The sequence below is a fragment of the Anabrus simplex genome, chromosome X (genome assembly GCF_040414725.1).
Source record: "Anabrus simplex isolate iqAnaSimp1 chromosome X, ASM4041472v1, whole genome shotgun sequence".
Lineage (NCBI taxonomy): Eukaryota > Metazoa > Arthropoda > Insecta > Orthoptera > Tettigoniidae > Anabrus > Anabrus simplex.
In genome coordinates, this window is record NC_090279.1 from 77,313,253 (window position 1) to 77,385,341 (window position 72,089).

Sequence of the window (72,089 nt, forward strand, 5' to 3'; positions counted from 1 at the left end):
GAGGATCCATCCAGCCTCTGGGCTCTTGACCTAACACATTTACTATTTAAGTGATCACTGTTTTAGAAGTCATGTAAAACTACACGCCTTTAGCTATGATCGAAGTATAGAAAACTCATAGAAAACTCGAGGTCCTTAGCTATGATCACAATATCAACAGGCATATCAAATTTTGAGTTCTTCATTATGATCATAATATGATGATCATGTAAAATTACAAGCTTGTTGCTTAGTCTGTTGACAAACAACATAAGTAGCAATGACATCAACAAGGTAATATTTTTTTCTGGCTTATGTTTCAGTGTAAGGTCATTGGAAGTAATCAACGATCCCAGTACCTTCTACTTCAGTTGCAGTACGAAATGGACCTGGAAATAAAGATCAAAGAGGAACCAGCCGGGCTTGAAGGAACAACAAATGCATCACTTGTAAGTCTCATTCCAGATAACATTATAGAAACTTTCTCTTAGCAGTTCAATAAGTTTGACAGAGGTATAATTTACTATGTGCTTCCCCAGTATTAACACCAGCAGTCACCATTCGCTGCATGGACATCTAAGTGTAGTATGACTCTGTTTTGTTTCTTTGTCTTGGAATACACCACAACATGCTACACAAAGCTGCCAACTCTTAGGAACTTAAGGTTGTGGTTGGATTAGTCTGTACTTTTTACTGTCAGTATCTAAATAACTTTCCTGTAGGGAATGCACCTCTTCTATTTTCCCCCTCCAATTATAATAGAGGATGGTTGGCCCATTGTACTGATTTTAAAACTAATATTCTCCAACAGTACTGCACCACCATTAGCACCACATGTTAAAAATGATTACTCCTACCATAATTGAAGACTGGAAATTCCAAAGGGGCTAAGTACCAAAATGAAAGTTTTGAGATAATTAAAGAAAACCAATTTATTCCCTGAATAATTACTTGATACAAATAATACACTCATATTGCATACTAGAGGCTGCTGTGGCCTGGTAGTTAACTCACAGACTTAACTGAACAACTAGTAAGCACATAGTACCAAAACAAAAATGATAATTTAGAAAAGGGCTAAGTCCATTTATCTTTTGATGACAAAAGGGGCAAGTCCATTTTTCTTCTGATGTAAACAAATTATTACAATAGCAAGAGGATGTGGAAGGAGAGTAACAAATACCTTCTTGTGACATTTTACACACTTTTAACTACAAATATCCTGGTAAAACTTCCTATGTTCTTCAGGTAAATATTGAATCATGCTTAAAAGGTATTTCTTCTTCTCCTTTGAAATACAATGGCGGTTCTCAACTTGCTTTATTTCAATATGTTGGAAATCTGAAACAGATTTTCCCTTCTTCAGGACATTAAATGTCGTCCACTCTTCAAGCTCATTCAGGGTTCTTCGTATTTTGACTTCTCCTGGGGCAGTTACTCTGATCCAAGATGCAGTTGATATATTCAGTTTGTTGGTGGTGAGCAAGTTATCTGCTGCTGTGTTAAAGTCCAGAAAGTGAGAGTCATGCATTTCCAAAAATCTGAATGGCTTTGCATGACGTGATGATCCCACTAAATTAATCAGATCATCAGGAATAAAACACTTCACTGTCTTCTTTCTCTTTTCGATCATTGCGAAATCTCGATCGCATGCCAGAAAGCTATGTCCAGATGTGAGATATTTATGATCAATACATTCAAACACACCACAAGAAACAAGGAACATGTACCTTAATAGCATTGTTTTGTTTTTATTTTGTGCGGAGCAGTTGTCACTCCATACACACATATTTCTCTTCATTGTAATGCTATGTAGTTGATTGAAAAATGTAAATAAACAGGACGCGATTTCATTGGCCCCCCTGCCACCTTCACTCTCATTCCACATACACATCGTTGCGTCACCAGTATCATGCATATGTACTCCGAAATTGTAACATGAGAGTTGTCTTAGATAGAACATATCTGAATGTGTAAGGAATGGTAAAAACATTACCTGTTGGAGATCTATGGATACAGTGCACGTATCACTATCTGGTAACATTGCAAAAATTGCATCCCTTCTTAACAGTGATGCGGCTTTTTCGGCTTTGCGATGGTGCAACTCAAGTTCTTGCTTAGCTTTGTAAGCATTCTGGTGATTTGCCTTAGCTTCTAGAACGAGTCGGTCACATGTTCGCCATGTATCTGATCGTGGCTTTCGGAAGGATACGTGTGGAAAATCCGTAAGGAAAACTTTTCTGTAAAATTTATATGTCACATTAGTATCTGGATATTTTAGTTTAAAAGCAGTAAATAGCCTGTTCATATTAAGATCAAGGCTTAAGTACTCCTTCGTTGTACGCTTTCGACTGTACTGACTCACATCTCTTGGCAACATTTTAATGTGGTTCCGAACCATCTGCCAATCTTCATCTGTGTATTTTCTGTTAAATGCTCCTCCTCTTTTGTCTTCGAAAACAGTATCACCGACTTTTTTCTTCTGCGCCATCAACTGTATTTTTTTCTTCGAAATACCAAAAACATCCATAAAGGTCTTCTTATATACCTGCTTATGTCCACCCACACCATCAGGAACCGTAAAAATCAATGTACACTGGCGGCGACTTCGCTGTGGATCTGCATACTTTCCGTTTCGCCGACGTTGAACTGGAATAACATCCATGAGCCCCATTAAAAAGTGCGTTGTGTCTGCTCATCTTCCTGGTAGAACATAGTAAATAAATTCGTCTTACGTTCTGCTGACAAGGAGTGACAATCACACCCGCATTTGCAGGTAACCTAAAACCAAAATATTGCAAACGTGTTAGTTGTAATGCAACAAAGTCATATTTGTATATTACTGCCGCTAATAACACTACAAGAAATCCAGGAAACTACTATAATGTTCAATGAATATCATGCAATATTACTGTGAAGCATTAAATTTTAATGCACTGATCTCGTACCTGCATGCTTGGCTGTTGCTTGGGTGATATTGCTTTTCCTGTTCTTGTCTTGTATGATAAACCAGACACTCTCGTTTTCTTCTCCACCACTCTCTTACTTACACTTTCGGGTTTTCTTTTCATTGTTTTTGGTCCAGCACAGTCTATAGAATCACTATGCACTGTAACATCAGCCATCTTCATTAACATATGGCGACTGATAAATAGCAGAGCGCCAGTGGCAGAAAGTGGACTTAGCCCCTATCGACATTCATCATGCGCTGGATGTACCACCCGTGCAATCTAGGAGCAGTCATAGGAAACTATCAGGAGCACGTACGGACTTGGAACCTTTCGTCAGGCATTGGCCTTGATACATACCTCCTACAGGCAGCAAAATCTCATTTTTCACAAAAATGGTACTTAGCCCCTTTGGAATTTCCAGTCTTCAATTAGTGTAGAAGAAGTTAAATCACAAATCATTCGTTAGTGTTTTTGAGACGATACGCCAGTCTGCTAAACAAAAAGTCAACACAGGTGTGATTATTCTGGGTTACCCTCTCATCCACAATGTGCTGGAAGATATTATGTGTGTTGAAGAAAGAGCAGATTTGCCTATGACATGTGAGGGATAAAATAGCTCAAAATCTGAATATACTTATCTCAAAATAAGTATTTTGCTCATGCGTTGAATTCATTCAAAAAGGCTGAGTAGTGATTAGCTCATTTTATTCCTCAAATGCAGGTCAGCCTATGTTATATAGAGAACCATGTCTAAGGGCTCTAGAATGCAGGATTTCTGAGAAGAATTTCTTAAGGCTCTTAAGGCACATTAAACAGAGTTTTTCTTTCCTCTTTTTCATTATTTCCTTGTCCTTTCTGTTCATCCTTTTCATCCATTCCTTAGTTCAGCTACTGTTCTCTTCTATATTGAATGCGTTAAGTTGGTATATTGTAGAACTTGATACATTAATTCACTTTTAGTAGTAGGTTAACTTATATTAAAACATGAGCTTTCATTCACAGTCCCTTCCCCACCTTTACTGTTGACAAGGTTTTATAAATCCAAGTGAAAAATTTAAATGTTTTGTCGTAGATCATAAGGGATCTTCTGAAACTGCAGATATACACTCCAACACTGCTGATTCTCCACTGACGGTGTTCTCATCCCCTCAGCTCCTCAGAGAACACTACATAACATGCTTATAGTAGTAAAATATTTCATTTCTAGTTGCTTTTCCTTTGGGCTACATCACATATTTTGCTGGTATATGACTGTGATAAGTCTGCTTCATTCATGTTTATTTTTTTTCATTTTAAACTTGGAAGCATTGATATATGCTGTTTGAAACAGAACTGCCTTAATGGTTTATGTAGCCCCTGTGATCTTAGCAAAACCAGAGTAGAGAATATGATTCCATTATTTCAAGGTATTTTAATCTGTCTATAAACAAACTGTATGCTGAGAACAAAAAATTATTTAGAACAGTAGTAACGCTTCTAATTAGTTCACACAATTTTTATGATTTGATTGATATGATTGTACATATGAAAACAGATCATACAATTTAGTGTTTATGCCTATCGCTGCTTCCTTCCAAATTCTGTGTGAGATGACCCCAATTCCATCCCTGGTATTATATCTTCTGATATGGCTAGAAAATATTTTGCATTTTATATTTTGTTCTCCATCTCATCCTTTCTCTGACATAAGGAGTGGGCAAGAATAGTAACACCATTCTCAGTACAGCCTTTGGTTATAACAGTTCTCTGCTGGTAGAAATCATCCTTAAACATCAGTGAAATTCTGAAAGTAACTGTAATACTGGAAATCAATGAATTAACATACTCATTTGTTAGTGACAGTATTTGTAGATGTGTGTTATGAGCATACCTAATATATCTTATTTTCCACAGGAAAATTTTGAACACGTATCAGAAGTGATAGCTCTGAAAGAAGAAGTTAAATCAGAGTTAACAGAGCCAGGGTCATCGCAGGAAAACTCTCGTGAGGTAATGTACATAATTTGATAAGCCATCATCAGGAAATGGAAATGGGTAGAAAATTGCTCAACAGATACCAGGGTTTGATCCTTCATTTCAGGGCACATGATTGATAGTCCTACAGAAAATATACTTTTTTATGAGATTGACTGTTTACTTACCTAGTTTTCACTTTTCCTTCAAGTTGTTCCACAATCTTGCGTTATGATTTGTGCATCAGTTAGTATTATTCCGAAGACCTCTATTCTATGTTATTTGGGATCTGGTATCATTCCTACTGATACTTTTGAATTTGTAAATAGTTTTGAACACAAAGTAGCTAAAAGACACATTGTTTTGTTACTGTTACAGGATATTTTACTAGTTGATTCCAAATGAAACAACTTTGTTATCTTATTGATTATATTAATTATTGATTTCTAGATAATTTGTTCATACAAGTTGTAGTTGATGTGCTTGTTTACTGTCAGCATTCGCTTGTATACCACACACATTGCTGCCATCTCTTGGGAAGTGAAAAATATTGTTATTCTCCCTAATGTGGTCTGTGGTGTTACTAGTCCATTTTGACTTATAATATTTGTACCGGGAAGTACACCTCAACCCCGCACATTTAATAGAAGTGCCTTAAGGAACACTATCTATTGAACAAAACTTGAAACTGCTAATGCATAAAGTAGTAATCAGAAGATGTCACTACTGAATAACTGAGTAATATTTTATTTTAAAGTTACTTAAACTGACTGGATTTCTTTGTTTTGTTTTGGTGTACATCTAGAAGTTTGAACTTTTCTCCATAGATGTCCGTACAAAAAACTGAAGTCATGCACTCTGGTGCAAGGTGTAATAATTAATGATTTAAAGAATTCTTGTGTTTATAAGTTTTCTCATCTAAATTGACTTTCATGTATTTTGATAGTTCATGGTTTGCAACACTTCCTTCTCATCCTGCCAGCTTTGGAGTCTGGCCAATCACAAATTTTCTGTATTTATTTTTTGGCCAATCATAAGCTTCTTGTATGTACTTGAGTATCCAATAAATTGAGAGGGTGTGGTCGGATTTAGTCCGATGCCTTCTCGAACCCTCCCCTCGGGTATAAATTCCGCGGCTTTCTCTAGTTACCTCGTCTAAACTCGTCAAATTTCTGAGTGTGTGTGTTAATAGAGGAGGCGGTGTGCCTAATTGTTCGGCAGGAAGTACATCAGCCCAGTTAAAAGCCACCAGTTTTCTATCTCTTTATCTATTTCCTCAAACTCACCCGAGGGGTAGTTTCTTATATTTAACTATGTAATCATCTGTTTTCTATAACGTAAACTTTCTTTCTGCTAATGTAAAATTTCATACAGACTTAAACTGTAAATCGGTTAATAGAGAATTCTTTACCATCTCGAATTCTCCTTCAATTTATCTTGAGGTGGCTACGATTTTGAAACTTTTTTTCCTCCTGTAAATCACTCATTAACTTCTTTTTCTATTCACCTCAGTAGTGGGGGATTCCCTAGCCTCTGCATCATCGGGCCACAAGCCCAAGTAGGGTATTAAATCTTGGTTTTAAAGGAGCGCAAGTGTACGGCTCCTTACATTTTGAGTTTGGGCCAGTATTTTATCCTGTTCTTCTTTTCCACAAAGGCCCAGTAGTATGGGTAATGGATACCCCTGTGTAAAGGATTTGTAAATTGTACATTGTGCCTTAAGAGGCAAGAAATTGTAAGGTTTGAGCATAGCCTCCTTGGTTGAATTTAAAGAGCATGTAAACTCTTTCGTGATATTGGTGTAATATTGAGGGGGCCTTCGGAAGGCTGTACGTGTAACCTTTGGAGCAAGGTGCTCTTGAACTGTGTCTTGGGAGATATCTCTCGTTATCTAAACAAACACAACATTTGTGAAGTTGTAAACTTTTAAATTGGAGATGGAAGCTGAAAACTTGTAATTTCCAACCTTTGCATTTCTATTTTTGTTTGCTATTTTGTATCTGACATTTTGTTCCTTCACCTAGTGAAAATTTTTGTTAAGTTTGAGATCTGAGAAGAAATATAACCTTTGTTTTAATGTTTAAATTAATCTTTGATATCGTAGATAGACCCATTCAAAGCCGACACCTCTTTTCACCTCTCTGCGTTCCACAGATAATCTCGGAACAATATTACTTCAACATGCAAGGAATAGATAAGCGATTCAAGAGTTATCTTGCCTTTATGTTTCGTAGTTCGTAAGGGATAGTGTTTGTGAATAGGGCTAGTAAGTTCAGCGTTACTCACCTGAACTTTCGTTACGTGAATGAATTCGTCATTACCAGGATATGTTGATTGTTGATTCCCATAGGGAACCTCAAACATTTGTTCCGAATGAGTAAATTTATAATACCAATATAAATGGTCCGTCCAAATGTCCAATAACGGACCATTTATATTGGTATTACCAGGATACACATTAGATCACTGTCATCGCCCACTTCATAGCATTCGTGTCATCTTCTTTCAGTTTGACTATGTTGCCATGGGATATTTCATTGCCCTTTTATTGAGATATTCATTTCAACATCTCTTCTGGGAGTTGTGGGTTAGCTGCTGAAAGTATAGCCTTGTGGGCAAGGTTGTATAATCATGATCAGAGAGTGAAGTAATTGGCTCTCCTATAAGGAAATGGGATGTTGTTAGGTAGGAAGTGTCAAAAGGGTCATCATTTAGCTTTGGTGAGGGGATGTGAGTATGTGTTGTAATAATGGTCCCTTCTTTGTTGGTGGAGCGATAAGAACCCATCACTCATCTGAGCTGATATATCAGACTCTTGACAACTGCTTCCCAGATTCCACCAGTGTGGTGCTGCAGAAGGGATGAAATGCCACTTGAGTCCCATGCCTGCAGTTGTGTGAAAAGTAGGTTTTCTGAGGGTTGTTTTGTAGAAAGGCCTTGATATCTGTAGCTGCTCCAAAGAAGTTTGTTCCATTATTGCTGTAAATATTCAGGAGTTGACCTCTATGAGAACTAAGTCGATAAAGTGCGGAGAGAAATGTTGTTGTGGTGAGATCAGGTATCATGTCTATTTAGACAGCCTTGCTAGATAGGCAGTCTAGTCTTGTTCGATTTCACACGATTTTTTACTAGAATTGGGCAGGCATACTCTATGCTAGTTATAACAAATGGGTATGTCAGGGTTAGAGGCACCTTTTGTGTATTTTGCATAAATTGTTCTGAGTTATCTGCATTCAACTTAGAACACTTGAGATGTGTATGAGTGTGGCTTCTTTCAGTCCCCTTTGCTGATGAGATCCTAAACTTTTCTCTCAGTGTGTTGAGTGCCATTATGAAGTAGATGAAGGTGTTCTGCCATCATAATTATATTTGTGAGATGAAGCAGAATTTCTAATTCTTCCAGTCCACTAGTATTGGAGTATTGTGCAGTCTTCCACCGACAAGAAGATGGCCTTCCTTATGTATGATTGGATGTATAGTCTTTATATGGGTTGATAGTTTCCTACACATTAGTCTAACATTTGTATACAGGGTTCATCTCCGATACAAACAGTGGACTTTAATTTCACTCCGTGGGTTGTTTACAACAATCTCAGATAATTATGTGTCACAAATCTCATGACTGGTCCGTATTAAAATGTACATTAATTCAACAATGTTACAAAAGTTTATTGAAATCCATGTATTCAGTACACATTGGGTTCTTAATATTAAGATTTTGATCTCGTCATACTAATTTAAGGAGACATGTTTTGCCCATTGCATGGGCATCATCAGCCATGATCTCATTCCTAAGGGATAAAAATCACGATCCTGATCACTCTAGTCAAAGTGTTACATAGAGGAACGTGTGTTATAAATATGAGGAGACTTGTTGTAATTTCACAAATGACAATTTGCACAATTAAGACGTGTCTAAATTCACAAATTCCAATTTACACAATTAAGGCACGTCTAAAAGATGTTTGGTGAAAGGATGTATGTGTTATGAGAGTGGTCCATTCTTTGTTGGTGAAGCGATAAGAATCCATCACTCTTCTGAGGTGATATATCAGACTCTTGACAGCTTCTTCCCAGATTCCACCAAAGTGTGTTGCTGCAGGAGGGATGAAATGCCATGTCAGTCTCATGCCTGCAGTTGTGTGAAGAGTTGGTTTTCTGAGGGTTGTTTTGCGAGAAAGCCTTGATTTCTTTAGCTGCTTCGAAGAAGTTTTGCCATTATCGGTGTAAATGTTCAGCCTACAGCCAACACTGCATAAGCTCAATGCTCCGCCCATCTCCTCTCCTCCGCCACACTCCGTTCCCTAAATGCCACACAGATACAATACAAGATGTGCAAGTGTCATTTGTTCTGATGCTGCAAAGGCAACTAGTTAACACCGGAAAGGTCGAGGGGGTAAGTAAATGTATACACAGCGTTTTTTGTCAAATTTAACCCTTATTTCCTAATCTTGAATATCTTCCTACCCTCCTCTCGTTACAGATTCTTTACCACACATCCCTCAATAGTAGATTTCAACATTGAAGCTGTAGCCAACTTCAAGCATGAGCGTCCCCATTTGACTAATAAGACAGGAGGAGGTTATCACATCAGCTAGTAAAAACATACACATTAACACACATTCATGAACATGTTTTCACTTCTACAAAAAAAAAAAAAAAGAAGACTGGCCTCACCCTCCAAATACAGGTTTAACAGAGTTTCGCCCATACGGGAAACCGGGGAATGTCAGGGAAATCAATAAATAGCAGGAAATCCAGGAAATAACAGGGAATTCAGAATAAAGTCTCGAAATTCGTTCTTCTACCAGTTGAAATGGCCATACCATGTTTATCCATTAATGGAAGCACATGTTTCAATTTTTATAATATTAATCTTGGGTATGTCTTTTATGCCAGGAATAAATTGTAAATAAATCTGAATAAACATTAAAGAAAACAAGTGTGATCTTGAATGTGAAGTAACCAATAGCATCAGTAGCTATAGGCTATAGCAAGCAGTAGCGACTATGATTGATCGACTGATCGATCGAATTTTCAATGTTTTGATCTGCTTACTATTGTATATTCTGTGTTGTTGGGGAATGGCAAGGCCTACATTGCGTTCTCAATTTTCTAATCGCTTAAATACATTGCTTCCACAACAATATTTGCGTATAGATAAAATACCACAACCCAACGGATGACTGTTTGTTTACTTTGAAATGACATGTGCGATAGTCACTACCTCGTAAAATGTATATACTGACAAAAAACACTGACTGAATGCAGGAAATGGGCCGATGACCTTCGATGTTAGGCCGCTTAAAACAACAAGCATCAACAACAACAGGAATGCAGGAAAGTGTGAAATTTGCTGAAACTTAATACTCATTCTAGTGCTCATTATTATTATTATTATTGGCTGCCTCTGTGGATCCGTGGTAGAGTGTCGGCCTCCGGATCCCAAGATAGCGGGTTCAAACCCGGCAGAGGTAGTCGGATTTTTGAAGGGCGGAAAAAAGTCCAATCGACACTCCATGTCGTACGATGTCGGCATGTAAAAGATCTCTGGTGATACATTTGGTATTTACCCGACAAAATTAATTAAAAATCTCAGCCATAGACGCCCAAGAGAGATCCGGTTTACTCTAGGTCCGCTAGATGGCAGACAGAGTAAACCGGAATGTCGAAATTGACGAGCAGACAGCCAGATGGCGTCAAATCGAAATGTCTGCAAACGGTAGCTGAGGCCATACGATTATTATTATTATTATTATTATTATTACAATTATTAAACTTACTGATGTAGGTATACCTTGTGTAAATGTATAATGCATCAGGATACCGTTCAGGCCGCACCATGTATAGTTTCTAACCTATCTGTTGAAATGTTTGGTGACGGACGTGAGTGAATGAGGCTCCACAGTAATCAAGTGATTTGAAGGTGTTATACAGCAGTGGAAGTGATAAAAACTTGCAGAAATGTTACATTTGTATATACCCACATGTTTTGTCGGTATTGATCTTCTTTTGTTCCAAATTTTCATTGTAAAGAAAATGGCCCACCGAAACAATGGAGTTGGAAGCCCAGCCACTACCAGTGCTGCCAACATACGCTGCCTCATGAAGTGTGTGTGGACGACTTCATTAATTCGGACAGCTTCTTTGAAAAAATTGTGCAGGCCATTTTGACCTGCATAACAGAAGTGGTAATAAAAGAACTTGAAAAAAGTTTAAAATTTAATATCAGAACACTTTCAGAGTTACCTAAAAAACTTGATAAGAAGGAGACAGAAATCCACAAACTGAAGAAGGATAGGGATGCCAAGTGTGATTCATTGGAGCAATACAGCAGAAGTAATGTAAGAATTTTCGGCATCCCTGAATGTTCGAACGAAAGCTGTGATGAACCAGTGCTGAACGTGTGCAAAGCAGTAGGTGTAGATTTTAGACTTAATGGCATTGATTGGTGTCACGGAGCAGGACCTCGATCACCAGGGAAAATGAGACCTATCCTAGTGACATTTTTGTCCTATCGCTCATGTCAGGATATCTTCACTAGGAAAAGGAAACTGAAAGGCTCATCCACGAAAATCCATGAAGATCTAATGGCTATCAGAATGTCCATCTTGAAAATGGCAATTCAGCATTTTGGTTGTACAAACACTTTGACTTACTCAGGAGACATTGTAATCAAAAATGCCGACGGGATGATATTAAGAGTGTGCCAGTTAATGGAACTTCCTATGGCATAAGCTTCTGTTGCAGTGCTGCCTTATCACTTGGCAATGTGAGTCCACTCCCATCTTTCAACATGTCACAGCTGAGAACCTGGTTTTTTCAAGTAGCTTTATCTATGTATCTAGCTCTCTACTTATCTATCCATTTACTGTATTTATTTATCTATTTATCTAAATATCTATTTGCTTATCTCCCTTCTGATCCTACCACCTGTCCATCTACTTACCCTTTTGATTAATTTTCCTAACTGGTTCTAACTTAAGTTAGGCCTCCATATTACGTTCACATAGATCTCACACCAACACTACGTACAATAAGCTCCTACTTGTGTATTCTGTATGCCTAATCTGCTGTTGCACATTATTATTATTATTATTAATATTATTACTACTATGAACAATTTCACTATCTAAAATATGTTAATTGCTGACCATTCATAGGATATAGTCGCATGCTGTGTTCAAGTTAATTTTATTTTACTAATTGGCAATGCATACCACAGCCGTATTCCCTATGACCATAGCAATACTTTCCCATGTCACACTTCCCCTTCCCAATCCATCCCTTCAACCTGTCTACCTGCTAGTCCATTGACCCAATCCCCACTCCTTGAAGCTGCAACACACATTCTCCAGTCAGCCCTAAATAGACATAAAAGCACACTTCACATGTCACCTTAATGCAAAGAGTTTAGTTTCTGAAGCTCGTATACATGAACTAAAAACGATTTTCATACTACTGTCCTTTGATATAATCTTATGCAGTGAAAGTTGGTTCAAAGTCAAACAGCAGGCTAAGAATCTGGAATTACCTGGCTACTGCCTTCTGAGAAATGAGAGACTTGGCAAAGGGAGAGGTGGGGTCTGTGCTTTGTCTCTTCGTGCTTGATACCTCAAATTATCTGTCAGTCTCCTCAACCGTATGAGCGAAAACCTGAGTACATGTTCATAGAGATACAGGTCTCTACTGTGAAATGCTTAGTAGGTGCTGTATACAAGCCACCTAAAGCTCACCGTTTGAATGACTTAGAGACAGATCTTAACAGAACCTATGTACAAACATGTTATAATGATGGGAGACTTCAATACAAACCTTCTAGATTCAGATCCTTCCAAAACCACCCATCTATTGAACATGTTTCTGGCATGCGGTATGGCGATCCTCCTACTTTCTCCCACTCACCACACTAAAACTTCACACACACTACTGAACGTAATAGTAACGAACAACCCTGACAGGGTATTACATCATGGCCAGATATCTCCTCCCGGACTGTCAGCCCATGACATTATCTTTATGTCTTACGCACTGCAATACCCCAAACATAAACCTAAATATGTGACTTACAGAGACTATAGCCATATTGACATCGAAAAATTATTGAAAGACGCTATTTCGATGCTGTGGCAGGAGATAACTCATACAACTAACGTTGACAACATGGTCAACCCTTTCAATAACATGATATTTCACATTTTTGACAAACACGCCCTCTATGAACAGCACGCATCTATAAAAGACTCCTCCGTGGATAAAACATATTAGAAGTAATGATGGCCAAGCGGGATGCAGCTCATAGGAAATATAAACATTACCCGACAGAGGAAAACTTTATTACAAATGACTATGTATTAAAACGGCTGATACAGTAAGAAACGCTCGACTATCGTACGCCCATGACCTTATAAAACCTCACGTAAGAACTTATGGAAGTCAATCCGACAATTCGGACTAAATATACCGAACAAGGTAGACGATTTGGAGTTTTCTGTTGATGAATTCAATAATCACTTAATGTCTTCCCATGTTCAGTTAAACGAAGATGCAAAAGAAAATCTTTTGAGTGCAAATTACAACCCACTACGCATAGGCAGAGACAAATTTTATTGTAGTTATGTCTCATCTCTGCAAGTGAAAGCGCTTTTCTTGCAAATTAAAACTAAATCCACAGGGGCGGACAACATATGCATTATAGTGAAAAAGAAAATTATCGACACCATTATTCCAGTATTGACATTCATATACAACTTCTTCCTTCAAAACAGTGTATTTCCAACTGTCTGTAAAATGACCCTGGTACATCCTTTACAAAAAACAAAATCTCCTAGACTAAACAGTGACTACAGACCTATTAATATACTGTCTATAACAGCCAAAGGACTCGAACACATTGTGCATAATCAAATCACGAACTATCTCAACGACCACGACATACTAGACCCACACTAGTCAGCTTTCGGACGAAATCACAGTACATGTACTACCTTACTAAGCGTGAGTGATGAGGCTACTGATGAGCAAAAGCTGACAATTCTAGTATTGTTGGACTTCAGCAAAGCATTTGACTCTGTAGACCATGAGTTGCTCCTATCCAAACTTTATCGCCTAGGGTTCTCCTACAGTACTCTGAAATGGATGGGAGCCTATTTACGCGAACGTCACCAAAGTGTCGTCAATCAGGGTACCATTTCTTCGGGGCAATGTGTAAAAACAGGTGGAACACAACGGTCAACCCTAGCTCCCTTGCCACTTTCTGTCTATATCAATGACTTAGCTAAACAGCTGACTCATTGTAAATGTCACATTTTTGCTGGCAACGTGCAATTGTATATCCATGCAAAACCAACAGACGTTTCGGAAGCAATCGAGCAAATTAGCATGGATCTAGTACGCCCTCCTCGTGGCATTGCCCCATAGGTTAGCATTGGGAGCACTCTACACCCAGGGTCTTGACGGGTTCTTTTATTGTTGTGGGGCTGTTTCATAGGATCACAGGACTTTGTATGTGCCTCAGCTAGCTAATATGTTCCGGTGAATAGAAATCGCATCAACGGTGGAAAATTGGATTCGGAATCCTACCGGGCGGCTTATTATCAAATTTATATATTAATGTTTCTAAGCCAATCGCCGTTATGTTTGCATCACCTATTTTCATAATTTATGACATGCTTGTAACAATCGAGACCTTGTCTTAAATTAAAATTGATTATACCAAATATGATCTTGGAATTTGAATTAATTTCATAAGTAAGGCCATGCATATCTATTTGATAATGAAAAGATGGAAATATTCTGGATCGGATTATATTTATTAATATAAATGATCCTACTAGTTAAGACGAAACCAAAGTATAACCCAGATTTCAAATATTACCGAAAAACAAATTGGTAATGACATAAAACGGCTGTCGTAATTTAATTAATTTATACCCAATTCAACATAATGCAGTGATTTCAAATTGATCATTCCTCATTTTATAATAGCTATTTGAAATTCCAAACCTAAATCTATATTTATTCAATAACATGCCTAAACCTGGAAAATTACCATTATGACCGTGTTCTTTCTTTTACTCCACAAGTTTTAGGTATTCTTATTTCTTCAGTTTTGATTTGATGCCTGATTTTCAATAGGAGAATCTCGTTCATGTGAAATTCAGCTGATAATAATGTCTTTTTATATGTGATGCCTAACCTAATTAAGATAAATAATCATCACCACCTTAACTAACTCGTACGTTCTGATGAGGTTCGCCTCAACGCGACAATAATTACACGTCCATCCTCGCGCATACCTTCGAGGATCATGTTACCTTAATGCTAATGCATAAAATAAATAATCAAAGATAATATACATAAGGACAAGAATATATACTCTCAAATGTTAATAAAACCACATACGACATCTCTACTACTTCTACTAAACTACCATGTCCATGAAGTAAACATCTAACTTATTAATATCACGTCATATATCCTCGAAGCCGTACGCGTGGTAAGTCTTATGCACGCCTCAAACACGTCGCCGTCATACTGACTAAAAACCCTAATGATTGACATAAATTTTGAATATGCCATCCGAAACGTAACGATAATCGATAGGAGAATTGTAACCGACATCTCATCGCAATTAATAATTATCTGCCTTACCATCTTAGCCTACACTTACATATCAACATTACAATCCCAGCATTCAATCATGTAAGAGTATTATAACCTTAACATCATCTTATACCAGGGCATTACAATTTCAGCATTAGCTTATATACGAGTGTTACACCTCCTTTTGCTTTATCTAACTTCACACTGGCATAACGCAATTAAATAATACGTTCTATGTAGCGACATCAAGATAAATCTTCATTGTCACCTCCCATCTTATTAAATAATCCACACAGCACAGCACTTTTCATTATTTCAACCACTAAATTTTATGTAAGCTAACCCACACATCAGTGGCATATCACGATATCATCCCCATGTTTTATTATTCATCATCATAATAACTATTACCACCACAAGCACTTAATACACTTGAATTATTCATCAACACAATGACCACCATCATCGCAGGTACTTAATATATTTGACACTCACACCATCATCATTGTCATTATCATTATTATCTCACGTTGATTCACACTAGTGTCATTACTCACAACATTACTACATTTGTGTCACCTGCATTACCAAGGTTAGCTTCGCGATAAATATGCTGATTCTATGTTAATGTTGTTACATATGTATACATAGGCTCGTGTCTTCCAGTAATCACGGCACTACAACATAATATAAGCGATGTCGAAGTCATCCACTAACATAACCATTCATTCACTCGCACGGTATCGTATCATTTCGAATGCCGAGTCGCCAAACGCATATGAGAATTCCTATATACCAAATAACATAATATCACGCCGCTCGAGGTGTAATTACTATTACGTATTGGCGAACTACTTCAGAACATGTACTACATATACACTGACTGACAGTGGCAATGCAACACCAAGGAGGAGTGGTTCGAAAGGGATGAAAGTTGGAAAAAAAAACAGAGACGGCACGGATGAATAATTGATGTTTATTTCAAACCGATATGCAGGTTACACAATGCGCACGGCATCGACTCAGTAGGATGTATGACCACCGCGAGCGGCGATGCACGCAGAAACACATCGAGGTACAGAGTCAATAAGAGTGCGGATGGTGTCCTGAGGGATGGTTCTCCATTCTCTGTCAACCATTTGCCACAGTTGGTCGTCCGTACGAGGCTGGGGCAGAGTTTGCAAACGGCGTCCAATGAGATCCCACACGTGTTCGATTGGTGAGAGATCCGGAGAGTACGCTGGCCACAGAAGCATCTGTACACCTCGTAGAGCCTGTTGGGAGATGCGAGCAGTGTGTGGGCGGGCATCATCCTGCTGAAACAGGGCATTGGGCAGCCCCTGAAGGTACGGGAGTGCCACCGGCCGCAGCACATGCTGCACGTAGCGTCGGGCATTTAACGTGCCTTGAATACGCACTAGAGGTGACGTGGAATCATACGCAATAGCGCCCCAAACCATGATGCCGCGTTGTCTAGCGGTAGGGCGCTCCACAGTTACTGCCGGATTTGACCTTTCTCCACGCCGCCGCCACACTCGTCTGCGGTGACTATCACTGACAGAACAGAAGCGTGACTCATCGGAGAACACGACGTTCCGCCATTCCCTCATCCAAGTCGCTCTAGCCCGGCACCATGCCAGGCGTGCACGTCTATGCTGTGGAGTCAATGGTAGTCTTCTGAGCGGACGCCTCCTTCAACCAATCGACGGGAAATTGTTCTGGTCGATATTGGAACAGCCAGGGTGTCTTGCACATGCTGAAGAATGGCGGTTGACATGGCGTGCGGGGCTGCCACCGCTTGGCGGCGGATGCGCCGATCCTCGCGTGCTGACGTCACTCGGGCTGCGCCTGGACCCCTCGCACGTGCCACATGTCCCTCCGCCAACCATCTTCGCCACAGGCGCTGCACCGTGGACACATCCCTGTGGGTATCGGCTGCGATTTGACGAAGCGACCAACCTGCCCTTCTCAGCCCAATCACCATACCCCTCGTAAAGTCGTCTGTCTGCTGGAAATGCCTCCGTTGACGGCGGCCTGGCATTCTTAGCTATACACGTGTCCTGTGGCACACGACAACACGTTCTACAATGACTGTCGGCTGAGAAATCACGGTGAGAAGTGGGCCATTCAATAACGCCGTGTCCCATTTATCGTTCGCTACGTGCGGAGCACAGCGGCGCATTTCACATCATGAGCATACCTCAGTGACGTCAGTCTACCCTGCAATTGGCATAAAGTTCTGACCACTCCTTCTTGGTGTTGCATTTGCTCTGTCAGTCAGTTTACATTACTACCTTCATTAAAGAAACTAGTAACTAAAATAAAATACAGATGTATGTTGCATCAAATAAAGTGCACACAGTAAAGATACATCATTATAATGGAAAGCAGTTACTGACTTGAATATCCAGCGTTATATGAATCACTGGCTTAGGTTATCCATCCCGGTAACCACTCCATCATCTCAGCTGGACCTACTCGTACATGATTTAGCACTCCATATTCTCCTGTGAATTAGTACTTCTTGAATACATTTCTGACAACATCATTTTAGACTCATGCAGATTACACCTGAAAAAGGTTAATATTAGTTCTTTGACAACACACAGAGCCACTAGTAAATCAATTACGCATATTCTTCTGATTATATGAAGTTATTTACGATACAGACAATCTATATTATATATCGTATTGCTCCTTCTGTAATGGCTTGGCCTTTATACAATCATAAGCATATCACCGTTATTTTAGGCCAGGTGCATTCGCTTAACTGCATATACTTATCCCCTAATGACTTCCTTTTGCATACAATTTCTAATTTTTACGTATCATTTCCATACTACCATTACATTGACAATTACAATGAACAAGAATACTTTTAACGTTTTACACAAGTCATAGAATAACAAAATTAGATACTAGATGTGGAACTCTATCTTAGGTGTTTGCTTACATCAACTGACACCTAGATGTCGCTACCGTTCTTATTAACAAATATCGATATTTTATACTCCGTAACATTACCCTATGTGTTCAATCTTTGGTTTCGTCTTGTTTTCATACGTGCTACATTTGATTTAATTCTTACAATATTTACACATATATACACGTTTTCTCCGCTTAGAGATGAAAGTAAAGTCCTTTCTTCACAATCACTTCATTGCGTATTCGACATTTATAAACCAGTCCTCGTCTAAACTGCTCCGGCGCCATGTTTCCTGACCTCGTGCTAGTTGGTTTTGTTTGCGCTGTAGCATACGTCACACATGAATGCGACACACTAGAAGCCATAAGCTAATGATCTTCCCAGCATGGACTTATTTTAAACCCAAAACATCCCAAACCATAGCAGTTGCCCACTGAAGACTTATTTCCACTAATTACTGCATGCCCACTCCTCAGGTATGACTTCAAAAGCAAGCTTTACTCTAAAAAGTCTCGGAGTGGTCATTGAACAGCACTTCTCGTGGACGGATCAGAGAATATCTGTGAGTAGACGATTTTTCGCAATGCTGCACCTATTGAACAATTTGAAATTTACTTTCCCCATTCAGTTTAAGGAAGAAACTAGTTGAAACCCTCGTTCTTCCAATATTCGATTATTGTGCCGTAGTTTACAAAGGCATGAAAACCGAGCTTCGGGATAAACTACGATGTGCACAGAATGCCTGTGTAAGGTTTATATTTAATCTGAAATTTTCAAATCATTTTACCCAGTCTTTTGTCGACCTCGGATGGCTACGCTTTGAAGACTTACGCAAGCTGCATACCCTAACTTCATTGCATCAAATCCTTACCTTACAATCCCCATCTTACTTGTATGAACAATTTCATAGCCTTTCTGAACACCATGATAAAAACACCAGAGCGCTGAGCTCGACATTGCTCGCTATTCCTAAGCAAAAATCATTTACCTACAATAATTCCTTCACTGTTGTGGCCAGCCGTGAATGGAAATTCCTTCTGCAGGAGGTCAGAGGGATATCAAACCGAGGAAGATTTAAAAGTATGTGCTAAAAATATCTCTATGAAACGAGCTTGTAGAGCTGGCCTTTCCTCCTCCTCTTCTTCTTCTCCTTATATCATTCATCAATAGTGTTAGAGAGTACTCAGCTGTAGTTCCCTGCATAGTTAACCTTATCCCGATCCTCATTTTGTAATGTTTTTCGCCAACAATAAAACACGAAAACTGTAACATTTGTTTGTGGGTTGGATTCTCCAAATTATTATTATTATTATTATTATTATTATTATTATTATTATTATTATTATTATTATTATTATTATTATTATTATTATTATTATCATTATTAGTGTGTGTTTTTTATGGTACTTAATAATTGAATAGCTGAGTTGAGTAGCTCAAACGGTTAAGGCGCTAGCCTTCTAACCCCAACTTGGCAGGTTTTATTCTAGCTCAGCCGAATGGTACTTGAAAGTGTTCAAATACGTCCGCCTTGTTTCGTTAGATTTACTGGCACATGAAGGAAAGCTTGCAGGACTAAATTCTGGCACATTGGCATCTTGAAAAATTGTTTAAAGCGGGGATTGAAATTTCTGCACTTAGCAAATTCATTGCGGAGCTGAGTAGCTCAAGAGGTTAAAGTGCTGGCCTTATGTTTCTTATTGTGCGTGAACGTTGACAATTCAGCATGAAAGCAATTTTGTTCTTCAAAATTATTATTGCAAACTTTTCAAACTTTCGAGTGTAGTTAGTAAGACGTAAAGAGAATATTATTATTGCCCCCCCCCCCCCGTGAAATGAACTCGAATTTGGTGTGTGTCAATGAAACAAACAAGCTTTTAATGTACAGTCCTTTAGTTAGCATGCTTGTTTCTTGCCAATGTAAAGAAGCCACTGGTTCGATTCCTAGTTTGGTCGGTGATTTTTAATTTATTTTAGCTCGATGTTTGTGTGTATTGAATCCTTTAGCTATTATGATAGTCAACAGTCCAAGGGAAAGTGTGCTGAATTTGATTACCAGGTGGCTTGGGGATTTTTTAATTGCTCCCTGCTCTAATGTTAGATGCCATGTGATGTAAACATTTCAGCAGGAAATAACACATCTCCAGGTTTCAAATCTGCAGCCCACAGTTCGATGCGCGAACAATAAACTTTGTATTCCCTGTCTTAGCAATTAAGTTACTTCCAAGTCTGGTCAACTTGCTCGTACCGCCAATGTTCTTTTTCTAAGATGTGCATGCTAGGCTAATTGCAAAAACAATGAACTTTGTATTTCATGTCACAGCAAATATTTCCAAGTCCAATCAGAATATTCCTACAATCAATTTCATTTTTGCTGAGACGTACATATGTCACGACCTTACTTAATACAAAATTTGTTGCATTCTTTTTCCACATTCAGTTAACATAGTTTGTGCCAATCGTTCACACTTAGTCTTCAGTGAAAGAAAAGCTTGTCATCGACTCCGGGTCAGGTTGAGGTCTTTCAACATTTTTTCTTCTTATGAACTTAAGACCTTTAGTTCTGAGTCGAAGTTAGCTCCAGGTTTGAGAACCCAAATCAGTGATTGTTTTCTTTGCTCAGAATTAGAAGTTTGAATTTTTGGAGTTAGATATTTGAATAGCACTTCAGCTTTGGGTCCAAGCGTGCTCCATGTTCAAATCCTAGTATTGCTAGTGATTTTTCCTTTGAATCTTGTAACGCTAAACTAGGTGCTTCAGTGTAACACATAAGCTGTTAATGTACAGTCATTTAGTTAGCATGGTTGTTTGTTTCCCAAGTAAATGAGTCCCGGGTTCAAATCCTAGTCGGGTCGGCGAAATTTTCATTTCTTGTAGCTCAAAAGTTGGGTGTTTCTGTACTTAGCACACAATAATTTAGTTACTATGGTAGACAGCAGTCCAACGGAAAGATTGCTGAGTTAGATTTCCAGTCGGTGTGGGGAATTTTTTATTTTCACGCGGCTTAAATGTTAGGTGTTTAGAATTAAATAGAAACTTTCAGCGTGCAGTCATTTACTTAGCATGATACTCAGCAGTCCCAGTCACATGTAGTGAACATTTTTTTGATGTTCTGAACGCTTAAGTTTTAATCTCTTAAGTGATATCAACAGTATTATATTTCTAGAATTCTAGAAAATGGTTTTCCGTGGTTTCCCATTTTCACACCAGGCAAATGCTGGGGCTGTACCTTAATAAAGGCCACGGCCGCTTCCTTCCCACTCCTAGCTCTTTCCTGTCCCATCGTCGCCACAAGTCCTATCTGTGTCGGTGCGACGTAAAACAACTAGCAAAAAAAGAATTCTAGAATAATTCTAAAATTCAAATTTCTGAGCTCGAATTGTTACAATAAACATTTAGAGTTCCAAACACTAAAAACCAGCAGTACATTACGCAACAACATCTGTGACTCTGCAGCCGCTCAGCTTCAGGACCTTGAAATAGCTTTATAGAGGTATGTCCCTATGAATAGTGCACATGTGTTAAACCTTTCACCATCTCCACAGTCCCATACCATCATCTTGTTCCACATTCAGATCTGAGCCCTAGACCATACCTCATTCCCTTTTGCCCTTTAGTTTGTAGCCCTTTTGGCCTCTTGCAGTCACTCAGCTCCATGACCTGATGTCAACTTTCCGCTTTATGCCCCCATGAATAAAGCACATGTATTAAGCTTTACACCATCTGTCTTATTTTATTAAAATAATGTGAATGGCCGCCATGCACTACGAAGCTCAGCTCCTAAAGCCCATGCACCATGTCTCATCTTGTCTAGTTACGTTAAGCCTGGGGTTGAATGTCAAACTCGAGTCTGTAACGCCCTTGTAAGGTTAAGCCGGGCAGCAAATCCGTGCTTGATAGCTTAAGCCAGCACTCTTGGACATCAAACTTGAGTCTGTAAAGCTAATGACCTTGTAAGGTTAAGCCTAGGGTTGAGTCCATGGCCTGTGATGTTAGGCCTCGAGTCGAATCCATGCATGTTAGGTTAAGTTTGCATTCTTGGCTAAGCCCAACTTTTCAAATACCCCCACCCTCCAAAAGTTAGGTCATGTGAGGTTAATCATTTTAGTTAGGCACGATTATTACATTACGTGTGTTCTTCATCATTTATTGAACATTCGAGAACTTATGTCTCTCTCGCTATAAGAATCATGATCGAATAACTAGAAGAATGATCACTTTAGCACATTAAGATGATTTGTCAATCTATCTTCCCACATTATAGAAGATAACCTAATTATGGTTTAATATTTGCATTAATTAGATACGTTTCCTTAATTAGACAAGCTTGGTGTTGTTGAGTGAGCACAGAGAGTGATTTATTACCTTAAACTGTGCTGTTCGCTTCATATGCTCAATAATATACTCTCCATAATGCAATATTGGTTGCTACTTCCTCACTGTTCATAAATATGAGCTATCATTCCATTCTGTCACTTAAGAAGGCTAGGCTATTTCCATTGAGCACTAACCGCCTTCTTAAATGGAGCATCGTATGTTATTAAAGCCTATTATTAACACTCCTTCATTTACATCCACGTTCATTACTTTTAACATAACTTACCTTTATATCATAAGTTTAGTTCCTAATGTACATAAGTGACATTTGAGTGACAATTTATACTTCATTGATGAAATTATGCAAGATGAGGTGTAATATTATGTAAAAAATTCACAAAGGAATGCACCGTATCCATCCCTGTTAGTGTTTTAGGTTCTAAGTTAAACAAATTGGTCTGTGATTTTTAACACTTAATTGTTAGTGCACTACGTTGTTAATGAAATTCAAATAATAGAACTATTACAATATCAACACATTTCAACTCTTAGAAGTACACTCATCTTCATAAACAACAGAATACCTTGAAAGACTAGAGGTAGGAAGTTCATATTCACAGGACATGTTCATTAGTATTTTCTGCAGAAACGATTAGCATTTCAGTACCCCAGGTTCGGCATGTGCCCCGTTGCCTAGTAGGCGCTGAGTCCTCCAGGGGCACTGATAACTTATTCCATGTGTGATGGCATCAACACGTATAAGGCACAGATGGGGTCCTGGGTTATAGTCATCCATGCTGCATTCACCTGGCTCCACAGTTCATCTTTGGTGGTTGGCATTGGGTCAGAGCTCCATACCCGTCGTTTCACCATATCTCACACATTTTCAATTAGCGCCAAGTCCGATGATCAGGTGGGTCAGGGCAACCGTCTGACATTCTGTGACAACAAGAAAGCACGTGTTCATGCAGCGACATGTGGTCGCGCATTGACCTGCTGAAATAAGGCGTCTGGGGTGTTGTGCAGAAAGGGTGTGGCTAAGTTCGCAGGATGCCATTCACGTAGGTCAAACTGGTAACATTGACCTGGACACACACCAACTCTGATTTGTTGTTGTACTCAATAGCACCCCACACCATAACGCCTTTAGTTGGCGCTGTATGTCTTGTGTGAAAGCAGTCAGTGTGATGCCTCTCCCCCTGTCTGCGGCGACCCAAAATGCGGCCATCATTTTCAAACAGAAAGGACCTGGATTCGTCCGAAAACACTATCTGCTGCCATTCCTGTCCCCAGTGACGTCGTTTCATACATCATTGCAGTCTAGCATGTTTATGCACATTGGTCAAAGTTAGGCGGAGAAGTGGAAGACGCGCTGGTAACCCATATCGTAATCAACGGGGACGGATTGTCACTCCTGGTAGTGAACGATGTGTTCCACTGTTGCGCCAGAGCCGAGGAAGACGCAAATCTGTTCTGCAATGCCATCCGGATGAGGTGTCGATCTTTTCTGGTTGGTGTGACCGGACCCATCTCGTTGTGATCTACGGCCTTCTATGAACGTTCTGTACACAACCACTGCACTGCCGACACACTTCGCACACAAGCTGCAGTTTACCAGATAGATGTATCACGTTCTCTCATGCCAATAATTCGCCTTCTTTCAAACTCACTAACTTGACAATACTTTTCTTGCATACGTCTGCGAGGCATCAGGCACGTCTGCTCAAGTCACGCTGATCCATTACCTTTGGTTTATAGTGACAACGAGAGCCGCAGGCACAATTTACGAGTCCGTGGTTGTGCGCACGGATATCGATGTGGACCTTGAACCTGAGGATCGGCATGTTTCAAATGCTAATCGTTTCTTCAGAACATACTAATGCATATGTCCTGTGAATATGAACTTCCTATTCCTAGTCTTTCAAGGTGCTCTGGATTTTATGGACATGAGTGTATTTCAATCATTCACAAAATTTACCAACACCAATAAGTAGATGAGAAGCGGTAAGAATCTGTAACAACACAAAATATTAGAAGATATTATTTCAAGAATGAAGTCCTTCTGAAAAGGAAATTAATATTAAAAAGGTTCTCTACCTTTTATGATGGAAGTTGATTAAGTCCTGGCTGGCAACGTCTCACGAATGGTCCCTTTAGCACCCTTTAGGGTGTTGTGGGATCTCCCCTTTTAGTGGCACATTCCGGAAGTAATATCCCTTGCAAAGTGCACCATGATGAAAGTAGAGATTCCTCTTGCAAGCGGCATGATGATTCCCCTTGTTCATTGTCTTGCAGGCTTCTTGTAACAGTAGGCTTCCACTCACACACATATACACATACTGACACATACTGAAACTAAAATGGCACATTAATATGTGTTCCAACCATGCCTATTTAAATGTCAGTCGACAGGTAACTTGCGGGTTCAGATGATTTGCACACCACATGTGTTCTGGAATTAATTTTGTAGTGGTTATGTCGCGCAGAAGGCGAAATAATGTGTTCCCTTTGTAAGACATCACGGCTAATAAACGACGTTTGGCATTGAATATCTTGTCGAATTATAGTGGGAAAGCGAAGTGAAGTTGTGCTTTAAAGTAGAGCAGTATGAAAACAGTAGAGTAAAATCTGAGTAAGTTGAGCGTCGGTTTCACACTGATTTTATCAGTCCTCAGTCTAGAAGGTTTGATTAGTAGGAAACCAATCATACATTTCTTCACGTCTTCTTATAGTATCATGGTTCAAAACTGGTCTTGTGAAGAATTCTGAAAACTTGCCGGGCGGTGTTAGCCTTGAAAATTTTAACTGTTCATATCTCTCGCATGTTAGCCTCCTGACCAATAAGAAAATAGGGACGGGTCGCCACACGACCATGCAGCTATGAGCTTAAAGGCGAATTTCTCCAAGGTTATCAGATCTTGGCCTTCACCAGAGCTGTTATAAATGACCCATTGACCGAATTAAATTAAGCTTTTGCGGCAATCTCTATTTTAACTCCAATTATGCCATTTTCGGGTGCAGTGTGTTGTAGATGAAAGATTTATTTCCACAGTATATACTGCTGTATTAATTATACAGAAGTATTAAAAGTGCATTATTTTGATTTATTGATGCCTTGTTGAATTAGTAAAATTGGTTTGCAGAAATCCTGTGTGTGGTGTGAAAATCGCATTTTCAGTATAGATTGTTGTGTAGAACTTTAAGGTGACATTATCTGTAGACTTGTACAGTGCTTACGCAGTGTCATTCTACATTATTAACAGTTAACTGCTCTGAGATGGCCAGCTATCGTTTAGCTGTTAATGTTAATACTAGAATTGGTTTTACAGTAAAATAATGATAATCATTACATTTACTATTTCTTAATTGATATTTCACCCATGTGTCATTGAAATGTGTTTGATCCAACCCAGTCTCCTCATTTTGGAGATAAATTGACCTGTGAGTATTTCTCTATGCCCAGATACCTTTGATGCATGATTCCCGTTTATAGCATATACCCTGCAATTTACTAGTATTTTCGTACACTTCTCTGAGTATTAGCTTCGAAATATTCCATGCGATAATTCTGGACGTCGGTTTATCTTCACATAAATTTGTACTTTGTTTCTTAATATGGATACATCTGTGTTGATGTAGGACAGTCAAAGTTCATAGAACTATTGTGATAAACTTTTTTCTTGATTGTTGTCTCTTTTCCTTTGTCCATCAGTGAGAGACTTTGCTTTTTGTATCGTTGGAAGATGAGGCAGTTTAAAGAACTCATTATCAACTGGCTGACAAGCTTATTCAGTGCCAGAGTTGACTCTGGCTCTGTTCCCAGTCATTGGGCTGTAAACATCCTTGTGCCTATTTTTGAGCAAAATGACGATTCAGCAGAATGTGCAAATTACCATCCAAATTGCACCCAATTGTACATGAGAAGATCTTTTAGAGTAGCCGTCATTATTGACTGGGTGAAATCGCCGGCATTATTGCTATACAATGCATCTTCATTAAGGGTGTTGGAACAACTCATGCAATTTTCACTGCCAAAATGCTAATTGAAAAGCACTGAAAGCACCAGCCGGCAGTGTACATTGTCTTCCTTGATACTGGAATTACTTTCAGCCGTGTTACTACGGCTTGTTGCTGTGTACGGTGTTGAATGTTGAGATTTAGGAAGGTATGAAGTAGCAATTACACAGCATGAGAATGTGTATACTTCATTAGTCGGTGGGAATCGCAGTCGTCATTCGTGACGCATAGGATATGTCACCAATGGTTTGGTCATGTCCTTTTGCAGTACCGGACGCAGTTGACAATTTCACCTAATCCTTTGAAATTACTTTACAATATCCACTATACGGAACATTGAATGTAATACACAAAAATTTAAAACTAGAAATGCTGCTGGGATGGGTAAAATTTCTGGGCATATACGAAAGTCAGTTCTTTGATTAGAGTATGTATGAAACAGCTATACCAGATGAATGAATACTTAGTATAGTAGCACTCTGTGTATAGAGAAAATGTGCTAAACTTAGGCTAGTAATTACACACTAGTCGTCATGACTTGTGTTGCATGCAAGCTCTTGGAATGCATTCTTTCTGATTATGTTATACACATTTAAGAAATTACCAACTGGCTCGATAGAAGGTAGTTCAGATTTAGGAAACATTATTCCACTGAAGCTCATCTTGTGGATTCCAGCAGGATATAGCAGATATATTAGATTCAGGAAGTCAAATGTATCACGATTGACATATCCAAGGTTTTTCTTAGGGTAGATCTCGGGAAACTACTGACAAAAAATTAGTGCGTTCGGGATAGATAAAGATATGGCCAAATTATTAAACATTAAAAATTCGAGAATTGAACAGATAAGATGTTACCAATTTTAAAGTTGATGACATTAGTACTTTATATGCACCCCCTTAGCTGTCATGAGCGACTTGATTAGACTGGGCATACCCTCAAACAGTAGTTTACACTGACTCTTTAAATCGTCATCATGACACCAGATCTGACCGAGCTTCTCAATCAAGCCAATTTCTGTCCTTATACTTTTTTGGACTTTTCTTTGCTATTTTCTAAGGATATTCTATGGGGTTCATGTCTGGACTGTTTCTAGGCTTTGTTCTTGCATAAAAATCTTATCTTGCTTAAAAATAAATTCACTTTGGCCGAATTACTCTTGCACCTGAGCTACCAAACGGGTTCTTAATACTATACTGTTCACGTCTCATAGTTCCTTCTACAATATATGATCGTCCACAGCCATACCAAGAAAACACACTGCAGACCATCACTAAAGTTGGATGCTTCACTCAATCTGGATGGAATGCTTCTCCTTATCTTCTGACATATTGACTTCTCTCTTCTATGACAGGAAATACCGATTCGTCACTAAAGCAAACCTGAAATAAATAAAACAAATAAGCCTAGCATTAAATGCAATAAGCTGTATGGTTTAAAAGAAGAATTTCATACAATTACTGTGCTGTAGTGTTACATCACTTAGATTGGATTATAATGGAATAATGAATGGTAGTTTAGGAATTACAGTAATTGTCATGGACTTGCCTGTTTCCATTCATCAGATGACCAATTCTGGAGAGTCGTGGCACACTGGAACCTCTTTACAGCCATAGCAGGAGTAAACTTCGCTTTGCCTTGAGGTCATCTTGCTTTCATTCCAGCACTAAACAGCTCTTGCCTCAGAGTCCTGGCTAATACAAATGACCCATACTCTTCTAATTTCTTACGTAAATCCAAACTAGTAACCTTGCGGTTGTTTACTGACAAATTAATCAGTTTTGCTTCCTCCTTGGGGTTGGTTTCTTCTTCTGCACACAGTTTCCAACACGTTGTTGACCTTTTGTCTTGGGCCGATGACCTTCGATGTTAGGCCCCTTAAAACAACAAGCATATCATCATCACATTTTATCTTCCCGTTATCTTTACATTTTAAAATTCTACTTACAGATTGCTGTGGTATTTGCAATCTAGAATCTATTTCTTGTTGTGATTGACGTTTCTCAAGAAGTAGCCCTCTGACATTGCCTTTCTTGGCGAAAGGTCTCTTCGTCTCCCCATAACCTCAAAATTTGACAGTTCTCTAGAACCACTCTTAAGAAATATCAACTGAACTCCTGAATAGTATCAATAATACATGTAATTTACAGAATGCACAGTCTTAACAATAGGTCACATTATTTACTTCCAAACAGCAACAATATGCAGGTAATACAGATAAACAACAGAACATGCTAACTAACAAAAATGACACAAAACCATGTGAATAATGAAATTACATTGTGGTTCTCACTGTAGCCACTGTATGAAAAAAATACAATAGTGTGGACCAGGATATCCCAAGTGGAAACTTTGCCTCCAAACAAGTTCAAGGATTAGGCTATAAACGTCGATAGCTTACATAAAGGTAGAAATATAACTTTTACCATTAAAATTTGGCCTCGTCTGGTGTATTTCTACAAAATAGGACTCAGAGCATTAGAGTAGGTGAAGCTTTATTTGATCCTGTAACAATTATGGGATTGGGTCCCACAGGGCAGTATTAAGAGACCTTTATTTTCAGATATATTAAACAATATGAATAATGAACTGAAAAAAGTGATGAGGCTCTGTGTAATAAATAAGTTTCAGGATTATGAGTAACTAAAAAAGACCTTGACAATATTGTAAGATGGACATCGGGCTATATTTGTAAACATGTTGAAAAGTCAGTTTCTTTGTTTCACATATAGAAAGAGTCCTCTCCGGTTTTATTATTGTATTGATGGGTGAAATTTCTTCATGGGGATCTCTGTAAGTACCTAGCTATTCATAATAAGGATATAGCTTCATTATGGTAATCATTTAAACATATTGAAAATAAAATTTACAGATCTCTTAACATGATTATGAGGTTATTTAGGGGTTGTAAAGGAGAGGGCATATAAATCTCCAGCAAAGCCACAATGACAGTGTGAGACCATCACCAGTATTACTTGAGTAGAGAACAGGAAATGATCCACAGAAATATCTCCATTTCTTGCAGGTGATTTCTAACAAAAGAGTTGTGTTACAGAGATGTTGCAAAGTTTCAGCTGGGGAGACTTGGAGAAAGGAGACAAGTTGTTTGATTAAGCAGTATATTCTGAGATGTCATTGGAGAGATGGCTTGGGATGACATTAGTTGATGAATACATTTAAGTCATGTTCTTTAACTGTAGGAAAGGTCACAACATGAAGATAAGTTTGAATTCAAGGGGACAAATTTTGGCAAATGTTCACTTATAGGAAAATAATTTAGTGATTGAAATAATATGTTTCATATATTTCCACAATCTTTTTCCTATATAAACAACCAACAGCCCTAATTGCTGTTGTTTGATTGATTCATTGATTGATTCATTCATTGATTGGGACATTAACTGATTTATGCTTTTGGTCTTAATGTGATGTACAGATGGGGGATGATGGATATTTCTATGCTTATGATTTAAGCATTGTCCACTTGTTGGGAAAGTGGTAGGAGTACTGTGGGATTATTTGATATTACAGTGAAGTGTTTTTGGAAAGAAAGTATATAGTGCACCCGCCCCCCTACCTAACTGGCACCGGCACGGAATCTACAGGGTCGCAGACGGGTCAAGAAGTATGAAATAAATTGGGGCTGAACTAAAGTCAACTTAAAGGCGTACAAGGGAGGAGAAGCGCGGCATATATCTAAAATGAGAACACATTCGAATTAAAATATTTAACTCACAAACCGGTTTATTGAACCTTAATGATAATGGGAAATGACGCATGAAATAACCCTAATGAATTACATTAAAATTTACAAATGTTTGTTGTAGTTTGTTTGGTGGACGTCTGTCCGTTATACGTGATAGAAACGAGTACGTTTATCGCGAAGCGATGTATCGTGACATATAGCGAATGGTAATTTTATCATAACACTGAGGCTATATTATCGCTAACACATAAAACTAACATGCGTCCGACAACACATCTGAGCAATTCCTATTCTAATAAAGACCTAGATTTCCCAATGAAATGACGTAAAATAATACACACATATGATACAACACCTGGGTTCGAACCCGACCCTCGCTATCCTGGACATTGCCAAGCTGATGGACAGAACCACCACTGACCTTATGTACAACCACACATGACATAAAGAAAAACACATAAAGGGTACATGGTATGCAAGAAAAATACACAAAAGGCACTTGAACTTTCTTCTGACGCTGTAGGCCTCCAATGCCTACGTTGAGCATCGAACTGACAACGTCTTGCGATGAAGGCAGGGTCCTGTAATCCCTGTCTAATTATACTCGCACAATTAACAACGATTCATTTGCAAACCTTACCATTTTCGGCGGGTCGCTTGTTAATCATTACACTGCTCTGCTGTGTAGGTAAATCACATTATTTTTGCCGTTGAAAGAAACCAACTTCCTTTTCACAGCCAAGTCCCTCCTTCCTCCGCTTACGGGACATTCAAAAAAAAAAAAAAAAAAAAGAAACACACTGGGCCAAGGCCAGACGGCGGTTGACCACCCTCAAGGGGTCAACACCCACACAACATTCCCTTTCCAAAGGGAACCGTAACATTTCACTCGGAACTACATCTCCAATATTCTTCGGCCTTAACAGACTCGCGCAAATCACTTTGAATTAAACACATGTCTACCCAGCAGTATCATATCATTTTTACAACGCGACTCCCGTATCATAATGGTAATCTTTGCCCGATTGTTATTATTATTATTATTATTATTATTGTTATTATTATTATTATTATTATTATTATTATTATTATTATTATTATTATTATTATTATTATTGCCGTCCTACATAGCTTACCCGCTACCTTACTTATACATGGTCATCGCGAGGAAACTATACAGCAATTACAACACAATTAAGCACTCGCGCGGCATTTAACATCTGATTACTGACTGCTAATTAATCGATGGTCGGCACATGGCTACTTTATCGTCACACGGCAATACATGCATTAATTGATTAATATTCACACGAATCGATGTTTGACACACTTATTATGATCACTTGCTGGTAAATTTAATCCCATAATCAATTTAATCTTATCACTCCCTATCTAAGTATTTCAAAGGGTGGAGTTTTTGTTGTGGCTTGTCAGTTCGGCCGTCGGATTTCGTGGCTGCGGGCCTTACGTACTATAGTACTTACTGTTTTACATACCATACACTTATCAAATTAATGAATACTCTAATAACTACTCTCACTGCACTCCCATAAACTAATTATTCCTGGTCTTCTGACGCAAATAAACAAACAGAATTTCCCAAGAAAGAAATAATCGAATGAATCTCTATCCCATGCAAAGCTAGAGTATTATATCCCTAAATTATTTACACGCAATTACTCAGACCTGTTGTCGGTTTCCTAAACTAAGGATTAATAACTACGCGCCCATTCCGGCGCTCTATTTCAACAGGACTACATCTTTAATCTCTTATAGCGTCAGTTTACAACAAATATTCCCATCCCTTCTATGCATGCCAGATATTAGAATTTTGTACTCATCTCTATCACATGATGATGACACCTTCGCCAACTCAGGAGGTCCACCCTGAGCTTACTCCTCCTCCATGGGCACCACGGTGATCACTTCATTTTCCATGCCATCTTGGAGTTGAAGTTCCATTGTTCGATGCTGGTGGAGTCCTTGGCAGCTAATCCTGTATACACACAACGTCACTGTTTAATTCACACTTCGGGTAACGGCGTTCACTGTGAACGTCCGGTCACGATCTCGTAAGCTATTACGTAGCCCGCGGTTCAGTGCCGAATCTCGTCTATCTCTCGGTTTTCCTATTCAGTCTGCTGCTACGTCAGATTATTATACTATCGTAATGATAATAATATTACTTTACACATCACGGTTTTCTAAAAAGTTAACACAGCCGTCACAGAGATCAAACTATACACTGTTAACTTCACTTGAACAAAGAACTAACGAGGGCTTAACCGAGCGTAGCTTCGCCGCCGATAAGCCTCTAACCCCGACTGACGCTTGTCCCTTACTGCAGTAGTTTTTACAAGGGAGCAATACCCCTTCCACTAATTTGCGTAGCGCCTATTCCCGGCGTACTCGAGGTATAATAGTACGGTTAGTCGGTGACCAATATTTAGTTGATGCGATTGAGACATAACCACTCAATTATCCTTCGGTGAATCTCTTTAAATTAATTAAAATATGTTCTGCTTCCCCCTCCATACGTGGTAAACTCCCTTTCTCGAGGAGGTGTCGTGAGAATAAACAGATGGCCCAGTACTTTTCCACGCAGAAACCACACAGTATTCTTTCTTCTTCTGAAAGTTATCACGGAAGAGGACATTAAACACTCTAAATAAATGTCCCAGTGACATTTATCCCTTTTAAATCGGGAGATGAGCCCCTAATTCGAGTTTCATTAATTTTCTAGATCGTAGGTAATTACGTTGGCCAGTCCGAGTCCAAGATGGCTCCTATATTTCGTTTCGAAAAAGTTAGTTTCCCCTCATTCTGTGAGTCTTGAGGAAGGATGTCTTCTCTCGAGTGATGTCATAGGGATTCCCCATTCATAACCTCTCCCGGGTCTAAGTTGGCTTGGCTTCATCTGCGGGGCCCCCGCTACACAAAGGATAATACTGCGCAATAAGTCGCAGACAAAGAAATCTCGTAAAATAATTTTAAAAGACACAATTTATCTATCTCAATGGTATGAATATTAATTAGTTTCGGTATGACCTCTATTAATGATATGAATATTAATCATTTTCAGCATTCTTTCCCTTTAATAGCATTGCGTGCGTAATTACGGAGATCGATATCAACCAAAGGTCCTTGGATCATGCCCCTGTCGGGTTCAATAGGAACATGGAAATGAACAAAGAGGTGACAAGTCAACTCATATGTAGGAAGATGGGAACAGGGCAGTATGAATATAAGAGGATGAGGAAAATGGCTAGTCATTGTGGAATTAGGGATCAACAGAAAGAGAAACAGAAGCAAGGAATTGTATTGGGTAATGATTCGGAGATACTGCTTACTATTATTTATTTTCCTAAAATTGTACATGTTCACATACATGGAAGTACCTCCACCCATACATGTATGTGTACATATACTCTGCTGAATATTCACAAATATGTAGGTGATTTTAAATTTACAAATTTGCAATGTTCCTCCCTTTCTATGCTACTGTGTTTACTGCTGTCCAACAGTGTGTTCCTTTTCATGTTCTTATATCTCATCAATTGTTTGAAAAGCAGTGCCAAAGGGACTCAGGTTAAAACACAGCAGGTCATTGTGCAAGTTAGGTTCCAAAAAGGGTAAAAAATTAAATAAGTAAATGCAATGTAAATTTTAACCTAATAGAATTTGTATAGTATTATTTGAAGTAGTTGCACAAGTGGTGTGTGTTGATTATGTTTGTAAAACAGAAAATATTATGAGTAAGAGTTTGTAAATTCTATACATTTATTAAGGATGAGCTGTGTGCTTAATAGAAAAAATAGCAAAAATTGTAGAATACTGTTTTTAGGAAATTGTCTTCTTCTCTGTACTTTTAAAATTTAGTGCTTGATAATTATGTATTTTTGTGTACCATTTACCACCAAGGTAGACACCTGTCTTGCATTGAATGGGATTTTCATTTGATTGTTCCTTTCCATTATATATTTTTAAATGGGGGATAAATTAATTATACTCTTCTTGTGCCACTATAAAATTTATTTTCTCTGCTGTTTCTATTTTAGGCCTATATATTTTTATTCCTTACTTCTTTATTCTACTTGTCTTATTTCTTACTGACAGCCTTCCGAAGATACTAAGGAGGAAATATTCATAGAGGAACAAACTGATGAAAAGCTGTTGCCATACATCAAAGAAGAAACAAAGTACGTACACTACAAGTTTTATACAATATGGAATATGTTGTACCTATTCACAGTTGTGTTCAGTAGTGGTTGGTTTATCTCCAAAAGTGGCCATGTTCATCAGTTCAATCCTGTCTTTACAAGGTTACATTTAAACACTAATATCTGAAAATTCTATTGGTTAAAATTATCTAAAATATTCAGGAACTTTAAGGTCATATTTAATGTTCCATCATGTACTCGTAGTTTTATTCAATATATATCTACAAAAAGAATCTCTGGTAAAGCTAGATATTTTTGAAGTGTATTTGTTTACAATACCTTTAAGCAACCATGAAAAAATGTTCTTTCTTTCACTTTCTCTGCATCATTTTTTCATCACATTCTTATCATCTGAAATGCTATCTGAAACTATTGCTTCCAGATATTCTGAGTAATATTTTTATACGTTCATGCCAACAGTGACACACAGAAAAAGCTATACTTTTAGATTAGAAATTAAATATTCTAATTCGAAATTGTTAAGTTTTATGTACATTGTAAACAATAAATATTTCAAACTAACATTATCAGTTTCATTAATCAATATAATGATGGCTCAGTTCAATAATGTGATAACTCGAAGAATGTAATTTTGAAATTATTTGGTTAGATTTCTTTTTTCTGATCATTTCTGTTCTCTTGTGTGTTAAGTCAGATTCCTCCATTTGTGGACGCCAAAGCAGTTAATGTGTTGTAGAAATGAAACTTTGAGGTCAGTTATGCTACATCTTCGGTATCATAGTTCTCAAATAAATCTTGTGCATTGTTATAAGCATAAAAAATTATGCTATTGATTTATGTTCATTCCAGTGATGTGGTCACACTTTCTGATTCATCTTAGTGTTCGTTGTCAGTCAGGTGCTTCTAGTGTTTTGAATGCAAACATACTTACACAATTAGTATTAACTAATAAAATGGACAGGTACAAGTGGAATTTTAAATTTGTTCAGGTTGCCTAAAAAAATTCAGAATTCTTCAAGTAAGTGAATTTATTATCTCATAAAAGTAGATAAATAGGCGGTACATTATTGCTTCACGTCCGTAGGTTTACCCTCAAAGTGCCCTACACGTGACCCCCGGGTGGTGCTAAGAAAGTAATAACTGTGTCTGCTGGACCTATCTTTTTAAAGATCCTCCAGCAATGGCAGAAGTATTTCATGGAAATGGCTCTTCTCAGAGCTACCAGACAAGAAACATCGTACCTTTCATCCATGTTTTCGAGCTTAACGTAGAAAGCATCAGCAGAGCAAAATATGACTACCTATCCAAAGTTATCCTGAATAATAATATAGATGTTGTGGTTATACATGAAATCCATACAGCCGATAAAGAAGAGTTTCGGAAAAGGGGCCTCCTTGATGGTTTCACAGCTCTTGGTGCAACATATCACAGTGCACAGGGTATAGCTACTTATGTTCGTAATAATATCCAAGATGCCTCACTGCTCTTTCAAAACGAAGACAAAGACGAAGACATCCATTGTGTTGCTTTGCGAGTGGCACATGTTACTATTTTTAACATTTATAAACCCCCAAACGCACAGTGGTCAGGTACCTTACTCCCGACTGCTCAACACCCTGCAGTTTATATAGGCGACTTCAACAGCCATCACGAAGTATGGAAGTACTCGAATAACAATGAATGTGGAAAGAAACTCGTAGAATGGACAGAAATGTACAATCTCCACCTGATTTTTTACCCAAAAGATCTTGGTACTTTCCAATGAGCTGCATGAAATAGGGATTTCAATCCTGACTTGTGATTTGTTAGCTGCAATGAGGCAGGACAGCCCTTACATACCAGTCGTAAAGTGTTAAGACATTTTCCCCACAGTCAACATGGCCCCATTGTAGTGGACATTGGCATCAAAATTCCTGTTGTACGGTCAATACCACATGCTCGGAGGAACTTCAGAAAAACAAACTTGTCAACATTCACCAATGAACTGGATAAATGTGTTCGGTGGATTGTTCCCAAACACAATTACAAGCGTTTCGTAGATGCAGTTATGATGGAGGCTAAGAAGAAGAGTATGCCATAGAAAAGAATACATCCCTCGTTGGAATGCAGAGACTGATGCACTCTATAACGAATATCTGCATACTGGTGATGAAGACATAGCTGATGAACTTCTTTCCAGCATGGATACTACCCGGAGAGAACGGTGGATTGAAACAGTGGAGAATATCGACCTAACTCATTCCAGTAGAAGATCTTGGAGGAAGGACACATTTGGTGAAGGAACAGCCTGGATTTACTCCGGATGAAGTAGCATCTCACATCGTCACAACTTCCCAAACTCCGCCGGGGTGAGTGGCTCAGACGGTTGAGGCGCTGGCCTTCTGACCCCAACTTGGCATGTTCGATCCTGGCTCAGTCCGGTGGTATTTGAAGGTGCTCAAATACGTCGGCCTCGTGTCGGTAGATTTACTGGCACGTAAATGAACTCCCGCGGGACAAAGTTCCGGCACCTCGCCGTCTCCAAAAACCGTAAAAGAGTAGTTAGTGGGACGTAAAGCAAATAACATTATTATTAACTTCCCAAACTCCATCAGATAAGAAACATACCAAATACATACGGCGCCAGCTCCAAACTCTGGAATCAAGAACACCACGCACATCAAGGTATTCACAACCGCTTACGGTGCAAGACATCAGTGCTGCTCTCAAAGACGTTAAACCAAGTACAGCTCCAGATTTTGACGACATTCATCCAGAATTTCGCATTCATTTAGGAAAGAATGCAAGAAGTTGGCTGTTAATGTTTTTACCGACCTTCTACAGAACAGACAACTCCCGGCAGAATTCAAACGAACGAAAGTGATTTCCATCTTAAAACCAGGTAAGCCTGCCAATCACCCAAGCAGTTATAGACCAGTTGCCCTTCTTTTTGAGAGGCTATTCCACAACAGAATCAGCGCAACTATTTTTCAGCGTATTACAGTTGATGAAGCTGGATTCAGGCCAAATCGCAGCTGCTGCGATCAAGTGCTTTCACTGACATTCCACATGGAAGCAGGTTTCCAGAAACAACTCAAGACCTCAGCTGTATTCATTGATCTTACAGCAGCATTTGGCGCAGTCTGGAGGGAAGGATTAATGTACAAGTTTCTCCGAATTGTACCCTGTAGGACCATCGTGCAGGTTATAAGCAATATGCTCAATGACAGAAGATTTCGAGTGTGTATGGGAAATAGTATGAGTAGAGAAAGGAAGCTCAAAAATGGATTACCCCAAGGATCGGTACTGTCTCCCCTACTGTTCAATTTGTACATCTCCGATCTCCCAGACACATCATCACAAACATTTTGTTATGCTGATATCATAACACTAGCCACTCAACATCGAGACCTTAGTGTGACAGAAGAAGTGCTACAAAGAGACATGATTTCACTTGAAACATACTTCAAGAAATGGCAACTGTGTTCTAACCCTAACAAAACAGAAGTATCATGTTTTCACCTGAATAATCGCCAAGCTGGCATTAAACTTCACATACGTTTTTGTCACCAAGAACTTCGGCATAGCAGCTATCCGAAATATTTGGGGATTACACTTGATCGCACACTATCTTACAAACAACATCTTAAGAATCTGTCCAGAAAGCTCAAAACACGTAATATTATCCTTCAGGAATTGTATGGCTCAAGTTGGTGTTCATCAGCAAAGACTTCATGATCTTCTGCTTTGGGACTGGTTTTCTCGTGTGCTGAGTACTGTGCACCAGTTTGGCTGGATAGCCCATATACAAGACTAATTGATACTCAACTGAATGCTAGCTTGCGGTTAATATCTGGTACTGTCCAGTCCACATCCCTTTATTGGCTCCCAATTCTGTCAGGTATAATGCCACCTGTTTTAAAAAGATCAAATGCTCCTATCCGAGAGTTCAAGAAGATAGAAATGAACCCTCAACTGTATGTTTTGGATGATATTCCTGTTCTCAAGGTAACGAGGTTTGGGTCACGACATCCATCTTTGCATGATGCTGTCGGATTGCCTTTATGGGAATTTTCACCTTTTAGAAGAATGGAGAAGTCGCAGGAAAGTTGCCACAGACAGTTCCTTACACAACATCTTTTCTGGTGAACATCATCTACCGCGTAAGATTTGGACCACTCTGAATCGGGTGAGAACAAATCATGGACGATGCAGGGATGCCTTTATAAGTGGAAATATATCTCATCACCAGAGTGCGACTGTGGTGCATCTCGGCAGATGAACCCCATATTGTAAGTGAATGTACACGACATTCCTACACAGGTAGCCCGAGAGACTTTTTGGAACCAACACAGGAAGCCATACAATGGATCACTCAACTGGGCATTCTGCTATAAAACATGTTTCTTCTCTGTGTATATTTGTAAATACTATATATGTGTATATATGTATCTAACTTGTTGCCCTATGCTAATAATAATAATAATAGGTAAATAACGTAGTGATATAATATACTTTCAAAATTGTAATTATTATCACTGACCTTACAAAGTACCACAAGTGTATGTCCTTTTTAAAAACATTTAATGCAGTAGTGTTTTTGAACTGTAGTAGTGACATTGCTAATTAATTTTTTGCTGTCACACCTTTGTTGGTTACTGTGTGAAATGATCTTTGATAATCCCTGGGAAATGCTTGTATAGTCTCGGATTGGTGCTCTTAACCAAGCCCTTGTATCAGCACGTCATGCGATGGCTAGTCATAGCCTAATGTTTGACTTCAAACCAGATTTGTGATGGAAACTACGAATTCTGAATGGTTTATTTGATTTTGTGAGTAATAATAATAATAATAATAATAATCGTATGGCCTCAGCTACCGTTTGCAGACATTTCGATTTGACGCCATCTGGCTGTCTGCTCGTCAGTTTCGACGTTCCGGTTTACTCTGTCTGCCATCTAGCGGACCTAGAGTAAACCGGATCTCTCTTGGGCGTCTATGGCTGAGATTTAATTAATTTTGTCGGGTAAAAACCAAATGTATAACCAGAGATCTTTTACATGGTGACATCGTAAGACATGGAGTGTCGAATGCATTTTTTTCCGCCCTTCAAAAATCCGACTACCTCTGCCGGGTTTGAACCCGCTATCTTGGGATCCGGAGGCCGACACTCTACCACGGATTCACAGAGGCAGCTATTTTGTGAGTGGTTAGAGTCTTCTCGGCTCTTATGTGATGCATTGACTTGTTCGTACTGTACATTCACAACTAGTGGCAAGAAATATTCATGTCGGTCCTCAGAACTGCCCAGTACCAGCTCACACTCTCTGTTTCTTTGTAATTCATGTGTAACAGGACACAATAGGCTACGTTAGAGAACAATCTTGTATTGTGACCACCAGTAAAAATGTTGCTTATGAATCCTTTTCACACACATAATCATATTTCTATTTTTGATGGAGTCTAAATTAGCTTTCTACTTTCTGAACATATTTTGTGCAGAGACCAGCAAAGCGACATGCATTTTATGTGTCTTCTTTTTTCTTGGCATATATGGCAGAGGACAGTCCATTGTCTACGTAGCTTAGTCCATTTTACATCATAGATTTTAGATGCTTCTGAAGGATTCAGTCGACCGGATCTTATCTGCTACTTCCCACTTTGTTTTATATCTCACCTCAGGCGCTATTGTTTCCTCACTCTCATTTCAGCAGTCTACAAATATCATGCCGCAACTTAAATGACTTCCTTTAAAATGTCTAAAATATTTGCCATGCCAATTTGGTATTGAATTACATACGAAAAGATTTTAAGATTCATAAAATTTCCTAATTGCTGACTTGTGGAAATACACGTATTTCTGAGATTACCAATTAGTGATGAGATTACCTTCCATTTGTGGAGAGACACATCGTCCTGACGTAAATAGTATGAGGCTTACTTCCGTTTGTGTAGGACACATGGTCCAGAACTAACCACTTAGTTATGTGGCTTCCTTCCAGCTTTAGAACGTCGAGTGTCACATGGCCCTGAGCTGACCACTTTGTGCCACTCCTCCATGGTCTTCATATTTATAGCCGTGATCGGAGTGAAATAACAAACTGATTAATATGATCGTCTGCTGTCTATGACGTATGTAAGCTGAAATATGAATTGCATAATTCTATTCAGGCTAGAATACACTGACGGACTCCCCTCTTTTAGGTACTCATAGAATTTCACCGGATATTCAAACTGTCCTTCCCATTTAACACAGATATACCCATTTTTTATTTTTTTGAGTTAAAAGTTTTTCTTCACAATGCATTTATAGGAGTCACTTAAACACGAAATCCAGAAGCGTTCAGCCAATCAAACACTATTTTGTGAAAATAAGTTTTTATAGATATCGGACATAGGCTTTAGGGGAGAAAATTTGAACATACAATAAACTAATTTGAATGTTAGGATGTGTAAAACATCCTTTGCATTCCATTTTTGTAACAGAATATTCATCAGTCTGCATCTGGTGGCAGGGTCCGGTGTTGTGGTTCATTGACTCCAGTTAGTTCGGTCTCGGGCCATGTCTGCATGTAGCCTTCCAACTTTCAGGCCGTTGTGCACTTTATCAGTCTATGCTGTCTGGTTCGTCCCTAGCGCCTCTTTTCACCGACTTTCTTTGTAATACTCTGACTTTCCCAATGTATCGTCCTCTACACGCAACACTTGCCCAAACCAGCGCACACGCCTTTCCCCAATTTTCTTCTGGATCGGTGCAATGCCAAAACATTTTCTAATAACATCATTTGAAATGTGATCTAGTCTAGTTATGCCAGCCTTCCACCTAAGCAACTTCGTATCCATGATGCCTATTTTGCGTTCTACCTCTAGAGCTGGGCAGCATTCGTTGCCGTAGAAAACGACAGGATGGATATCGATAGGACAGATATCAGTTCGGTAGAACTTAGTTTAGAGATGACCCTTCGTCCAAAGTTCGAAAGGGCGCCTGTTGTCATTCTCCACTTCAGTCAGGCTTTGTATATCCTTAAGTTGACTTCATCAGTAAGTCGGCCATAATCATAGATTGTGGAGCCAATATACTTAAATATCTCTACTCGTGCTATATCTTCAACGTCAACATGCATGGTTCCAACTTCTCGACGATGTAATGCAATGTATTCTGTCTTGTTCTTGTTGAGGCGCGGGGCTTATTGCGCTAGTCGATTGTTCCAGTCTTCTGTTTGACGCTGCAGGTCTAGCTTATTCTCTTCAGCCAAATGATATCATTTGTTTAGAGAATTGTTCATGGTATTGGACTGCGCAGGTTTGTGGTAATTGTGTCCATCACATGAATGAGCTGCAGTGGTGATAAGCCGGGGCCTTGATGGACTCCTACTGTTATGCGGAAGTCATCAGACGCTCCTGCGGCAGCTTGAACACAACTCATTTTTTCTTTGTAGAGCAATTATACCCTCTCAGCAAGGTGCTCTGGAATGCCATGTACTCGTAGGGCTGACTGATTAGGTCATGAAGTACCCGTTGGAAGGGCTTCTAAGGGTCCAGAAATTTGTGATGAAGCCTCTTATTCTTTTCACAGTGTTTCTCAAGTAACAGTCCGGCAGCATGGGTTTCTCCTATTGCGCCACAATTTTACACAAATCCAGCTTGGCTTGTTGTATGTTTGTCTAAATCGCTAATCCTTTAGTCGAAGATTTGTTCTAAGTCTCTCATTGCGGGGCTCGGAAGTATGTTCGGGCCGTAATTAGAAAAATCGCCAGGGCTTCCCTTATTTCTGAATTGATACTCCGTCGCTAGTCTCTTTGTTTTTGACCTTCTTTGATGATATGGTTGAAAAGCTTGCTTTAGCCACATTGCTGCATCCCCCCATTGAGAGAAACAAATTTCTGCTGGAAGATAATCGGGACAGATGGCTTTCCCTGATTTCATTTCCTTCAGCATAGCCTGGACTTTAGTGACGTCATTTTCCTACGTTGGACCTTCAACAGCGGAGGTGATTAGGATTGGTAGATACGGAAATTCCATGATTGAAATGTTGTCAAAATAGTTCCGCCAGTGTACTCGCGCTTCCCGCCTCTCCAGTAGCAAATCGGCTGTTTCCTCAGTGATGCCGTAAAAACTTTGGACTTCTGACGTTTTTGCGATGGCTCGATTGGACTAGCCGTTAAAAATTCCGCTAGAATTCGCGCATGTCATGTTTCACATATAGACCTGCCTACCGGTTTGATTTTGTTACGGCAAATACCTCCTTCATTTTACGAGTGACTGCCTTGTAGGCATTCCAACGAGCAAGAAACTTGTGGTACAGCTGCTTCTTCAACCGTACTGCATATTTAACATCTTCATTCCTTAGCCATATATCATGTTTAATCCTTCGTTGTCGTCGCCCTTTACTTAATTGTTCCAGGAATAGAGCGAAAGGCGTCTTTCAGTTTAGTGCGGCTCACTTCAACTATGGTGATTTGTGACTCTGTAACTTTTGCAAAGACGTTAGTCTCCTTCTTCAGGGGCAACCATTTGATCCCAATTTGTCTATTTCCTGTGAAGTATTGGGCTCTTGGTGACTTTATCCGCAGCTTAGATGACTGGTCGTTGTTGCATCGCAAGGATTTAATAAGGGACAACTGTTATCTCTAGAACATCTTCGAGATTTCACCCTTTCACAAGGATGTAGTCAATGCGAATTGGATGGGAGCCACTGTAGTACTGAGTAGATGAATATCACTTTGTTTGAATCGTATGTTTCCGATGATCAGTTTCTGCATAATCACGAATTTGTTGGGCATCGTCGTTCTTTTCTCCATATCCATGAACGCCATTGACTGTTTGTTCTTCTTTCCTCGGTCCGACACGTCCATTCAGATCAGCGGCAGCGATAAGATAGTCAGCGGTCTTCTTGTCAGGCAGTGCCCAGAACGCATCTTTGGTTTCCATGAGCACGTCAGTTTGTGGAGCGTTGCGCTGAATAATTGGAATTTCCTTCTCTCCCCAATGCGGACGAGTTACATCAAGCGATTGTCAAACTTTTGCACCTCGGAGACTGAACCGTCAAAGTTAGCTGATATGACAATATCAACACCATGAGCTGTTCTTCGGTTTCTGTTGTACACCAGTTAGTAACCACACCTCTTTTCACATGACTTTTCTCCATTCCATCTTTTTTCCGCACCTCTCAGATGCCTACAAGCCTTCTCTCAAGTGCAGTGGCGTATTCGCTACTTCACCCAGGCATAATTCAATGATGGGATACAAAATGGGGGTACTAGCATGGTTAGCCGTCACAGCCCGTGCGACGGTAACCCTAGCATACTTTTCATGCTGACTGGGCACTGCCAATGCGCGTCCCTTCCAGGAGCTGCACTAACCTTGGCTCCGATACCATGAGACATATTTCTGTAATGATGTAACGGCATTATTTTACGGCTGGCTTGTCTTGAAGCATTTAAGTGCTCATGACGGAATGTAGTAACGCAGCTGCGGACATGGAGAACAGATGCCTTTTGCAGCCACTCCTCTAGAGAAGAAACGCTACCCTCTTTTCTGCATTAACTTCCAGAAATTTAGTGTACCTCTTCCGCCATCTGGTCCCTAGTGTACGTCTCCATCTCCGCCAAAGTTGCCATTAAAGACTTTGTACATGTTTGGTACGCGAGAGCTTTTATAATTTGCTCAAGTTCATCGGCAGGCCAGCGGTGAACCCGTATCCGTCACCTGGGAAGCGCCACGTGTTACAGCAATATAGCTGGATGGTGTAGAATATTTATCAATGCTAAATGAAACATTATTTTACTGAAAACTAATTGTGAACCTGATAAATTACTTGTCACAGGAATCAAGTATTCACGTAAAGAAGAAGGGTTACAGACTTTTGCACCTTTGCTTGGTGTGATATGCCACAGAACGCATGACATACCATCCAGTGTCGTATTTTCTGCCCCCTGTTGTCTAGTGGTGTCAACATCAATATCTTGTTTGATGATCAAGAGGTTTAGTCTGTCATATCTGGAATCAATGTCCCCCTTTCATTTGTCCACTTATTTTCTCCAAAGAGTGCAGTAACAATACATGGTCGAGCCTCTCATTACTATGCTTGTGAGCCAGTCATGCATTCGACTGGGCCATGTGAATTCAGTTCATACAGCATGAATTGGAAAGTACCAGTCCACGTTACGATATATTTTAGCCTGCGTGATCGATTTTCCCATGTCGCAGTTCTAAGCGGATCTCACCTTTAACCAAGAAATTTGCATTTCCCGCCCTTCTTCCGTAGAATATGTAGAACTACTCTGTGGTGGGGAGACAGGCTCAGAATTGGATGCTATCCAACTATGTTATGAATCCACTAAAAATAATCACGTTGCCAGTGATCTTTTGAAATAAATAGTATAATATTCCTTCTTTTACATAGCAGCAATATCCACTACGGTGCAATTCAACGTCTTGTCATCTCGAATTTTGTCTCAAGCCTTGATTTTCATGCTCCTTCTATCCGTATTGTTAAAGTAATACTTGTAAGAATATTCAAGGGCATGATAGGTTGCGTTTGGTTTCAAAATTAGGATATTAGGACAATGTAATCAAACGCTACCACCAATGCCATATTCTGTGTTGCCTTCATAATGTCTTTAACAGCAGTGTCTTGAGGAGAAAAGACAGTATCAATGCTAGCGAGAGAGCCGTCGTATACTTGTTATATTTCAGCTTTGCCAGGATTTCATCAGGATTAGTGGCTACCGTGTTAAATACAGGAATTAAGATGTAGACTGATGTAGTACATGGTAGTAAGTATGAACGTCCTTATATAAACCTACCGTCCTATATATAGGTTGGCTATGTTTGATTGCACATCAAAGATACATATATCGGAAAAGCGACACAGTGACATAATAAAATGCTATAGGCATATAACAATGTACAAATACAATATGTATATTTGTGTGACAAAATAACATTCATAAAAGAATAGCCGTGTTTCAACAGATCTTGCTGAATCTCGGCAAACGTTCTCAACTTTATTAATATCTACAGCACAGACATTCTCTCAAACAACCTCAAGAACAAGGTCCTTTACAAAAATTATTACTTCCCTGCAACAAAGCGCAGAGTGCTTCAACAAGATCAAAACTCCAAACCATATGCCGTTCTTTATGTAGGAGAACAGACTGCGGATTTCGATAGAATAATATGTGCTGGATTAAAGAGCTTGTATGAGTATTAACCCTTTTAGGCTGGACCACTTTTCATGCTTTCTTCAAAATTAACTCGTACATTTCTAAACCGTGACAAGTTTCTTGCGCGTGATATCATGATTAAGAAAAGACGCAACATATTCTCGTAACAAGTGAGAGCTTTTGCAATTTAATCTCAGATGATGTTTACTCTTAGGAATGTAATGTTTATGAGTAACGAGCTCTCTGCACTGGATATCAGTGATTGGAATGTCCAGTAGCAAATCCCCTGTGTGAGAGTTGTAGTGGATTTGGCTGTTGAACTATTGGTCACATGGTTTTAATTTGTCACTGTAGATCGAGACCCGAGGTGAGCTATGGAGATCATCAACCTCCGGACGGCGGATCATCTAGTTTTAGGTGTAGTGTGTGCAGTGAAGTCCTGGCTAGGAAGTTGGACCTCTTGCGACATGTGAAGAGACACAAGGAAAATCGACCCTTCAAGTGCGATCACTGCGGAAAGGTGTTATGTAGCCGAAGAAGCTTGTCGAAGCACCTCAGGATCCACCCGCTCCAAGTGTGCGGATTATCTGATAATTGCTTTACAAACAGGAAAATGCTGACTGGTGACACGCGATTGCATAAAGGTGGGATTACAAACGAATGCTCACTATCTCATAATAATTTCAGGAAAAGGCCGGACGTTATGCGGTCTCACACGGGCGAGAACCGATACTGCTGCAACGTCTGTGGAAAATCCTTCAGCTGGAAAAAACTAGCAGGTTACATGGGTATTCACACAGGCAACAAGCCTCACTTTTACACTGTATGTTGCAAATCATATGCCAAGAAAAGCAGTTTATATTATCACAAGCTGACTCAAACAGGAGAGAAGCCAAACAGGTGCAATGTCTGTAGCAAGTCATTCATTCAGAAAGGCAGTCTACCCGTCATATGCGGACCCATACAGGCGAGAAGCCATACAGGTGCAATGTCTGTGACAAATCATTCACACAGGGAGGTAAACTAACCGACCATATGCGGACCCATACAGGCGATAAGCCATACAGTTGCCATGTCTGTGGCAAATCATTCATACTGAAATGCATTCTAACTGGTCATATGCGTACTCATACAGGCGAGAAGCCATACAGTTGCAAAGTGTGCGGCAAATCATTCACAAAAAAAGGCCATCTGACCGATCATATGCGGACCCATACAGGCGAGAAGCCATACAGCTGCAATGTCTGTGGCAAATCATTCGTACGGAAATGTAACCTAACCGAACATAGGATGACCCATACAGGCGAGAAGCCTGACAAGTGCAATGTCTGTGGCAAATCATTCACAACGAAAGCCAGTCTGACCAATCATATGCTTACCCATACAGGCGAGAAGCCATACATCTGCAATGTCTGTGGCAAATCATTCATACAGAGACGTAAAATTACCGAACATATGCGGACGCATACAGGTGACAAGCCTTACAGATGCAATGTCTGTGGCAAATCATTGACAACGAAAGGTAGTCTGACCCAACATGTGCTTACCCATAAAGTCGAGAAGCCATACAGCTGCAATGTCTGTGGCAAATCATTCACACAGAGAGGTAAACTAACCGAACATATGCGGACCCATACAGGCGAGAAGCCTTACAGGTGCAATGTCTGTGGCAAATCATTCTCAACAAAAGGCAGTCTCACCTATCATATGCTTACCCATACAGGCGAGAGGCCATACAGCTGCAATGTCTGTGGCAAATCAATCACACAGAGAGCTAAACTAACCGAACATATGCGGACCCATACAGGCGAGAAGCCTTACAGGTGCAATGTCTGTGGCAAATCATTCTCAACAAAAGGCAGTCTGACCGATCATATGCATACCCATACAGGCGAGAAGCCATACAGCTGCAATGTCTGTGGCAAATCATTCATACAGAGAGGTAAACTTACCGGACATATGCGGAGACATACAGGCGAGTCATAACGAGAGGCAAACTAACCGAACATATGCGGACCCATACTGGCGATAAGCCACACAGTGGCAATGTCTGTGGCGAATCATTCATAAAGAGAAGCTAACTAACCGAAAATGTGCTTACCCATGCAGGCGAGTCATAAAGAGAGCCAAACTAACCGATCATATCCGGACCCATACAAGCAAGAAGCCTTACAGTTGCAATGTGTGTGGCAACTCATTCATAAAGAGAGGCAATCTTAATGAACATATGCTGAGACATGCAGGCGAGGCATAAAGAGAGCCAAACTAAGCGATCATATGCGGACCCATACAAGCGAGAAGCCTTACAGTTGCAATGTCTGTTTCAAATCATTCACAAGGAAAGGCAGTCTGGCCGGTCATATGCGGACCTATACAGGCGAGAAGCCAAACAGCTGCGATGTCTGTGGCAAATCATTCCTACAGGAAGGCTTTCTAACCGGTCATATGGGGACCCATACAGGCGGGAAGCCATACAGCTACAACGTCTGTGGCAAATCATTCATAAAGAGATGCAAAATTACCGCACAATTGTGGAGACATACAGGCGAGTCATAAAGAGAGGCAAACTAACCGAACATATGCGAACCCATACAGGCGAGAAGACTTACAGGTGCAATGTCTGTGGCAAATCATTCACTAGGAAAGGCAGTCTGACCGATCACATGCTGACCCATACAGGCGAGAAGCCAGATAGCTGCAATGTCTGTAGCAAATCATTCATACAGAAAGGCTTTCTAACCGGTCATATGGGGACCCGTACAGGCGGGAAGGCATACAGCTACAATGTCTGTGGCAAATCATTCATAAAGAGAGGCAAACTTACCGAACATATGCGGACCCATACTGGCGAGAAGCCATACAGCCGCAATGTCTGTGGCGAATCATTCATAAAGAGAGGCAATCTGAACGAACATATGCGGAGACATACAGGCGAGTCATAAAGAGAGCCAAACTAACCGATCATATCCGGACCCATACAAGCAAGAAGCCTTACAGGTGCAATGTATGTGGCAACTCATTCATAAAGAGAGGCAATCTTAACGAACATATGCGGAGACATACAGGCGAGGCATAAATAGAGGCAAACTAAGCGATCATATGCGGACCCATGTAGATTTCAAGAAAAACAAGGTACCTGTTTGAGATGTTCTTAAAGTGATAAATACTTAATGCTTTCACCTAAGCAATGTAATACAGCTGAAGATGTTTCAAAATGGAATGAAACATGTACTGTGTGTGATTAATTGATTTGCTTAATGCAAATATAAGTATCAAATAGGTGGACATTTTTACTGTTACTGTTTCTTTGTAAATAGGATTTGATACGGGAAATGAAGCTGATTTCTTGCAATTGATACCTTGGTTAGGTGATGCCGCTTGAAATAGGAAACTGGCAATGTTTGCAACAATCCTCTGGACTGATGCTATTGCAGTTCTTAAGAAGGAAATGTATAATGGGTGCTCAGTCTATTGGAATTAGAAAATACATGCTAATGAGTCAGCTGCTGCTTGGAAAACATCCGCAATAATGTTTAAACAAACTGATTGCTGTTCTGTAGTAATTTTAATGGGTTTGTGTGAGTTCAGTATCTTTCCCGCCTTTTATGAAAAATCATGCATAACCTTATAAGAAGAACATTAAACTGAAGAGATTTGCATTCACCAACAGAAAATTGTCAAAATGAAGCACAAACTGTAACTACAGTACAGTGTATTATGTAGATATCTCCCTTTATTGCTGTCATTGTGTAAATAATGTATGATGGCACAATTTATGTTAACCCCCATTTAACAATAAAAATTCAGTTCCCTGTAAAAAACGTTAAATAGGGGTTCTGCTGAATGTGGAACATACCTTACACCTGATTGTCAATATGGTTGTTTTCTCCGTTCCGTCCCATTTTGAGATATGTACACTTCTTTTTGTACAGAGTCAGTCTCATCTTGTAGTTTATAACCAGAAACTTGGAGCTCGTCATTTTCTTCTCCCTTCAGAGAAACGTGATCGTCATCAGTTTTTTGGAAAAAACAAATTCAGGATCAGCCAATGCATCATCAGCTTCCTCTTCATGTTTACTCTCACTAATTTCATATAATATATTTCATATAGATTTCTGATTGACCGCTGATGACCAGCCATATTTGATCACAGAAACAATGCAGCACTCCCTAGTCGTGGAGGTAGTCGAACATTGTTTGTGTAGTGACCAGCAAGTAGGGCAGCATTGATATTAATGGATATGTCCATTTGATCCATTCATCATATATGTAATTTTTTGAACTGGTAGAGTAGTCAACAACTGAAAAATATTTTTAAATCATGTCAATACCTACTAAAGGAGATGAACAAATACACAAGTTTTTTGGCATATACAGTTCATATTTTGTCAGTTACAAGCAATTGAATATTAAATCTGGGTCGATGCAACCCATTCAGATTAGAAGGATTAAATGGGGTAGAGACGAGCCTTAATGAACATGTCGAGATGCTGATAATAATGTCTAACTTCATTATAATGCTACAAGTAGGGCAGAGCTTATTTGTACATTCAAAGATGTGCTTCGCATACTCCTATGCAATCAGCTTAGGGCAGCGGTAGTAGTTATGAATTAAGTTCTACAGTATGGTTATATTTGGTTCAATCATGGCAATGTTTTTCTAGGGTTTTCTTTGTCTAAACTTTCAGGGACAAGGTGATACTTTGAAACTTTTGATTCCAGTTAGGCCTTAATTTCTAGTGATCTTATTTCAAAAATTGCCCTTGAAGTATAGTCACAACATTATGTCTCTGTCGAAACTTGGTAATTTTAATTTTTGGAAGGCAGACCTTTGTCTGTCTGACCAATTCTCTGGATTTAAATAAATCTTTGCTTCAGTTTCATTATTATTAGCTACTGGTTTTAGGGAGGTTATCATTTTTGATTCCAGTAAGTCGTAAAAGACTTTGAAATCTTTTTTCATATGTGTCATGTCCATGTCAGTGAAACACCCCCTCTTTTAGAGAATGGTAATATAGTTGTACCTAAATAGTGATTTTCTTGATACTGAAACGTTATTTGTGGTATATTCCAAGGAGCTCTCACAAGGAAGGGTGGAATATTACGATCAATTTTCCAAGAATTAGTTTACCCCAAAAATAATAATAATAATAACGTCCATGACACAGGGTAGGAAAATATGCCAACAGGGAGACAAAAATGCCAAAATTAATTAAAAGAAAAACAGGTTAAACAACACACAATACTAAATTCATAACAGGGAAATCAATTCATTTCCACCAATATCCATCAACAATCAGCATCACCATCAATTAATATAATATTCCGATGGCAACGAAAACACGCTAGGTAGTTAAGGAAAATGGCCAATCATAGGCCACCAAACAATAGGCATGTACATATTAAGAGACAAAAGAAAAACTGGACGTCGAAAAATCACGAAAATACCAAACAAATTAATTTAATAATATAACTCGGAGGTAGGAAAATTAAGATGGAAAACGAAGGTTTGTTCCACATCCTTGCAGTAACTCGCTTGGTTAATAACCCTGCCAAAACATTGCATTAACCCCTAATTATTAGGGCTAGAAAGCCGCTACCAAACATTGAGTATTAAATTTACAATTTCCAAGAATAAGAATTAATATTAATTCACAGCAGGTGCAAGTCCCTGGTAAACAAAAGTAGTTTACATATAAGTTTTTGACTCGAATAGTGTTCAAACACCGCACGGCTAAAACGTAGAGTTAAGTTGATGCAAAGTTACATCCTGTCGTGGTACGCACTTCACATTTTGAAATATTCAGTTCACCAGGTGGAACATATTAAAGATGAGTTGAAAAAACACTTACAGTGTATCTTGCCATAGTCGTGAGTTCGCTTCAGCGTCATATCCAGACTTACGTATGGTGAAGGTAATCGTTAGAGTGCACTCAAAAATTCCAGGCAAGGTACATTAAATGGTAATAAAATTTAAAATTAACTTTCACAGTTCAAGAGTGCATAAGCCGTATCAAGCGAACGTCACCCTGGGTCCATGATAATCACTCTATCCACCCCGCCAAGCGGAGAAGCACTCCGTCCTTCCATCACAGCTCACTAGCAAAACCTTAATGGCGACTGGCCAGAAGCCTACATGTCAGACCACAGTCGCAATGTTTACGTGCGCATACTCGCTCGTTGGAGGGGGAGAGTGGCGAGATGGTTCATACCGACGACACTAGAATGCACGAGAATACTGGAAAAGGCACTGTCTGGCCATACACCACAGATGGGCACATTAATAACTTTAAAGCCGGCGGAAGTTAATGTTTATAAATATTGAAAACCATGGTATCTGTGACCATGAATCACTTGATGAATAACGCAGCGGCAAACCACATTAAGGACACGAATTTCAATGGCCATGCAGCCAGCACTAAAGTATTCACAGAGAGGTATAAATTCTTAATCCGGTAATAGTCTCCTTCCCCGAAGCTCCACATATACAACATATAATGACTTTCATAAGGTAGTGGTCTGGATACAAGCTGAGTTTTTGATGGAAGAGTCCGAATAAGAAAATGACCACCGATCACATGTCCCAGTTTATGCACCACCAGCAAGATGAATCCAATAGTCAATTAGGAACCAAAACATATATGAATTGAGTAAAAAACAATTGAGTGCATTTAAATGACACTAGCTGTCCAGTTACTTTCAATCATTAAGAAGTCCAATGCATTAAAGGGGTGCTACACGCAAGTCGCAGGTAAATCTGTTAATGTTCTAGATAAATGGTGACACTCATGCTCCAGATCATTTGCTAAGTTTTAATTCCAATAAACAAGTCTCGCAAGTTCATATGTATCAATTGTTCAAAGATTTCGTTACTTTGTGGTACACACACACAACTGAACAACTTCCTAAATGTTCACTGGTAGAATAATAAACCTTCTTAGATTTAAATGCACGCGATTATACACCCAAACTGAGATTATCACATGTTAGACATTCATTTTAGTATTGTTTATCGGACTTGCGTAAGTTAAGAAACGCCTTTATTTGGTTTCAATTTTATTATTATTGCTAGGGTGGCATAAACTAATTTAACAAATGAAAAACGCCCAGAAGGGCAAGGAAAAGAAATGAACAAATAGAGGAAAACAAGATTGGTGAGCATGTAATAAGATCACAAGATCCAACAGGTAAATCCTTTACATAATCTTAAATTGGATTAACTTGACTTAAGACTACAGTATGGCATTGGATACAACTACTAGTAAGAGCAAAAGGAGAACAGGATTAAAATGGAATACAATAATTACCTAAACAACCCTTGAGCAGGTACTAGGAAATATATAACCATAAATATATCATGCTAAAATTAAATATATCGCCAGAAATTTTATGCACAACATATAAGGAAAAGAATTAACTTGAAAATTAAAGATAGTCATCTCCTCAAATTAGTTTTCTGTGCACGTCAGCAACCCTATCGGAATGCCACATAATAAAGGCACCACCAGCAACAATGAAAACGAGAAGCTACCGCTGCATAGACATACCACTTCAAACATACACAATACAAGGAAATAAGTTAAGCTTAGGAAAGAAAATACTGACAGAATACAACAAACCACAAACATGGTAAGTTCAATAAGTCCAGACATCAATCAAGTAAGAACACGCTACAGATCACAACACCTGATCCAGCAATGCATGATAACACAGCAGGAAACACATCAAATTATCGATCACAGCCACACCGACAGTACTCTTCATATAGATGACATACCCAGAGATGTCAAATCATTTCCAGAATTGAAATACTAAGAGAATAGCAATCCACACATAATTTCAAAATAACCAGACGTTGACCAAGGGAGAACATGTTGCGAAGCAATAACACATTACACAGTAATCCAAGTTAATTAAAATTACAATGAATTTTTTAAATCAGTGGAGTAGAATCACTTATCAGTGAGCCAATAAATAAATTTTTAAACCCATTAAATACATGACCAAAATCTAGAAATTATATTTTGCAATTAATCAATTGTAATGCTACGTATACACTCCATGCATAACCCGTCTAAAGAAGAGATAAGATCAGATATAGTTATACTCACAAATAAGAGAAACACTGAGAAACTGGATATGAGAGAAAGGTCAATATCCATGGGTTACGGTAATTAATTACTCAAGGCAAGATGAATATAGTTAGCTGCAGTTCGAGACTTCAAGATATTTCAGATGGTGGATACGCGTAACAGCAACGAGCTATCAGCAACACCAAGTGAAGAATAGTATTAGGATATAGTTACTCATAATAACACAATCATTAACACCATGGTGGAGTAGGACAGAAAATGGCAGAAAGAAATTCATAAGTGTCACCCAATCTTAAATTATATTCCTCACGACTTCACCGAATTTTCAAACATATACATCAACATTGGAATACTCATTTAAATAAATGGTTTAGAAATACCCCTCAATTAAGTATCCAATTTGGAAATGAGAGCAGAGACCTGACACGATTCCCTACCGGTTATCCACAAGGGACCTCGGACAAATCCGGATTAGTAACAAGTGACATCCATAGACTCACACTGTAGCCACACAGCCACAGGTACCGTGCGAAATATATATGAAACAAGGTAAATAAAATTTAAATGGTAGATCATGAACTAGGACGACGGAAAACGCTCAATAGAACGGTGAAGAAGGAGAAAACACCACGAAAAGACCCGATCATCGAATAGTGGGAGGCTTTAATACCACCTATGAAGCACTAGTTAATCCCATACTCAACTGGCGCCCCGCAGAACGGCAAGATGACCAAAAATTAATAGCAACGGATACTAACACTCCGGAGAGAAAAGGACCAATAGACTGGCAGGTTAATCCAAAATGAACTTTATAGTACAGGATAAATACATGATGACGTCAGATTACCTGAGTATGCAGAGAATTAAAACAAAACAAGAATAGACCAGGTCATACAGGAATCACAAATTACATGCAAGCAGACCAGGTTTTTCTAAGAAGAGTGGTAAACCCATGCCAGGATTTATTTCCCAATCTACGGGCACACAGGGGTAAATTAAATGCAATACCGACCATACTGAAGTGTTATAACAATTTAATTATACAACACAATAACAATACAACCTTAATGAATCTCAATGGACATGCGTTAGCAAAAAAGGGGGGAAGGGAGCACTAACTACCCTCAACGACATGCCGTGAAGCCATCATGCCACCTCACAATGCAAGCTTAAAACAAAATCACGTACGTTACAACGTAACTAACTCAGGACCAAAACCATTACCTACTAGGTTCGAAAGGAGAGAAACCATTGGTGCAATTTGTGAAAAATAACACCACCATAACAAGTAGACGAGGTAGGACGACATTGACGTTACAACTCAATAGATTAACACACTTCATGAATAATACACCAATTTAGAGACAAACCAGGCAAGTAAGGTCTGTAGAAGAATGCAGAATTAATACCACATGCGCCCCAAAAATACAACAAATAACAACGTAGTTAACCACCATTACCAGAAAGAAAAACCCAGATGCCTAATTTTGAGAAGGTCGATAGGGTAAAATTTTACTCACCAGAAAATCAAAAGGACAGGAATTACTAGAAATAGATCACTCAGTTAACGGGTAATTCACAACTGATTACAGAAATGATTAAAAGTTGGGCATGAGACCAATCGGAAATTAGGAAATCGTACTACCAGAAGTTGGAGACCGAAAGCAGTGAAGACAGTTAAGTCCATGCCGTAAAGGCAAACAGCCAACCACCACCAAGTCCGATCGACAGAGTTCCGCAATAACCAATATCCACAGGCAAATCCAAAACTCAACAAATAGGATCTAACACAGGGTACTATTCAGTTCCTAGTCAACCCCCCAAATAAATAAACTAACCTAACAGATTACTCGGTTCGTTTAATGCACACCTAACAATACCACAACCGGAATAGACAGTTATATCACCAAATTAATGTCGGATAACAAGACATAGGCAATACAATACTAGAACAGTTAAAGATAAATACAGGTTAGGACACCTTAACAGTTTTCATACCAGTGAACAACAATGCACAGACCTAATATTATATACAATTTTCCAAAATTTGCTACAAGACAAAGGCTTCTACATAATACATAATTAAATTAATGATGAAAATTTAGTAATCTTCAATGATCAGGATAGAATTAATTTATGATGGACAGAGCAGGCATGCACCCAAACCAAAGGAGCAATGAGATATTAACGATTAAATAAATAGGTGCCAATAGCACAAGTGAAAGTATCCACACGCCACGAACCACAATCACATTTTAAAATACAATGGTAACAAGTACACGGTAGTAAGCTACTACACGGTGATATTAAGATTCACATGAGACATGAATGCAGAAGATTTGGTGCAGAAAATCATAACACGTTGTAATTAATTCGCACACTACTAAACAACAATTTCTGGAGAGAAAAAGGTCATACGGTCAGGAAGCAATACTCAAAACAAAAATACTATACATGGAAAAGTTACTAAATAAAATTCACACGCAACCAGAATAGTTACAAAATAATCTAAAGATAATTAAACAAATTTTCTCACTGAAATGTAGCCCTCATCCGCAGGTCCGAACTACATACCATACGTATTATCAAGAAGCCCTTAAGAGAGAAAAGGGATCACACATAACCTGATTTTAACTGGGAAAATTGAACTCGCCTAAACCACTTGGTGATGGGGTCACTCCCTAGTACCGATACTGGAGATAAAAACTGTAAAATAGTACAGGGACTTTGATACCTAGGAGCAAGCTTAGCATAAAGTTTGTTAATTTCTTTACTAATGGGATAGGACCTGACAAAAACTTGATCACTAACTTTCAACCTAGTTGACTTTCTACATTCGTTGTACTTATCTCTGCCTGTCTTACAGGATACCGACAATTTCTTCTTCTGAACATAGTTGGGTTTATGCAGGTCGGGAAGATTATCAATACCGAGTTCGTTGGACATAGGAGAATACGGGGTGTAACAGAACATAAGGAACATGGGAGTTTTACTATGAGATTCGTGTGTGGCAGAATTGAAGGCATGGGCTAACCAGTGTTGGCAAGAATCCCACTTGGATTGGTTATTGTGATGATATGCAATCAGGGAAGATTTCAGGTTCCTGTTCATTCTCTCGGCGTAAGATGTGTTTGGATAGTTTGGAGTTGTAGTAGCTTGGGAAATGCTCAACTCGAATAGGTACTTCTTAAACAAGTGGCTCCCTGGCATTGTCATAAACCAGAAACTTGGGAGGACCAAAGGATGCGAAGATAGAATTAAGGCAACTTAATAGACGTACGAGAAGTCATAAATCTAGTGGGAATAATCCCGGAAAACCGAGTACGCATCAATACACACAAAGATATGAATGTTTACCAAGGTAGAGCGAGGGAGCGGACCTACAAAATCGATGAATGACCTTTCCATCTGCCGAGAGGCTTCTGAAGATGAAAATAAACCAACACGGTTCTTCAGGTTGGGTTTACTGATAGCACAAATTTTACAGGACTTAACCATTTTCCAAATGAAGAATTTTCTAATTTTCTGCCTAGTTTTAAATGTGCCTAAGTGACCACCAATGCGTCAACAGTGATAATATTTGAAGATGATTAGCACTAGGACCTTGGGAAGAATGAAAGAATAATGAAATTAGCATCAATTCGACCTTTTCAACATAGAACACCCTTCACCAGAGAATAAGGTTTTACTACCATTCCGTCACTAATCTTGTCGGTGATTTTATTCAACTCAGGATCAGCTTATTGATCGCCAAACTCATGGTATAACAAAGGTAGATCCGGAAGAATGGCGCCCACCCTAACAATATTAGTTTCATCAATTTCTTCAACTTCAGATTTTACATCAAGGCCAAAGCTCCCGTCGAACATTCTACTTAAGCTGTTAGCGGTGACATTCTCCGAACCTCTGATACGCTTATCCTGAAAACTAAAAGCGGGTATCCTAAGTGCCCATCTAGTGATTCAGCCCGTTCTTTTGGGTCGGTTCAAGGTCGAAATTTACATGTTCAATAAAGGGTCTGAATTTCTCAAGTGCAAACAGCACGCCCAAACCTTCCAACTCATATATTGAGTACTTACTCTCCAGATTATTGAGTATCCTAAACACATAGGCAACGAGTCTACGACCGTCCTCATGGTCCTGAAAGTGTGCACCAGCAACAGCTTCTCCAGAGGCATCAGTTTGTGCAATGAAACGTTTACTAAAGTCGGGTATGGCCAACAAGGAGCATTCGATAAGGCAAGTTTCAGAGTTTCAAAGGCTTCTTGCTGGGAGGGGCCCAGATGAACTTGACATCCTTACGCCTCTGATAGTTAAGGGGTGAGGTACCACAGCAAAATTCGGGATAAACTTGCGGAAGAAATTTACCGTACCCACAAAGCGTGCAACACCTTTTACGTCCTTAGGTGGTTGGAATTCCCTGATAGCCTGGGTCCTAGATTGATCAACGGAGACACCGTCGGGCGACACGACATGGCCAAGAAAGGATATATATAGCTTTGCGAAGGTTTACTTGGATAATTACACAGTAAGACCAGCTTATTTCAAACGCTCAACGACTTCCGTGACATGATCCACGTGTTCTTCAAAGGTATTCGAGAAGATCACAAGTCATCAAGGTAATTGAAAACAAACTTAAACTTGATATCCCCTTGAATAGAATTCAGAAATCTAGTTAAAACAGCTGCTCCGCAAGATAGTCCGAACGTCAACCTGAGGTACTCATAAATATTCCAGTCCGTGATGAAGGCGGTTAGTAGTATAATACAGGGATTCTGCCGCCACCTCCACCTCAGGCTCCCAGTGGCCACCTCCACCTCCACCTCAGCCAGAGGCCTCCCAGTGGCCACCTCCACTTCCACCTCAGCCAGAGGCCTCCCAGATGCCTCCTCCACCTCCACCTCAGCCAGAGGCCTCCCAGAGGTCTCCTCCACCTCCCGCGGGAAATTTGAATTTGTAAACAAAGCCACGTGCTTTTTGACAGACAACAACGCATCGCTAACCTCAGTACTGCCATCTTGACGGGCCTAAACCTCAGTAGTGCCAACTTAACCTAACTAGCGCGTGGTAAACAAAGCCACGTGCTTTTTGACAGCCACGTGCTTTTTTGACAGCTGTCATCCGCCATCTTTAAACCACAAAGCACTGTGCTGCCCTCTATATCGCAGTAGCTGCAAAATTCGTCACCTGTCATCGGCAGTGCTGCCATCTTGACGGGTCTAAACCTTAGTGCTACCAACTTAACCTAACTAGCGCGAGGTAAACAAAGCCACGTGCAGCTGTCATCCGCCATCTTTAATCCATAGAGCACAGTGCTGCCCTCTTTAGCTACTTACCTGTGAAATGTGGTGGCGGATAATTTGAAAAATGCTTTTTGACAGCAGCCATCTTGCATCGCAAACCTCAGTGCTGCCCTCTTTAGCTAGATACCTATGGTGGCAGACAATTCCACGTGACAGCAGCCATCTTTAATCAAGAGAGCACCGTGCTGCCCTCTATGTGGTGGCGGCAAATTGAAAAATTCCACGTGCTCTTGTTTGGAAACAAACTCACGTGCTTTTTTTGACAGCTACCATCCACCATCTTTAATCAACAGAGCACAGTGCTGTACTCTTTAGCTAGATACCTTTGAAATGTGGTGGCGGCAATTTGAAAAATTCTATGTGCTCTTGTTGGGAAACAAAGCCACGTGCTTTTTTGACAGCTGTCATCCGCCATCTTTAATCAATAGAGCACTGTGCTGCTATCATGCGGGCAATTTCGTTAGCTGTCATCCGCCATCTTTAATCCAGAGAGAACAGTGCTGCACTCTATGTGGTGGCGGTAAATTCTATGTGCTCTTGTTTGGAAACAAATTCACGTGCTATTTTCTGACAGCTGTCATCCGCCATCTTTAATCCAGAGAGAACAGTGCTGCCCTCTATGTGGTGACGGCAAATTCCACGTAGAAACAAAACCATGTGCTTTTTTGACAGCTGTCATCCGCTATCTTTAATCACCGTGCTGCCCGGTGGCGGCAAATTGAAAAATTCCACGTGCTCTTGTTTGGAAACAAACTCACGTGCTTTTTTTTGACAGCTACCATCCACCATCTTTAATCAACAGAGCACAGTGCTGTACTCTTTAGCTAGATACCTTTGAAATGTGGTGGCGGCAATTTGAAAAATTCTATGTGCTCTTGTTGGGAAACAAAGCCACGTGCTTTTTTGACAGCTGTCATCCGCCATCTTTAATCAATAGAGCACTGTGCTGCTATCATGCGGGCAATTTCGTTAGCTGTCATCCGCCATCTTTAATCCAGAGAGAACAGTGCTGCACTCTATGTGGTGGCGGTAAATTCTATGTGCACTTGTTTGGAAACAAATTCACGTGCTATTTTCTGACAGCTGTCATCCGCCATCTTTAATCCAGAGAGAACAGTGCTGCCCTCTATGTGGTGACGGCAGATTCCACGTAGAAACAAAGCCATGTGCTTTTTTGACAGCTGTCATCCGCTATCTTTAATCACCGTGCTGCCCGGTGGCGGCAAATTCCACGTGCTCTTGTTTGGAAACAAAGCCATGTGCTTTTTTTGACAGCTGTCATCCGCCATCTTTAATCACCGTGCTGCCCGGTGGCGGCAAATTCCACGTGCTCTTGTTTGGCACTGCATTGCAATCAAACACTGTTTAGAAAAAAAATCTCTTCTCAACATGAGCTAGACAATAACATACTTACGAATCTGCTCATCACCTTCTTTCTTCTTCTATGAGTAATAAACAAAAACTCTATCTTGCAAATAAGGAGCGGGAGGAAGGTGATACCTAACCTAAAATAAAAGTGTATGCTAATTCTACATTATTTATTTACATCTTGTATGTACAAGTTTTATCTTGAATCATTTTACCCCAGTGATGTTTTGCGTACTTCTCGATGCAATTCTTGAATGTACAAGTTTAGACTTGCCGTACTACACTCTCAGCGTACCTCTTTGTGATGTAAGACAGCGTAACGTAAGTACACACACCTCTAGCATAATGTTTATGTAAAGTAGTACTTATCAATACTACTATGCCCCCAGGCTAGCGTGTTGGTAGAATTTGGAATGACAAACCGTTTACAATCATCGCTATTAAGGGCTACCTTACTAATTAAATGTGTGTACAACTGGTGCTTCTTGCTTCTAATGACAGACATTTGCTTATGCAAAACAGGTGGATTACTTTTAATGCAATTTTTATAGTTTTCAAAACTTAGCTGTTTCTGAACGACATTCTTTTTAACCCCCTTCAATCTCTTTATTTGTAATTCATTTAAGAGTTTTATGCAATATGACTTGGATTTAGTACCTACAAATGAATCGATAATATTCCCAGCACATTCATCTTTCATTTTACCTAGAACCTTTTTGTTCACTAGCGGTAGATGATATTGATTATCTGCAGGATAGTTACTCGTATCAAACCTACCCAAGTCTGGCTTTATATCATTGTAATAGTCATCAGTTTTGATTTGATAAATAAACCAATCGGTATCTGTGTAGAGCAATTGCGCATTATGCGCGTACTTCTTCATCATATAATCGTAATGGAATTCATACATGAGTGTTTTAGCCAATTCAAGTACTGTGAAGCCGACGTAGGTAGGTTTGTCATACTTAACCTTGACACGATTCATCTGTATAATAACTAAATTCTCATGTATGATGGTGCAGCTGTGGAAATTTGGTTTACTTATTAAATAGTTAGCACCATACCTTTTCTTAATATTATCCCAGTTTGTAATCAATTTTACATCAACGCGTTTGTCAACATTCTCCATAGTCTTACCAAACACACTGTTATTCATGAGCTTGCAGAAATCTTTTTCAAACTCGTTAACCGCATTCGTTCTTAAATTATTGTTCAGATCGATATATGGCTTTAGCCACGGTGACTGATTAAATTCTAGTACGCGATGAATTTTGGATAACTTCAAACCATGCTGCAAACACTGTTTTAAATTTCGGTAATGAATGATATACTTAGATTTATCGCATAAATTAGCAATGAGCATTTTCGTCGTTGATGCAATGTACGGGGACTTCATATTTTCAGGGCAGAACGGTAGGTCATTATGAGAAGTGTGTAACTCTTTAGGATACTGTAAGTCAACTTCGAGGAAATAACCTTTATCAGCTTCATCACCTAGGGCGTGTAGCTGTAAAGCATCAATTTCGCACTGCGTCAGCCAGCGGAAACCACTCACCGGTAGATGCTGACTCATCGCCCACCCATACTGATTATTAGCATCGAGGTAAACGATATACCGAGATTCCTGACTGGAATCGAAACTCGGCATGTACTTATTATTAGCACTCGAATACCGGCCGCTGCACTGACTCAGACCGCCTCGAATGGATGCTTTTATAAAAGTGCACCATATCGATATCGGACAGCAGTTCCAAATTGACACGCGTGTATTTTAACATCGCGTCCCAACTTAACCCAGGTGCAGTAAAATACTGACATGGGTCAAGGCTGTAGGTGTTCATGCAAACACAGCGAAAATTTTCAAAAACATCAGCTAACAAAAGTACATCTGTCTTTAAATATAAATCAGAGTATTCACCCAGCGTTTGAATGTGGAACTGCTCCCAGATATGTTGTGCATGTAAATAGTCATCATCACTAATATCTGCTGAATTCAGCGAGCTGTAAAAGGATTGTTTCGATGGTAAGGCACGTTCTTCGAGGCGGTCTAAGCAGTCGAGATATTCGTAACAAAAAACACCCTTACGCCGAAGTAAATTAAACTGCGTTTCTTCGGGGAAAACGCGTCGAATTTCCGTAAATTGGTCAGGCTGTAAATGACTAGAAAGTTTATCGAGGCTACTCGCCATAAAGCGAAACGAGTCAAGGAATCTCAGTTTTATAGAATGCTCAGCATCTACTTTTACAGACTTTGCAAACGCAATGTACCGCTCTTTATTCTGAGGGATTATATCTACTTTTTCATCCGAAGCTCCAAATTGTGAAATGATGAAATGAGAGTCCTAACCAGATAAGTTATGTAAAATTACAGGGATAAATTTAGGAACTCTATACTTAAGATTACAGCTATAATGAGCGGCACATCTGTAGAAACCAGTTAAATGATCATGATCAAAAACTTTAGGGTCATTTTCGGAAAATTCCCCATCACAAATGCTACACTTTGTAGCACGTTCATGATCATTTAACTGAATTTCGGTGAGTGGCTTCATAGGAATATTACTATTCAGAATACGACCGAGACGAACTGCATCACTTTCAAGTCTTTCTAAAAATACTTTAGCAGCATCATGTCCTCGATACAGCTCTAACTTGTTAAGCGTACTATCGTAACTACACTTGATGTAATACGCGAAGCTATACGGGACATGCATGTGCGTAGTATTAGTGAAAGAGTTGTCAGGATTAGGTGAGCATGTGTTTCATGGCGTGAGGATGGCTTCAAAGTCTGCATAAATCACGAACGGTACCCACATCTGCTTATGAAAATTTGTAAATTTTAAAACATTATTGCCTGTAGTAGGTATCTCTGTACGTACATGATTGCAGTCATTGTTGGAATGCTTCGTTAACTGATCTTCATTTCTGAAATACTGCAAGCATCCATCACATAGCCACTTTTTACACCTTTCTTTGGATAACTGACTGCCAACAAGTCTACTCAGATTTTTAATCCAGCAAAAGTGGCTATTCACACTGTTTTCAATATAGAGTAAATTAACGTGAGTACTCTTCTTATGACATGTATAATACAGAGGACCTACTACAGACTTTTTCTCTACACCATACACATTAATACTAATGTTATTTAGTTCCTCAAAGCGCTTAATATCCTTTATCTGCACAGGAAATTCTATACTATCGAAATTTAGCTGGGTTGAATAGTGTGGATACGATGATGTTCTATACGCTACATTCGATTTAGCAGGATTTAAAGCCGACATCACCGCCCATGCAAAACATGCTTCGTCATTGTTTTGGATGTTTACAACAGCTTTTCTTTGCTGAATCCATGTCGGCAGCTCAATGTGCGAAGATCCACGCATAGGATTGTACTTATTGATGTTAACTTCTAGATACATTATCTCAACTAAAGCCCACCCTGATTCCTTTTCCTGAAATTCCTCGCTCTTAGTTGAAATAATGTTAGAGACATCCCTAAGTACATCACCAAAATTAGTCGACCCACTTATGACAAAATTCTTCGTATTAAATGATTTAATGTCCGTTATTTCGGATTCATCCGTGCTTTTAATGTACAAGGCGAAAAGTTCAAAATTAACTTTAAATAAACTATGATTGGACAAAGATTTAGCCAGAAGCTGTTGTACATCCGGTTGAACGCAATTTAAAAAGTTTGAAGTGCTCTGAAACTTTTGACTGGTGCGAATTCGGTAACTAGCAATCCTACTTTTAAATGCTGTATTAATTTCCTCGATGTTTGCGTTACTACCACTTCTACACGCATTATTTTTATGCGCATTACTCCGTAAGTGCCCCTGAAAATGCGAAGATGGAACATCAGTGTTACAGTGCTCGCAGTGAATAGTTTGAAGTTCATGATTTTTTCTAGGTTTTTTACTACTAGTACTTTCTACAGCTACATCAGTAGCTGCACGCTTTTTCCCTACTACTACCTGAGGGCAAGTAGATATTTGATGTACCTCTGCTAAGTAAGCCTGGTATTGCTCTACATTAGCGAAGTACAGCCCGCAAACATCACATAAAGCAGATGTTATGCTAGGGTGTTTTGATTTCATATGGCGCATGAAGTTATCTCGCCTTGTAAACGATGTCTCACACTGCTCGCAGGTGAACGTAGACGCTTCTCTATGTTTGGTTTGTAAATGTCGTGTGAGGGCATCTCTTCTTGTAAACGTTATATCACACTGCGAGCAGGGAAACATCTGAAAAGAGAACAACCAATAGAGATTAGCCTAAAGTTGCGATGTTCAACCTATAGAGGTCGGACATGACTGTGAGTTTGAAATTATACGATTAACTTCTCCTATGGCATGCGGATTAAAGAAAATAACTATTTATCAATAGACTAAAGTTACGATGTTTTAGAAGAAACCAAGTTTCAGCCTGTTGAGGGCAGACATAGCTATGTACGCACCTCGTCTATAGCGTGAGGATTAAAGAGAACAACTATTTATCAATAGACTAAAGTTACGATGTTTTAGAAGAAACCAAGTTTCAGCCTGCTGAGGTCAGACATAGCTATGCGTGCGTGTTTGAAATTATAAGATTAACCTCTTCTATGACATGCAGATTAAAGAAAATAACTATTTGTCAATAGACTAAAGTTACGATGTTTTAGAAGAAACCAAGTTTCAACCTGTTGAGGACAGACATAGCTACGTGTACGTGTTTGAAATTATACCACGTCTATAGTATGTAGATTAAAGAGAACAACTATTTATGATTAGCTTAAAGTTACAGAAGAAACCAAGTTTCAGCCCGTTGAGGGCAGACATAGCTATGTACGCACCTCGTCTATAGCGTGAGGATTAAAGAAAATAACTATTTGTCAATAGACTGAAGTTACGATGTTTTAGAAGAAACCAAGTTTCAGCCTGCTGAGGTCAGACATAGCTATGCGTGCGTGTTTGAAATTATAAGATTAACCTCTTCTATGACATGCAGATTAAAGAAAATAACTATTTGTCAATAGACTAAAGTTACGATGTTTTAGAAGAAACCAAGTTTCAGCCCGTTGAGGGCAGACATAGCTATGTGTACGTGTTTGAAATTATACCACGTCTATAGTATGTTGATTAAAGAGAACAACTATTTATGATTAGCTTAAAGTTACGATGTTCGGAAGAAACCAAGTTTCAGCCTGTTGAGGGCAGACATAGCTATGTGTGCGTGTTTGAAATTATACTACGTCTATAGTATGTTGATTAAAGAGAACAACTATTTATGATTAGCTTAAAGTTACGATGTTCAGAAGAAACCAAGTTTAAGCCTGTTGAGGACGGACATAGCTATGTGTGCGTGTTTGAAATTATACCACGTCTATAGTATGTAGATTAAAGAGAACAACTATTTATGATTAGCTTAAAGTTACAGAAGAAACCAAGTTTCAGCCCGTTGAGGGCAGACATAGCTATGTACGCACCTCGTCTATAGCGTGAGGATTAAAGAGAACAACTATTTATCAATAGACTAAAGTTACGATGTTTTAGAAGAAACCAAGTTTCAACCTGCTGAGGTCAGACATAGCTATGCGTGCGTGTTTGAAATTATAAGATTAACCTCTTCTATGACATGCAGATTAAAGAAAATAACTATTTGTCAATAGACTAAAGTTACGATGTTTTAGAAGAAACCAAGTTTCAGCCCGTTGAGGGCAGACATAGCTATGTGTACGTGTTTGAAATTATACCACGTCTATAGTATGTTGATTAAAGAGAACAACTATTTATGATTAGCTTAAAGTTACGATGTTCGGAAGAAAACAAGTTTAAGCCTGTTGAGGACGGACATAGCTATGTGTACGTGTTTGAAATTATACCACGTCTATAGTATGTAGATTAAAGAGAACAACTATTTATGATTAGCTTAAAGTTACGATGTTCGGAAGAAAACAAGTTTAAGCCTGTTGAGGACGGACATAGCTATGTGTACGTGTTTGAAATTATACCACGTCTATAGTATGTAGATTAAAGAGAACAACTATTTATGATTAGCTTAAAGTTACAGAAGAAACCAACTTTCAGCCCGTTGAGGGCAGACATAGCTATGTGTACGTGTTTGAAATCATACCACGTCTATAGTATGTTGATTAAAGAGAACAACTATTTATGATTAGCTTAAAGTTACGATGTTCAGAAGAAACCAAGTTTAAGCCTGTTGAGGACGGACATAGCTATGTGTGCGTGTTTGAAATTATACCACGTCTATAGTATGTAGATTAAAGAGAACAACTATTTATGATTAGCTTAAAGTTACAGAAGAAACCAAATTTCAGCCTGTTGAGGGCAGACATAGCTATGTACGCACCTCGCGTGAGGATTAAAGAGAACAACTATCAATAGACTAAAGTTACGATGTTTTAGAAGAAACCAAGTTTCAACGAATAGAGGTCAGACATACCTTAAAATCTTCGCGCTGCAAACTGTTACTCGGATGAATAAAATGCGTGCGTTCAAGCCTGAAACTTGAATGATAATATTCTGGTCGAATCCAGAAAGAAAAGAATAAACATATATGAATGCAGTGTAGGGTGTATCAGCTAGCCTAGTTATCTTTACAACTCAAAGTTCGAAAACATACCTTAAAGAAATGAATGTGCTGCAGACTGTTACTCGGATGAATAAAATGCGTACTTTCAAGCCTGTAACTCGAACGGTACCTAAAAAAGAAAAGAACAAACATATATGAATGTAGTGTAGGGTGTATCAGCTAGCCTAGTTATCTTTACAACTCAAAGTTCGAAAACATACCTTAAAAATGCATGTGCTGCAGACTGTTACTCGGATGAATAAAATGCGTACTTTCAAGCCTGTAACTCGAACGGTACCTAAAAAGAAAAGAACAAACATATATGAATGTAGATGTCTATTACCTAGCGTAGAAGTTGCTTTGCAGACAGTAACTAACAGTTCTAGCTTACCTTAAGATAAAGGCTGAAGAATAATATTCACAGCAGACAGTACTTAGACGGGAGATGTGTACGTGATAAACGCATACAGAGAACTGTAAGCACTTCACGCAGACTGCGGTGAGTAAATATGCTGCTTGTTACCAAGCGGATGTGAAAATCGCTGACAACTGCAGTACAGTCGGAACGAATGCAACAAGAGCACTCCTGTAGTCCCGCAGGCTGACGTATTTAAGCCGGAATCGAACCTCCTGTTGACGCCGAGGTGTCAGAATTTAAGAGTTCGAGCCTTGGAAAGTTAGCGTGTGATCCTCGACTTCTCGAGGGTACATCCGCGGTATTCCTTACCTGTAGGTATTGAGCTAAAGCTAGATCATGTAATGACGATCGCGCAGGCCCCTCGCCTAGCATTTACGGCTTCTAGTTCGAACCCGCTATCCCCGAAGTAGCGAGAATGATTGAAGAGTGTTTGAGGGTGATTCATTCGTCGGATGGAGGCGTTAAGCTATGTGCAGGCTTCTTCTAGTCGGGGTACGCTATTCAAATCCTGGCAACTTATACCGTCGGAAGGGCATCCGGCTAGATCATGCAATGACGATCGCGCAGGTCCCTCGCCTAACATTTACGGCTTCCAGTTCGAACCCGCTATCTTCCGAAGTAGCGTGAATGATTGAAGAGTGTTTGATGGTGATTCATTTGTTGGATGGAGGTGTTAAGCTGGCTTCTTCGGTAGGAGTAGGCTATGTCGGGATATCGATTTAAAATCCTAGTCAGGAAGGGCAACCGGCCGTATAAAGCTATGGTGTGAGGCGGGGTGTGCAAAAAAGCTAGCTATAAGTAAGGGCTGTTGATATGGGACGTTAAACCTTGTGCAGACTCCTTCGAAAATGATTTTTGAGCACAAGACTTGACGGTGATTCATTTGTCGGATGGAGGCAATAAGCCTTGTGCAGGCTTCTTCAGCGGGAGTAGGCTATGTGTCGGTACCGGGATATCTAGTTATAAAACCCGCTACAACAAATTTATCACGTATACTGCGATTTAAAATCCTAGTCAGGAAGGGCAGCCGGTCGTATAAAACTATGGTGTGAGGCGGGGTGTGCAAGAAAGCCAGCATTAAGTAAGGGCTGTTGATGGGGACGTTAAACCTTGTGCAGACTCCTTCGAAAATGATTTTTTGAGTACAAGACTTGACGGTGATTCATTTGTTGGATGGAAGCAATAAGCCTTGTGCAGGCTTCTTCAGCGGGAGTAGGCTATGTGTCGGTACCGGGATATCTAGTTATAAAACCCTCTACAACAAATTTATCGCGTATACTGCGATTTAAAATCCTAGTCAGGAAGGGCAGCCGGTCGTAAAACTATGGTGTGAGGCGGGGTGTGCAAGAAAGCCAGCATTAAGTAAGGGCTGTTGATAGGAGGCGTTAAACCATGTGCAAGCTCCTTCACCAGGAGAAGCCTACATGCCGGTACCGTGCAGGTTCTTTCGATAGGAGTAGGCACTGTGTGTGTTTTGACCTCTCCGTACAATCATGATATTTTACGTTAGGAACTTACATAGGCTAAATGCTACACATTCCGTAGCAGAGCCAGGAATCGAACTCAGACCTCCGAGGGTAGCAGCTAACTACTACACCACAGAGGAGGACTATTTCAGAATATTTTACAACCTTAATTAGTACTGTGTTTTAAGAGCTTGAATGGTACTCAGCTAAGAAGACCTTCGCGAGTTACAAGCCGCTTATCAGTGTCCTCGTTCAAGGTCGAGCCGGAAGATACGTGTACAATTTCAGCTAACACACGCATTCCACACAACTCGCTCAGAATGACTGTGCCGATACTTCGAGGACTGTAGAACAAATCTATAGCCTACAGTATGCATGCCTCTCACCCGGTAGTCTCGGGTTCGATTCTCTTGGGAATAAAAATGTGTTTAAATCGCATGAATTTGTTGAGTTGTCCTTCCTGATGCAAAACTAGCAGTATCTAACCTCATACACTATATTTTTACGACCGGTTGCCCTTCCTGACAACTCGGATTAAAAATCTGTTTTACAACGTCTAACACGGGGAATCGGGGATTTACAGCTAGATGCACTTCTTAGATTTTAAATCACGAACTATTGTTTTACGGCCGGATGCCCTTCCTGACGCAAAACTAAGATTTTTAAATCACAAGAATTTGTTTTAAGACTAATCGCCCTCCCTGATGCAAAACTGGCAGTATCTAGCCTCTCACGTCATACACTATTGTTTCGACCGGTTGCCCTTCCTGACGTCAAAGAACTCGGATTAAGAATCTGTCGAGAATCGGGGATTTACAGCTTAAAGATGGCGGATGACAGCTGTCAGAAAAGCATATAGGTTTGTAAAGCACATAGAATTTACCACCACCACATAGAGTGTAGCACGGTGATTAAAGATGGTGGATGACAGCTGTCAAAAAAAGCACATGGCTTTGTTTCCAAACAAGAGCACGTGGAATTTGCCGCCACCGGGCAGCACGGTGATTAAAGATGGCGGATGACAGCTGTCAAAAAAAGCACATGGCTTTGTTTCCAAACAAGAGCACGTGGAATTTGCCGCCACCGGGCAGCACGGTGATTAAAGATAGCGGATGACAGCTGTCAAAAAAGCACATGGCTTTGTTTCTACGTGGAATTTGCCGTCACCACATAGAGGGCAGCACTGTTCTCTCTGGATTAAAGATGGCGGATGACAGCTGTCAGAAAATAGCACGTGAATTTGTTTCCAAACAAGAGCACATAGAATTTACCGCCACCACATAGAGTGCAGCACTGTTCTCTCTGGAATAAAGATGGCGGATGACAGCTAACGAAATTGCCCGCATGATAGCAGCACAGTGCTCTATTGATTAAAGATGGCGGATGACAGCTGTCAAAAAAGCACGTGGCTTTGTTTCCCAACAAGAGCACATAGAATTTTTCAAATTGCCGCCACCACATTTCAAAGGTATCTAGCTAAAGAGTACAGCACTGTGCTCTGTTGATTAAAGATGGTGGATGGTAGCTGTCAAAAAAAGCACGTGAGTTTGTTTCCAAACAAGAGCACGTGGAATTTTTCAATTTGCCGCCACCACATAGAGGGCAGCACGGTGCTCTCTTGATTAAAGATGGCTGCTGTCACGTGGAATTGTCTGCCACCATAGGTATCTAGCTAAAGAGGGCAGCACTGAGGTTTGCGATGCAAGATGGCTGCTGTCAAAAAGCATTTTTCAAATTATCCGCCACCACATTTCAAAGGTAAGTAGCTAAAGAGGGCAGCACTGTGCTCTATGGATTAAAGATGGCGGATGACAGCTGCACGTGGCTTTGTTTACCTCGCGCTAGTTACGTTAAGTTGGTAGCACTAAGGTTTAGACCCGTCAAGATGGCAGCACTGCCGATGACAGGTGACGAATTTTGCAGCTACTGCGATATAGAGGGCAGCACAGTGCTTTGTGGTTTAAAGATGGCGGATGACAGCTGTCAAAAAAGCACGTGGCTGTCAAAAAGCACGTGGCTTTGTTTACCACGCGCTAGTTAGGTTAAGTTGGCACTACTGAGGTTTAGGCCCGTCAAGATGGCAGTACTGAGGTTAGCGATGCGTTGTTGTCTGTCAAAAAGCACGTGGCTTTGTTTACAAATTCAAATTTCCCGCGGGAGGTGGAGGAGACCTCTGGGAGGCCTCTGGCTGAGGTGGAGGTGGAGGAGGCATCTGGGAGGCCTCTGGCTGAGGTGGAGGTGGAGGTGGCCACTGGGAGGCCTCTGGCTGAGGTGGAGGTGGAGGTGGCCACTGGGAGCCTGAGGTGGAGGTGGCGGCAGAATCCCTGTATTATACTACTGCGGTTCAGGGAAATATAAGTTTTAGAAAGCGGAATCTGATAATAGGATTGATTTAGATCTTAACACGGTAAAGAACATGGGCGGAGAACCACCCAAAACATGTAAATCTGGCAAAGGAATAGATTGCAGGATGATTGTGCGATTAAGGGATCTGTAATTGGTAACGGCACGGTATCCTCCAGAGGGTTTAGGTACCAGGTAAACCAGAGAGGCATAAGGAGAAATCGGCGGTCTGATGACACCATTGGCAAGCATTTGGTCGATAATCCTTTAGAGTTCTAGCATGCGAGGAGGTGAAAGAGGTAAGGAGGAGTTCTAACAAGTTGGTTGTCAGACAGTTCAGCATCGTACTCCAATACATCCGTCAGTCCTAACTTGTTGGTAAATACCTCAGGAAATTGATGGCACAAGTTACGGACTTTATTAGCTTGTTGATAATCCAAATGAACAAGATCCAACTGATCGATTTCATTGTTCTTCCCTGGTAGCGGCCTACCTACACAAGAAATTCTGAAGGTACCCAAAGGAGTATCAATAATATCAACGTTACAATTTGAGGAAAATTTAAAGTAGAATTGTCTAGCCTTGAGTCTAAAACGAATCCGGTCCTTGACAAGAAGTCAGTGCCTAAAATAATACTACAAGCTAGCTTCGGAGATACCAAGCAATGAACCTTCCAAGTAAAATTACCAATACGCAATATCACATCAACAGATCCAAAAATTTCCATATTATCCTTATTAGC

At 39.6% G+C, this 72,089-nt stretch overlaps 1 protein-coding gene across 1 annotated transcript; it reads left to right on the top strand.

The window, feature by feature from the left end:
- Positions 1–46,818: 46,818 nt before the first annotated feature.
- Positions 46,819–47,718, top strand: LOC137503294 (zinc finger protein ZFP2-like; the record flags this gene model as incomplete). Its single annotated transcript, XM_068230840.1, has 1 exon — positions 46,819–47,718. A coding segment is annotated over exon 1 (900 nt), but the record flags the coding sequence as incomplete, so codon positions are not given.
- Positions 47,719–72,089: the final 24,371 nt, after the last annotated feature.